General features: G+C 37.1%; 6 protein-coding genes across 12 annotated transcripts in view; 2 read left to right on the forward strand and 4 right to left on the reverse strand.

Annotated features, from left to right (window-relative positions):
• Window positions 1–16,146: 16,146 nt before the first annotated feature.
• ndfip1l (Nedd4 family interacting protein 1, like) lies at window positions 16,147–23,252 on the reverse strand. Of its 3 annotated transcripts, none has more exons than XM_015034408.1 (8): window positions 23,006–23,252; window positions 20,888–20,975; window positions 20,411–20,541; window positions 19,049–19,108; window positions 17,806–17,893; window positions 17,582–17,706; window positions 17,228–17,294; window positions 16,147–16,255 (listed from the first exon to the last, which is right to left on the reverse strand). In XM_015034408.1, exons 1-8 carry the CDS (start codon window positions 23,033–23,035, stop codon window positions 16,152–16,154), a joined length of 693 nt encoding a protein of 230 aa, XP_014889894.1. In that variant the 5' UTR covers window positions 23,036–23,252; the 3' UTR covers window positions 16,147–16,151. The 3 variants fall into 3 exon arrangements, with proteins under 3 accessions (XP_014889894.1, XP_014889893.1, XP_014889895.1); XM_015034407.1 differs by having other exon boundaries at window positions 19,049–19,111; XM_015034409.1 differs by lacking the exon at window positions 19,049–19,108 and having other exon boundaries at window positions 23,006–23,242.
• An 858-nt stretch (window positions 23,253–24,110) lies between these two features.
• On the reverse strand, window positions 24,111–29,674 carry endou2 (endonuclease, polyU-specific 2). The gene is made up of 7 exons (XM_015034406.1): window positions 28,261–29,674; window positions 27,014–27,233; window positions 26,693–26,798; window positions 25,841–25,962; window positions 25,055–25,167; window positions 24,587–24,740; window positions 24,111–24,490 (listed from the first exon to the last, which is right to left on the reverse strand). Exons 2-7 carry the CDS (start codon window positions 27,116–27,118, stop codon window positions 24,236–24,238), a joined length of 855 nt encoding a protein of 284 aa, XP_014889892.1. The 5' UTR covers window positions 27,119–27,233; window positions 28,261–29,674; the 3' UTR covers window positions 24,111–24,235.
• A 106-nt stretch (window positions 29,675–29,780) lies between these two features.
• On the reverse strand, window positions 29,781–34,850 carry rnf14 (ring finger protein 14). The gene is made up of 9 exons (XM_015034405.1): window positions 34,746–34,850; window positions 34,011–34,169; window positions 33,797–33,927; window positions 33,444–33,633; window positions 32,707–33,092; window positions 32,393–32,621; window positions 31,978–32,150; window positions 31,732–31,862; window positions 29,781–30,984 (listed from the first exon to the last, which is right to left on the reverse strand). Exons 2-9 carry the CDS (start codon window positions 34,159–34,161, stop codon window positions 30,927–30,929), a joined length of 1,449 nt encoding a protein of 482 aa, XP_014889891.1. The 5' UTR covers window positions 34,162–34,169; window positions 34,746–34,850; the 3' UTR covers window positions 29,781–30,926.
• Window positions 34,851–35,817: 967 nt separating this feature from the next.
• Window positions 35,818–47,407, reverse strand: hspa4a (heat shock protein 4a). Its single transcript, XM_015034410.1, has 19 exons — window positions 47,301–47,407; window positions 45,685–45,742; window positions 45,417–45,557; window positions 44,709–44,831; window positions 43,846–43,945; window positions 43,485–43,618; window positions 43,036–43,280; window positions 42,532–42,608; window positions 42,089–42,240; window positions 41,241–41,347; window positions 40,945–41,078; window positions 40,653–40,834; window positions 40,133–40,216; window positions 38,418–38,573; window positions 38,062–38,187; window positions 37,820–37,927; window positions 37,135–37,254; window positions 36,856–37,017; window positions 35,818–36,759 (listed from the first exon to the last, which is right to left on the reverse strand). Exons 1-19 carry the CDS (start codon window positions 47,405–47,407, stop codon window positions 36,559–36,561), a joined length of 2,517 nt encoding a protein of 838 aa, XP_014889896.1. The 3' UTR covers window positions 35,818–36,558.
• A 1,698-nt stretch (window positions 47,408–49,105) lies between these two features.
• Window positions 49,106–52,690, forward strand: zcchc10 (zinc finger, CCHC domain containing 10). 3 transcript variants are annotated; one of them, XM_015034411.1, is made up of 4 exons: window positions 49,106–49,213; window positions 49,929–50,090; window positions 50,384–50,428; window positions 52,086–52,690. In XM_015034411.1, the coding sequence occupies exons 1-4, from the start codon at window positions 49,173–49,175 to the stop codon at window positions 52,300–52,302; spliced, it is 465 nt and encodes a 154-aa protein (XP_014889897.1). In that variant the 5' UTR covers window positions 49,106–49,172; the 3' UTR covers window positions 52,303–52,690. The 3 variants fall into 3 exon arrangements, with proteins under 3 accessions (XP_014889897.1, XP_014889898.1, XP_014889899.1); XM_015034412.1 differs by having other exon boundaries at window positions 50,387–50,428; XM_015034413.1 differs by lacking the exon at window positions 50,384–50,428.
• Window positions 52,691–54,446: 1,756 nt separating this feature from the next.
• The window catches only part of aff4 (AF4/FMR2 family, member 4), a 31,795-nt gene continuing 15,974 nt past the window's right edge, over window positions 54,447–70,267 (forward strand). For 2 of the 3 annotated variants that reach the window (XM_015034414.1, XM_015034416.1), the window contains exons 1-2: window positions 62,644–62,867; window positions 68,692–68,821. In XM_015034414.1, the coding sequence (XP_014889900.1) occupies window positions 62,851–62,867; window positions 68,692–68,821 (147 nt within the window). In that variant the 5' untranslated portion in view covers window positions 62,644–62,850. Of the gene's footprint in view, window positions 54,750–62,643; window positions 62,868–68,691; window positions 68,822–70,267 lie in introns of those variants that run through there. The other variant, XM_015034415.1, reaches the window with a different exon arrangement.

Below are 70,267 nucleotides of genomic sequence, written 5' to 3' on the forward strand. Positions count from 1 at the left end.
TCCACAAATTTTGAACAGCATAAGGTCTGGGCTTTGGTTAAGGTCATTCCAGAAAAATGATGTTAGTCTGCTCTATCCAGCCTCAAATAATGTCCATGTGTGCTTAGTGATGCTAGTTGATGTTAGGTGCTTAGTATGACTTAATTCTGAATCTGTTGCTTCAGTGAAAGCCTTAATATAAGGTTGTTGCATTCTTTTTATTTTTCACATAAATTCTTCACATGTATATTTTAGTTTTCTGCTGAATCAAACAAGATATTTATCACATTAAATATGAAAAAAATATCTTTTTATTATCTAACTAAATAAATTATAAGAACTAATGTTTGCAGGAATCATCCAAGGTGTTCTCCTTCCTCTAATCCCACAGCAGGAATTTGCCCAACTCACTGATCCTCTGGACCTATTAACCTGCATGTCCAGCATGGTTTTCTGCTCCCACACACCTTCCTCAGATAATTGAATTATCTCATCAGACTGTCATCAAGTTCAGGAGAAGCTGAGTACCGACTCTTCAGTTTAAATGTGATGAAGCAGGAAAGAGCTTTCCAGGAACAGAACTGAAAAAAGCTGCTCTAGCAATGTCAGCATACCTGTTTAAATTTAAAGCCTTTTTTTTTCTACAGGATATTTTTATGGCTCCATTCAGATTGTCGGTGCTGTTAGCAAACGTCAAGGGTTAAGCAAAGTTCAGGGTTTTGGTGAATGTGTGATTCAGTTTTTAACACGGCAATTAAAACATTAGTCAAATTTATGATGTTTTTTAAAGTCCTTTCATTCTTTACAGAAGAGCTTTGTATTTTTTCATGTTGAATTTCTCTGCTTTAAACTCTCAAGGTTGCACCTTTTCTATCACATTTATTCACCGGATATTTGAGAGGCATTTTATTGGAGAACAAGAAGTAAGAAGTAAGAATTATGCAACAAAGCCTGGCATTAAAGTCTGGACATCTGATGGAAGTAACAGCACCCTGAACTTCCTTTCTCCTTATCCAAATAACATCATGATGATATTATTGACAGGTTTCTTTGTTCATTCTTTGTTTGCTGTCTTTCTTCTTTGCTTCGTCTCCCTTCTCAGTATCTGTTTTTCAGTGCATTTCCCTCTTTACTGCTCCCTTCCTTTTTTACCAGCCACCCTCATCTCCTCCTCCTCATCATCTATCCAGCACCTGTGGCCCTGCAGAGGGGAAGTTCCAGGGGAGAGGAAACCCCCAGGGCAACCAGGCACTTCACAGATGGTTAGCAAATTACGCCTTCATTACTTCTTCTTTCCTCCTCTTTGCTTCCTCTGGTCATTGCTTCAAAATGACTCTGTGTTCCTGTGACACTTCACATCTGTCAGCAACTGGCTCGGCTGCTCATAAGAGCAGCAATAAGTCTGGATAAAGTAGGAAAACTTTATTTAAAGTGTTCTTATCTAACAGTTCTAATTATCTTTTTGGATCTATGACATAACAGGAAATATACAAAGATTTTGCACATAATTGCAACATGCAAACAGATTTAGAGACAATTATTTGGGGAAATCTTTTGGTGTTCTGAATTAGTGCAAAAATGACAGGCAAGATAAGTAAGTAAGCATGAACACATGATGCCTTCAGGGTGAAATACAACCACTAAGAGACCGCGGAAACTTACCCAAGACACTGCATCTCTAAAACCATGTAATATCTATGTAATGTAATATTGTGAACCGCCTCTAAGCATTTTGGAGCGTTTGATGCAATTTCCCCTCAAAGGACTTTATTATCCATAAAAAGATATGCACTTATCAAATCCAGAAATACCTATTAGAATGATCTAAACTTTAAACTACATCTGTATATAGTTTCCTTTGCAGCTACACGTGCTTTTAAAAACATTTTTCATTCAATTTCTTGCCCTATTCAGTTTATTAGTATTGCTTTAATGGCCTTGAGATATATTTTCATCCCTTTTCATTTAGTTTCTTCATTTTTTGTGGTTTGTTCTTTGTACTTTTGGATTTTGTTCTCTTTCATCAGTCTTGTTCTTTCCTCTTTGTTTTGTAACTTCTTAAGTCCTAGATCAGCCTTTCTGTTTATTATTCACCTTATTTTAGCCTTTCCACAGCAGTTCTCAATCCCCTGATTCCCCCTCTGTAATCATTGTCATTCACTACTCCCTCCTGAGTATTAAGTACCTGTATTTTCATTATTTGTCACTGTACTCTTCCACTGTACTGCCTGCATACATCGACCTGCTAACCTGTGATTTTATTAAATGCTTCCATCTCTACCACAGTTTGGATCCATTGTCAAACAAGATAATCAAGTCAAATTGTGCCTACAGGTAATTGTTGCTGTGTGAACAGATTTTCCAACCTTAACAATAATTTGAGGCTCATCCAGACTTACCGAGAAACTCTTAGCTGCTTCTCTGATTATTGTTCTTGTCATCTGCCAGTTTAGGTGGACGGCCATGTTTTAGTAGGATTGTGTGCCAGGCTGATTTCATTTGTGGAACATTGATTGAACAATGCTTTGTGAGATTTTTATGGCTTAAATACTGTTTTATCATCCAACAATGTGATGTACATTTATGTCTGTAATTTACCACATATAAATCTTATATTTATGTAGCTGTATATTAAAACTCCTGTTAGATCTTAGCCAGTCACATACACTGTACTGTACAATTTCATATCCATTTAGTGTTTAAAGTCATTAAATGAGGAGAAATAAATTTGTTTTGCAAATCCAGTTGGTTTTCTGACCTGCACCTGCAACGTCTGAATCAGAGTTCCAGATTAAGAGGCAAATTGAATGCAAAATAAAGAGATATTTTTACATGTAGGGTTGAACTGTTGCTGACCTATTGCTAAAGAGTAAAACCTACCCCACATGCACACTAACAAAATATATTACTAACAGATAAACATTCTTAAATGTCCATTTGAAGAACAAAATCACACCTAATGTTTTCTAACTAATAATCATTAACTATGATTATTAAAAATTACAGCTTTCTGTGTTCATAAAAGGGACTTCATGATGTGGCTCCATACGGTCTGCAGTTTTAACGGTCGGTGACTGATGCACGCATTCTGTATCTGGTTTCCATGCCTCCTCCAGTCCACCATGAAGGCTCAGGGCCCAGTGCACCCATTAGTCAAGCTGAGGAAGGCATGGAATAATAATGAGAAGCCCCTCTACCACCACTTCCACCATTCATGTGTTTCCAGGAGGTATTTCCATCATGCAAAATCTACCTTTAACTTCAATAGATGATTCTATGGATGATCTTTTTTCTTATACAGAAAAATAATTTGTTTTCACGTTAGCTGTTTGCTTGCTTTGTTTTATTCGAAACAAACCAATTTGTTGTTGAAAACATTATTTATTCTTGGTGATGAGTTCCAAGTCCTTGACTTTGGAAGGCCTGCTTGCCATCACCCTAATCTTTAGCTGTCTCCATGGATTTAAGCAGAGACTCTTTCCACAATGGGAGCTTTGAGCATTGTGAGTTACACTCCCCCAATGCCAACCCCACCCACTACACCCAACAGTTTTTTTTTTAATTCTTGACATTTATAATCTGTTCATAAAAATCTGCAATTAAGCCCCAAATCTGTTTCCCACGTCAACTTTTTTACATTCAGGTGAGAACATGCTGGAAAAGTTTCAGATAATCAGAGGATTACATCCTGCATCCATCCTGAGAACGACAAGCGTCAGCAGTCGCTCTGATAGGAGTTTCAAAATCAATAGTGAACCTGACAGGCATGTGCAGAGAGAATCTAGCAGGAACCTCAGGCTCCCAGATAAAATGGGGTCAGATAAAAATGGGGTCAACAAACACACGTCGGTAGAGTCTGAAATCCCAGACACTTTTAATAAAATGGGTTGTTTAAATATGCAGTGTTTCTGAAGCTATTGAGCACTGCATCTGCTGTGGCAGAATATGAGATTTATATCGTTTGAATTTCATGCTAGAAAATGCAGTCATGATATTATAACAGTTTGTTGTTGATGACTCAACTTTAATAATCACATTTGACTTTTTCATTTTTGTTCATGGCTTTTCTGATGAAGAAAAAGTTTTAAACAAAACTTAGACCAAGACAATGGGCTGGAAATGTACAATATGAGTTCAAACTACAAGTCCAACCACTTTGTGTCGGGGGCATCAGGAAGCTGAAGGCTTCTTTCTACCTGCCACTCTGAGATGTGACCTAAGCAAAAGCCTTAAATCTAAACCTTATTTAAAAAAAAAAAAGCTGGACAGGAAGGAGGATGATGTTAAAGGAAAGAGTAGACCAGACGTCCTCCAATGCTGCTGCAGTAAAGTGACAATGAGAGAGGAGAGAGTATGACTCATACACAAACCCCTCCCTCCATTTCTACCTCGGTCCCCCATCTCTCATCCCCCCACCCCCCCGGCCAGACCGTGGTTACGTCGATCCTGACTCATTCATTCACAGCCAAGTCACAAGACTGCTTTTGTTATATCGATGAAATTGTTCTACTGAAGAGACCATTTCAGCTCTCATTATAGTTCAGTGACATACTTCATCATGTTGTCTAGCCAGAGCCCCATTCATAAAAAGTCCTCCAGCCTCTGAGCAAAGTTCATACATGCAGCTTCATTTTAGAACCGGGAAAGAAAAACTGGGAACTGGAGAAAAAACAACAACAAAGCCTTCTCACTACATGAGCGTGTTGAACAGTAAGACATTTTGGATAAATCCATGTCAGTAATTCACATTTCTTATTTTTATCATATAGATCCTCTGCTGCAGCTGCTTCATCTCTGTCTGGTCATTTCCGCCCCTCCTTCCCTACATTCTACTTCCTCTATCCTCCTCTTCCTCCTCGCTGAGTGAAGAAGCATCTACCTACATGTGGTTAGCTCATCTCCTTTTCTTCCTCTCCTTCTCTCCTCTCTCTGGTTAGCTCATCTTCAGGCAGTCAGCTTTGCAGGCAGCTAATTATAGGCCTCGCTGTGGAGCGTAGGGTCGGATGTGACAGCATGCTGTTCTGTATGTATATGTGTGTGTGTGCGCTGTATGTAAGACTTCTTATCTGTGTTAAGTGGAGACTTATCTGTTAATGTTTGTCTCCATTATGATTATTTCATTGCTCATTTAGATCACGTTTTGTTCAAGCAATGAAGACCCTGTTTCTCTTTTTTTAGACAAGATCAGGTTGAGGTTTGATGAGATTTGGGCTCCATCACAAAGGGCCGTCGCATGTATGAAGATGTAAAAGTGTGCGTGCCTACGTGCGTGCGTGAGTGTGTGAGTGCGTGTGTGCGTGTGTGTGTGTGTGTGTGTGTGTGTGTGTGTGTGTGTGTGTGTGTGTGATATCCAATCCCAGCCCCTCCTACACTGTGCTGCAGCTCTGACTCATACAAGGTGGAGGCAGAGACGACCAGGGTCTGATGACTGAAAGCGAACATACACACACATCAGCACATATATGGGTGTTCATGATCATACTAATGCATACATAGAGGGCAGAGTGAATAACGTGAGATAATGTGCACGAATAGCCCTTTAATACATAGATATGATTAGGCTTTGTGTGCATTTACAAGTAAAGAAAAACTGGTTTAGTAAAACAATGGACACTCATTTAAATCACTGCTGGTTTAATTTAAAAAAAATGCAAAATGACAATTTTTGTTAGTTAAAGCTGAGAAAAATTAAGAAACGCAACAATAAGAAACATACTTGTAATTTAATACATAGAAATATCAGGAAAATATTCTGATTGCCAGGCCAGCTGAAAAACATCATGATTCTAACATTTTCATCCATTATCATTCTAAATGTATTTTCCAGGTTGACATCAAATAAAAAAAGGCTGCATTGTCAGAGCAAATATTATAAGAAAAATTACTATTTGTATTCTCAAAAAGTATGTCATTTTCCCAAATCTTACCAAATAGCAACAGTTTTATTATATTTTCTGCAAATGAGTGCAACTTTCTGTAACTTTTCGAATCAGAAGACTAATTCTTCCTGGAGTCAATTTTTGGGATGTTTTTTCACTCATTTTCCATCTAGTTACTGTTTGCCTTCAAGTTTTCACAGGAGTGGGGATTTTGAATCTCTAAGCACTGACCTATGAATCAGTTTTAATAGATAGGAGACAAATTGGTTCTAAATTGGATCATTAGTCACTTTTCTACTAGTCTCTTCTTACAGAGACACAGTTTGTTCCTCTTTCATCATTTATGAGAAGAATCTAAGATGCATAGTTTGACAAAAATAAAAACATGTTTTTATGTCAAAGACATGTTTTGCTAATGGCAAAACCCAAAAAGGTGAGAAAAAGTCGATGAATCAGCTTAAGGATGGCACATTTATGTAAAAATTGAGAAAATATGTTCATGATTCAGCATGAAATGCATTTTAAATGACTCATGTAAGCAACATGTCAAACAACATAAACACAATTATCACACCAATGTTGTGTGCTGTGGTAAAACAGTATCAGTAAAAGCTGGTAAAAATCTCCTTCCACTTCCAGATGCTGAGTCATCACAGCAGATCATCTTCTTACATCTCACCATATCCTCCTCTGCCACATGTCACACATTCCTCTTTAATTCTCTCTTCTCGGTGGATCCCTGTTCATAACCCTTTGTTCAATAAATTCACTCTTGTTCTCCTGTTAATGACAAAAATCATCCCAGTTTTGCCCATGGTCCCTGGTCTAGTTTGGTTCAACCATTCTTATTTTGGGTCCTTTCCACTGTCATCTTATTGTTAGATGTTCTGTCAAATACAAAAAAGGTCATATTTAAAAGCAGCATTTACAACAAACGCTTTACTCACTGCTAATAAGTTTCATTTAGTTAGCTGTAATAATGCATAGCGTTTCATGAGAACATGGACGATCAGGTTTGGTGTATGAGAAATTGGGATGTTTTAGAGCAGAGACTTACTTACCCAACATCAGTGACTGACCCCACAAATGATATTAAAACATTTCAGACTAAACATTGGATATTACTCAGGTTCACAGACAAGCAAATACTTCCAAAAATGTAGTGTAATTACTTCATCTCCCTTGCTTTGGGAAAACATCATATTTTATCTTAAGAGCAATAAAATGACTCATCACCAAAAACCTGCAGATCGCAAATGCTGCGTGCCAGCTGGAAGAATCTGACCTTATTTCCTTCTTTGCAAACTGCAGGTCATTGTCAAAGACTGGAAATGTGTCAGTGGACTTCTCAATTAATTGAATTGCATCCATTCATAAGATATGCATGAGTATGTGCACCTATACAGATGAATGCTTTGGTCTGCACGCCATGGCAACAGCTTTCTGTGTAAAGGATGGGATCAGCAGTCAGTGTGTATCTGTTGAGATGCTATGGGAACTCTCTTTCCTCCTCCTTCTCTTTATCGCTCATTCTTTCCCCCTCTCCTCTGCCTCACAGCTTCCTGTGTAATCCCTCCTCCCCCCGCTGCAATAAAAGGAGAGAGAGGCCCGTTCATTCATGCATTCAGGCAGTCAGCTGAGCGAAGGAAAGACAGAGGGAGGAGGGAGGAGAGGCAGAATGAGATGGAGGAAGAGAAGGCTTCCTCCCTGTGCTGAATAGGTCACCTGTACTACATCACTGAAGGGGGGATGGAGTACTGGAAAAAGAAAAAAAAAGTGGAAGGTAGGACAAAAAAAGACCACCATCCCCCTCTTCTCCACATCCTCTTCATCTCTGTCTCCTCCTCCCTCTGCCCTTCTCTCCCGTTAGCCCCTCCCCGTCCTGCCGGTATGAGTCACACACAGACCAGTTCCCTTGATGCACTGCGGAAACGTAATGTGACGTACAGCCTCCACCTCTCCTCGCTTCACCACATGCATCCCTCTCGTCTCTCCCATTCATTTGTTCGTCTATTCCCTCCCATTCATCCATCCTCCCGTCAGAGCACAGCAAGCCCTCCATTCACAAAAAAAAAAAATTATATATATATATATATATATATATATATATATATATATATATATATATATATATCACACAGAGCCCCATGAGCCGGGGAGAGGCGGCAGGTGGATTCACAGCATTGGAACAAACACAAACCGTCACACAGAACAGAAAAATGAGTGCAGATCAAAAACATCACACGGTGGGCTTATTTTATGAAACTTAAATGCATAATTCTACCCAGAAGACATCTGGGTGTAATGCTGTGCAAGATTCAGCATTCCCATGGTTACGGTGTGTGCTGTCAAACATGAAGACTTGCCGGGGGCACTAATTTGTTATAGTAATTACTCTGCTGACAGAAGGGGTGTTTGAGGTGTTTAAAAAGCAACAATTACAATCAAAACCTGTGTATCACAGGAAAAACAGGAAACATAAGCCCTCTCTACCTTAAACAGCCTAATCGGTGCAGATAAAGAACCCTGTTCATTGGCAAGGAGAGATATATATGACATACAACACTGCTTTTTTTTCTCTGACGTCACTCCATCTCTACCCATATCTGGGTCTGATACGGCATCATGGTATTAACCCATTGCATTCACACACATTGAATTTGCTTATGATGAAAGTTACAGGAAACCTGCAGAGAATATATCGTCAGCAGTCCATGGAGGTGAGCGGTAAAGTAAGAAACACGGGTCATGTTCTACCTTATATAAAATAGTGCTAAACAGCAAGTAACCATGGAGATAGATTGGATAGAATTACATACACTGAATAGGCAATAAATGTAAAATGTATGCAAAAGCAATAAATGTAGATATGATACATTTTGACCAAACTGTTGTGGTAGGTGGGGGGTTTAATGGAAGAGCAGGATATAAAGCATTTCAAAATACCTCAAACTCTATCAGTTTGTTGGAGAGCATCTGTGAAAACCTTTTTATTGCTGTACATTTAGGGTCATGCATTGTCCAGATGAAACATGAACCTTCACCCCTGTCTTCTCTTTTGCAGCCTCTAACAGGTTTTATTTATACCAATTTTCTGGCCATTCACAAAAATTTCCCAATTTAACACATTCAATTGGGATAAAAAAGTGAAAAAGTTCAAGCTAGATGTCGTATTTGCATTTAAGGATCTTGTAACCTAGAAAGAACTACAACTTGTTCTAAAAAAAAAAAAAAACCCTCAGAGATTAAAACGGTGACGAGCGAGGCCTTCAGGTTTACACTGCCGCTTGGTCTGAGGAAAGGAGCAGAAAAAAATCTCAACGTACAGTGTGATTCACCACAACAAAGTGTTAGGGGAGGGGGATGATGATGTCATTGGTGGGGGGCTCGGAGGGAAAGGGGGAGTCATCACTGATTCAGAGAGGAAAAAGGAGGAGATGGAGGTGGAGGAGGAGGACATGGAAGAGAGGTGGAGTACCTGCTGAGTGTGACCCATGGTAACAAGGCGATGCTGGCCTGTGGATGACTCACCATGACTTTACCAGCCTCACACGTATGCACACACCGTACTCTGGGATGCTCACACCATTCTCCACTGTGCACACACAAGCATCACGCGTGTACAAACACATGATGTGCAGCGCATTAAAACCACGTATGACACGTAGACACACTTACATGTGAAGTGGTGGGAAAGAGGGAGAGGAGGGTCAGGATGACTCACACTTCAGTGATAACACTCCTCCCCTCTGCCCCAATCAAACACCGAACACGGAGAAGGATATATCATTTGGATGCAACCCACATCCTCCCCACATCCTGGGAACCTCCCATCTGAAACTCAGTCTGACAGCGTGAGGCTCCAGCTGACGGCTGTTTGTCTCAAGGTGATGGGAGCTTTCTGGCAGGAAGCGGAGTCTTAAAGAAATCTGAGCACATAGTTTGAAACTTTTTCTCAAACAGGAAGTCATAAAGGTGGTTGTTTATTAGTGATAGGAATCAATTATAATTCTAAAGATCATAGTTCTGAGTAAACTATCATGATTATCTGCTACAACAGAATTTGCCATAAATCTTTTCTCTTTATTTTGCCCTATGGATCACCTGTCAGTTCTGCAACATCACCAAGTCTCCATGATGTTGTCTTAGTCCTTTCTATTATTAATTGTACGTAATTTATTCCAACCCTGGGTATTAACCCCAACCCTTTTTTATCCAATGAAAGAATGCAATTAAAAAAAGAAAAATAAAGCTCCTCCCCATGTACATGTTTATCAGACAGTTGCATCACCGTTTTTTACAACAACTCTCGGTATGTGTTTGAGAAAGCAGTCGAAACAGTTTGAAAGCAAAACTGTTTTGCCATTCTTGCTCAACACTTGATTTCAGCTGATCAACAGTGCAATGAACATAATGTTCTTGGTGGGTGATGTTATGATGGCCTGCAGGAGGTGAAGCAGCAAATAGCTGTTTAGCTTGAAGCAATGCTGTTTGTTTCAATGTAAACATAAATTATTGACCATCTATTCATTATTTGTTCTTTTTGAATTGGTGCTTACACAGCATTTGAAGTGCTGGCCCCTTTGCCTCTTTAAAGGCCTCATCTTAGCACTATGCATCTCTTTTTGACAATTGTTCAACACTGAGTGGACGGGTTTTAATAAAACTATGACAAAAAATATCACAAATAGAGAAATAGCAAATCACTTGCTTCTGATGACAAAGAAGAGGCAGCTTAGCCAGGGAAAATACAACCTACAGGTACAAGCAGTTGCATAAAGACTTCTGAAAAGGAGGAGAATTGAATCATATAGTTGTCAGGATATGTGAATGGGTGCAACTGTACATCTATGAGCCCCAACTATGGAAACAAAACCTGCTTGCTGACAGCTGATCCAAATAGAGTGATTCTGAACAATGATGGCACTGACAGAATGCTCCTAAACGCTTTATTTTATGTCTACAAATCAGATAAGAAAAGGCTGAGAGTGATTATTGTCCTTAGTCATTTATAAGCAGAGTAATAAAACTGAATGAAGTGGCTTTAAACAAGCTAATGGATAACACAGCTACTAGCCAGGACAGATTAGAGCACAGAACATATTGCCATGTTTCCAAAAAACCAAACAAAAGAGTAAGGTGGTAATTTCTGAAATCCAAACCAGAGTGTGTGGTGAGAGAGACAGACAGACAGAGAGAGAGAGAGAGAGAGAGAGAGAGAGAGAGAGAGAGAGAGAGAGAGAGACATAGGTAAGATTTGTTTGGAAAGTGTTGCTAACACTGTCATTTAAATATAAACTGAGCAAGACACATGCACATCCTTAAAAACATTGTTTTATGTCTACATTAAAATAAATTAACAGAGTGATATTCCCTGCATGGTTGTGTGTCTGTGTTGCCCTGCGACAGACTGGCGACCTGTCCAGGATGTACCCCGCCTCTCGCCCGGAACGTTAGCTGGAGATAGGCACCAGCACCCCTCCCGACCCCACTGAGGGACAAGGGTGTTCAGAAAATGGATGGATGGATGGATGGATGGATGGATGGATGGATATTCCCTAATACCAGGCCAGGTTGGAGATTTCTAGCCTTCATGCAAAGCTTACCAGCTTTTTATAGTTACTGGCATTTCAATATTAAACACAAAACCTCATATCAAATCAGAAAGACATTAGGCTAAAGTTCTTTCAAATTCCCAGTCTTCCCACTGTCTCGGGCGCCAGACTTTTCTTATCATGAACAAAATCTGCATTTTGCACACACACACACACACACACACACACACACACACACATATACACACACAAAATCTTTTAAACGAAAGCCAGAAAAGTATAGCACTCCCACACTCTCTGTAAATCATAAAGACTCTTCTTATCTTCTGATAGCTAAAACATGCAGACATTGCGAGCACTTGGCGAGCTCACATCAGTTACTCTGAGAAATAACTTCCGTCTGTGGAAATCGATGGTGGCTGACAAGACACAGACAGGTCTTGGCACAATGTAGTTATTTTATGAATGACATCTGGACAACAAGATCACCTGTACCAAGTGACCCTGCTGGAAACGATGAAGAACGACGGTCCACAGCGGATGCAAGGCAAGCAGAGCGGGAATTTTGTTTTTTTGTGTGCACTGCAGAGGTCGGCCTGCAGCTCTGTCAACAGTTAGACCCTCTGCACCTGGCAAAGTGAAGCTTGTTTATTCGGGGTCATCTGGTGACGTGGTGATTCATTGGACTGGTGTTGAAGGTCTTTCTGGTGACCTTTGTCTTTTTCCTCTACCCTGCAGGCTATTTGGCCTGAGATAAACTAATGAAAACGTTAAACCTGCTTCAGCCAGACTTGACTTTGCTGCTGAAGAGAAAATTTAAAAAGGAAATGCAGGAAAGTTAAATATTTCATAAGACCAATAAAAAGAGTTTTTTAAACTGGAAATGTCAGCGTTTTAAGAGGCATGCATGAACTGTACAATATGGCTGGACGATATGGATGAAAAACGGATCATTATAAAACCATTTCATATCAGTCAAAATGGATAATTAGGTTTTGTTTTAAATATCTGAAAACTGCCAAACTGGTGGCATGACCTTTCCTGTTTTATTCACAGTTTTCACTTCACTCTGTTGTTTATTTTTAAACACACATGAGGCACAGTGGTAAAACCTTAAACTGCTGCTGGGCAACTTACCCAACAGGTCGTTGCTAGGTAACCAAAGAGCAAGTGAGTTGCTAGGTTACCAAAGAGTGAGTGAGTTAGTTGATGCAACCAACCTTGCTTAGCTCACAGTTGAGCAGCTAAAGCCTTTCCTCTGCCTACATCTCCCAGAATGCAGTGGGGTTCTGGATCTGAGTTTAGTAACTATTATATATACTGAGTATTGAATATTCTATCAAATGTATTATCTATTGATATATATATATATATATTGCCCTGCCCAACTGTACAGTATATACAGGCCTGGTTTCTTCTTGCATTAATAATTCAATAATCAATAATAATCAATGTGGCATGGAGGTGATCAGCCTGTGGCCTTACTGAGGTGTTTAGGTTGTTTTAGCTGCAGCTTTCATCTGCATTGTTAGCTCTGGTGACTCTTATCTTCGCCTTTACAAAACTTTGTTCTCTTTAGGTCAGTTTACTGACCAACCAAGCACAGTGGTACCACAGCCATCAAAGCAGGTATTTAGTGTTTTTAGGATTGTGGGAGGTTTCCATGTCCTGCTGGAAAACAACATCAGTATCGTCATGTAACTTGTCAGCAGAGGGAAGTGTTAAGTGCACTAAAATTTCATGGTACACAGCTGCTCTGACTTTGGACTTAATGAAACGCAGCAGACCAACCACCCGCAGACAACGTGGCTCCTCAAATCCTGACTGATTGTAGGTATTTCAAACTTTACTTCATGCCTCTCTCATCAGACTCAGCGACTTTCTCAAATGAAACACTAAATTTACTTCTAACTGAAAAAAGGACTCGGACCCAGGAGCAGCAGTTTTTCATTATGGTTCAAGGTGACTTAACATGTGAGGATTGAAACCCACGTCCTGGAAACATCAGTGTTGAAACATTTAAATCTCCTCTAAACTCCTCAATCTTAAATTGACAATCATCTGCAACTATGTTGACTGTGCAGTTGTTCCTTACACTCAACTTTTCATTAACATTCTTGAATACAGCACTAAGAACAGGTGATTTATTCAGCAGTCTTTGTTACAATTGATGGTCATAGCACTACAGAATTTTACAAACCTTTACTTTTCCCAAGTTCTGTTAAAACCTTGTTCCAAAATAAATAATAAAAGCATTTTGTCTCTCTTAATTCCACACACAACACCGTATAATGACTTGAAAACATGTTTTTGGGAGAGATTAGTGAATTTTCCACAGGTGGACTCTAATGAAGCTGTACAAAGGTCTCAATGATGATCAGTGGAAACAGGATGCACCAGAGCTGAACTTTGACCTTCATGGCAAAGGCTGTTAGAATTTATGTACATGTAATTTCTTATGGGGTGTTTTTTATTGATATATCAGCAAAAATCTTTTCATTATTATTAATCACTTTTCATTATTTGATGCAGCTGTAACATAAAACGTGAACTAAATGGAGCGATGTTAATGCTTTCTGAACGCACTGAGAATTTAAATTTTCAGAAGCAATAGTCAAAATGAACAAAAAAAACCTCTTTAAAATATATTACTGTGTCTAAAATCTATAAAATGTGTTTCGCCGTTTGAACTGAATTACATAAATGGACTTTGACGTCTTTCTAATTTATTGAGATGCATATGCAAGGCTTTTTAACAACACAGTGAAGCAAAGGATTGTCTTTCATAATGTGCCTCCCCATTTGTTCTATAAAACAGAATCAGCCATTTTTACACATTTTATGGCTCATTCTTGTTTCATACTTTACACGTCAGCTTCCATCTGGGGAAAATCAGAAATGATGTGGCATGAGAAACACGAAAAGCTTCCATTTATATCAAACAATTGTTTCAGTTGGTGCAACATTTCTTCCAGGTGGGGCGACCTTTGCTTCCTGTTCCATCTGCACAGAAAAACCCAGCTGACATGTGTAATTAACAGCCACCGGCAGTAAATCATCTCCACTCTGGCAACCACATGTCTCCTGTGTTAAATTTAGCACAAGTACATCTCACAAGAAACAGATGGATTTAAACCTTTTCTTAAAAGTCTGATTAAGTTAAATGTATTACATAATTTTTGTGAAGAAATTCCACACTTTTCTAGAGTCTTCTTCCTAAAGTTCCTAGTCCTTTATACATAAAACAAAAAAAATTCACAATCATTTTATAGTAGATATTTCTACAGTTGTCTGGTTTTATGACAGACAGACAGACAGACAGACAGACAGACAGACAGACAGGAAGGAAGGAATGTTCTAAGGTTAGATGAAAGAGGACAAAAAGAGAAAGGTCAAGAGCAAAAGAAAGGATGAATACATAAAAACAAAATCCCAGATTAAAAAAAATAAATGACAAAAGTAAGGTTGAAAGAACACAAGGATAAAGACATGAGTGAAGATGGATGAAATGGCATCAGGTAGGATTAAGGATGATGAAAAGATGTAAGAAAGAGAGGATGACATGAAGGATAAAGGCTGGACAGTAGGAAGGAACATATTGAAGGAGAAATAAAGGGCATGAGGGAGGAAAAAATGACAGCTATAAAAAGTATAACATGCACAATACAGAAAATGAAAAAATAAAAATGAAAATAAGTATTTTCATATAGAGAACAGGAAAATACTGAAACTGAAAATACAAATCCTGTAAATTCATCCATGGTGATTCTTATAAAGTAATAGACCTGACTCTGTTAAGATCTGAACTTCTGAATTATCTTTACATATTAAAAAAACTGTAAGAAAAAGAAAAAAAAAACACTAAAGAAAATGAAGAAAAAAGGAGCTGCAGTAGTTATTTCTGCCTTCAATAACTAGCAGAACTGCAGAGCCTCTAGGCAACAATATTCATCACTTTCTTAACATAAACTTACTCAGAAAAGTCTTATTGGTTGGAGTAATTTATTAGTTTGAAATGTCACATTGCACATCTAAATCCAGAGAACAGTTATACTGGTATCCAAAAAGCTTTCTCTGTGATCAACATTTCAGCAGGTAATAAAAAAAAGAAATCAAATACACCGACAATTTGTGAATGTATGAAAAAGAAATCTTTATGGTAAAATGTAACAGCCGGCCCTCTTTGGTCCTCTTAGCAGCTGAACTCAGGAAATAATAATAATATTCCCTTTATATCTACTGCATTATTTATTATTTCATTAGCAACAAACAGCACTGATTGGAGAATTTAAAAGCATATTAAGCTGAAGTAAATCTTATCATGTTGCATAAATCAATCCATAACCTGCGAATCACCCACAGAGCCCTGGGTTGTTGATCAGTCTCTTCTGCACTAAAAGGGCAATAATTTGAGGGAAAATAACACATACAATAGTGCCCCCCGGTGGCAAAACAGATCATTTCTGCACAAAACTGAGTAAGGCATTCATTTGGAAATTTCATAATTATAGAGAGCACTTCACAGTTCACCATCAAAAGCTGAAGTGCCATAGAGAGTTCTCTGCATTTACCGTTTAACGCCAAAAAAAGAAGGGGAGGGGGTGACTACAGTCAATCTGTTCAATTTGTTTCAATGAGAGAAAATACACTCCTCCTTACCCTGACTGGAAAATGTCTGACGGTTTGTGTCATGGTAGAAACAAACATGAAACATAAGAAATACTGATTCTTTGTGGGCTTAGTAGATGAATAGGACTCGGGTGCGGGGCAGAGTGGAGAAAGTGTCGGCCATCTTGCGGATTCTGGCATAATTGATGAATCCGCGGAAGAAGAGCAAGAAGCCTGAAGAGAACATAAAGAAGGGGAACCATGAAACTAAAGAACCATCTTTCTTAAAATAATGATAGAACTCCATGACTGAAAAATGGAAACACTTTCTAAATGTTGTTAGAATTACTATCCGGTTCCTGGCTTCACCACTAAAGCTATATGCAAGTTTTTATTCAGCTTAACTTCCAGACATCTTGCTCAACTCTTTGAAATACCCACACATTTTATATCAAAATTCAGAGGACTCAAAGTTGTCTTTTAAAAAAGATCATGATCCAAACAAGCTGCCAAACGCAGAGACACCTGTCGCTCTTTAGAATCTTTGGTTGTTTGGCCAAAAATGACAGAGTTAAGAAATGGTTTCAAATATAAAACGGTAAATTTTTTAGCATTTTTCCAATACTTCTGTGTTTTTTCATGCTATATCTACATCACATTTGCACAAGACATTGGTAGAAACAATACAAGGAATAATCAGTCTTTTAGTTTTGTTGTTTCATTTTATCATCAGCTGCAAACTACATATTCTTTTTTGTATTTTCAATACATTTATATAAATTGGTTTTATTGTCTTGTAAAAGTTTGGCACCTTTGTTCTAAAATAAGACATTTTTATTTCTTTAATTTAACAATAAAAACAAATACTTTACACAGTATATCAAATATGAAACTTAAGATTTCATTCATTCATTCATCAAAGACAGCTTTTATCAAACTGTAAACACAAAGTGTTGTATGCAGTCGATGATTCATAGAAGTGAATCAAAACTTAATACTACAGAAATGTCAAGATCATTCATACAAAAAGTATGTTTTTAAATAACCTTGAGATTTTCAAAGTGCATAAACAACACTTTTCCCAGAATCCAGTGCCATTTACACAAAATATGGCTTCACCTCTGCGATAAACCTCAGAAGGGCCAAAATGCGTCACAATCAGGAGTAAATGAATGATTCATCTAAGTGCAGAGGCTTGATACTTACCCAACACCAGAAACACCCACCACAGCCAGTACTGTCCATCAAAGTAACCCGGGAAGTATGTGGAGAACTAAAAACCCAAGAAACAGTCACAAATAACCGGTTAGAACAAATATGGCCTGCGATGGTTTCACTCAAATTAGTTACGATCTTTAAAAGGCGAACAAAGAAAGGAGTACGGTCTTCAAGAGATCTTAGAGGAAATAGTTCAGTGTAAACAAGCTAACCACTACAGAGAAACTATTTTAAATACCACTATGGTGTTTTGAGGTTTTTTTGATTTCTTTGTGTGTAAATAAAGCCACAGTTTATTGCATTGTGTGTGCACAGCGAGATGTTGGGTTTTGTTTTCCGTACCCTGACGATGAGAATCCATTTGATGAGGGAGAGACCGAAGCCAGAGATGGCCCCGTAGCGTCCGGCCGCCGAAGTGGTCAGACAGAAAGACAAGAAGAACCCGATCCAGTTGAACAGGAAGGCCACTGAAAAGGATCAAAATGGAAAGATTTAAGCTTGTAGTCACAAATACAAATAATCTAAATACTTTTAGATTATTCTGAGCAAAGCGATGAGCAACTAACTGAAGAACGTGAGCATGAAGATGCCATCATTTCCTATTCTCAGTTGATCAGCATCATCAAAATCATCTCTGGTGACAAAGTCTTCATCCTGCAACACAATAGATCACAAAAAAACTTCAAAAGCTGAAAATACGTTGCAGCAAAGCTGGACCTCAGCAGAGCTTCCCTACAGAGCCTTATAAAGTGTTCACATCTCCTGAACTATTCGACATTTTGTCATATGTAGAGATGATTTTTGTGAGTTTTAATTACATTTTATGACAGACTGACAAAGGAGTTGATAAATGTGAAGTGAAAGGAGATTTTTTTGAAAAAAAAAAATAATAATTTTTGGATCTTTATGCAAAATGCTGAGGAGGAAAATCAACAGTACAAATCATTAAAGCAGAGATCTGCAACCTTTATAACTTAAGAGTCATTTTACTCTCAGTACAGCCAAATAAATCTCATCTAGAGCTGCAAATGTCACATGACTTTATATTTTTTTTAAAAACACCTTTTAGGCAAATGTCTACTTTAAGACATGTCTTCTCATTTTTGAAGAACCAGCATTCTATTAGCAATTTAAAATAAAGATAAACATAAAAGAAGACGAATCTTTTTATAAACATAGATTCCAACTGAATTCTGTGCTGAATAGATAGTAGACCTAAAAACATATTTCTGGTACTTTTGTGGAAATTCAATGTAAATATTACAAGAAAATTTTGAAAAACGACCAAAAACATTTGTTACTGTTTCTGTTTTTAAAATCATGAACTGGTTCTTTTTCATTTTTAGCCAAAGTTATGATATGTGACACTAAATATGAGGTAATCCTGGAAGAAAACCTGTTGGAGGCAATGAGTAACTAATCATTAGCAAAACATTTGAGATCAGCGACCAAATGTCAAAATGTTTAGAAGGTATGAATACTTTTAAAAGCTACTGCACTTTGAGTAAATAGTTTAAGTCCAGCCGTGATGCTCAATTTGAAACGTCTTCTACCTGCATATTGTGAAAACATGGAGACAAATGGAGACATCACAACACTAAACCTAAATCAACATGGTCACTATGACTACAACCTTTAACTCCACAGATCCTGTGGGTCTTCTATGAAAATAGGAATAACTTACACTTTACAAAACACACGGGAAGGGGGGTGTACTGAAAACATAACACGATGTTGGGACATTTCTGTTTTCACAACACAAACTAGGACTAAGTAAGCTTCCTTTCATCACACACTACTCCAGGTTACCTCCAGTGAACTGTGAATAATATCGTCAAAAGTCTCCAGGCGTTCTCTGTGATGAGGTTGCTGCTGAGCGAAAAGCAATGTGTGGCAGAGAAACACAATGACAATAACCAATCAAAGAAAATTACAAGTTAAAACAGGCTGGCTTATACAAAATGAAACCTTTCTGGATCAAACCATTATGTTGGTTTTTGAGAATGCCTCATTAGTGTACAAAAAAAATCTCCAAACTCTACTGGGAATTTAACTGGAATTGTGTTTTTTAGTCAGATATGACTAAGGAATAAGTGAAAGGTACCAAGATGTTTTAGGTAAACATGTGATGGACACCAAAAACAAACTGGTCCTCCATTGGGATTTTCAGCAGGATGACAGTCCAAAACATATCACCAAATTAATACAGAAATGGTTTAACAAGTAAACCATTTCAAGTAAAGAAGTAAAGAAGAGCGTGTAGCTATACCCAAATGAGCAAAAGTTCATCAGAACGTTGAAAGATCTCAAAAGATTGTGCAAAGAGGAATAGTACAACTTTCTCCTCTGAATACTCCAAACTTTTGAAATTTTCCAGATAAAAACTAAGAGCTGTTTTAGGATTTTTCAAAATACAGAGGGCAGAGGTAACAACAATTAGATTCTGGAGGCTGAGTTCTTTCTGGTTTGATTTTTTCCCCCTGCAAAACAAATTAATATACTCAATTTAAAATGTTCAAGAAGCTTCTGTAATAAAAAATGACAGGTTATTTTTACTCATCTTTACACAGGGTGACAACAATCAGTCTGGTCAGAAACTGGTCAGGCCCAGTTTCAGCTGAGTTAGTTGGTTCTTTTAAATGTTTTGAGGTTGAAAAATTTGAAGACTCGGTATAAGAAAGCTTTGTGTTGGCATTTTGCTGCTGCACCATTAGACAAATAAAGTCAGACACTTTTTTGAGCTAAAAGTACATAGTTATGATTATATTTTAGCTAGTTATATTTTACAAATGATGCTTCTTATCCCATCATCACTTTACAAATAATACTGTTTTATAAACTTCTACTTGTGGAGAAATAATGCTTACATATTAGTTCTAAGCACTAAAGCATGCATTAGTTAAACTCCTTTTTCCAAAGGCATCACTGCATTTCCTTTCACTTGAGTGTAGAGCAGTTTTTAGTCTTATGAAATTGTTTTGTTCAAACCACAGATGTAATCACAAATAAAAGGAACATGAAAATATCTCAATCTAGGGCACTGCATACTTCCTGCCTTGCAAGCAACTCCGGAAGTCTCTGAGAAAACGTTCTGTCTGAGTGTATGTTGGAGTGAGACAATGTTAACAGGTGATAGGATGACACAGAGAAAAGAAAAAGTGAGCCACTCACCCTTCCAGTCACCAGGGGAGCAGAGGTCTCTGCTTTAGTTCTTTCTGCTTCGTCATATGAAGGGAGCGTCGTTGCTACGTTGTAGGATGGAGGCTTAGGGAAAACCCCGTCTTCCTTGTAGTCAAAGTAGGCTGTAGATAAAACAGCACCGTTTCATACACTGAAGAGCAGCACATTAAAGGCAACTTTTCACATGTAACAAGCATAGTAACCACTGAGGAGCTTGAAGATACTTCTATATCTCACCATAATTACACTAAAAGAGTAGATATTTATGTCCTTAACATATGATAAAAGATTTTATTTTGTTTGTTTTAGGTAATATGATGTAGAGGTTGTCACTCGTGTTTCTCCGGTAAAGTTGATCTAATAGAAGCTTGTTTCCTTAAGCTGCTCCTTTGCAGACCATAGTTAATATAATTCCCCAGAATACTTCTGATATAAAAACACCTCAGCATCAAACTGAGTCAGTTTTACCAGCACTGTCCGCTGCGATGCTGCTGTATGGAGGAGGAGCATCAGCTGCAACCTGGGGGCTCCCTTCACTGTCGTCCTCGTTGGGCAGCTGGAGGACGAACAAGCAAAATTAAGTTTCCACCCTGGATGATCCCTTGTCTTTAAAAGGAAATGTTTAAACATATTAAAAGGATGTCAAATCCAGTAGTAAATTATCATTGTCACATGGAGTCAAGTAGTGAAGTGGAACTTAAAATTATGAGTCAACAATAAGCTTTCAAAAAGGAAGTCTCAGAAAAATAAGCATGAATGCATGTCTCATTTCTCTTTTTCGTGTTATTTTTTTCATTAAAAGCAGAAAAAAAAACATTACAATTATAATAAAACCACTTAATCAGCTTTTGTGTTGTCATTCAGGGCTTAGTGTAACCCATTTTTCTCATGTCAGCAAAAACAACAGCATAAAAACAAGCAGATATGATCACCTGACATTACTTTCAGGCTTTTTTCTTTATAGAGCAACAGAGACAGGAAAACATTCCATCAAAATGTATCAATGCTGTGGATGAGCAATGAGAAATTAAGCCAGTTACAGCAGCAGGAAGGTAGAGTCACACAGAAAGTTCAGGTTTGTTTTAGTGAAACCATTTTTAATGTTTCACCATAAATAACCACGATAGCAAGTCACTCCATGCAGGCTGTATAGACATGAACTCAGGCTGGAAGTTTAAACCCATAATAACAATAAGGACAAATAAATGAAACACATCGCTATTGAGAATCAGTCCCACTGCATCTCCTGTTGATCTACATCAGAATCAGAATGCTTTTATTGTTGTTGTACCAAAGCACAGCAAAACTCATTCCAGTACAGCCCATCCAAAGAAGACAATAAACAGGCAAGAACAAGGAAGATGGGGTGCCTGAGGCTGAGGCCATTGTAGGCGTTGCCCTTTATTTTTAGAGAAAGACGAAATGACAACATCAGGAAGGACGAGGGGAAAAAAGTCATATCAGAAAAACCTCTACACACTTAGCAACATTCAGACAAAGGACATATTACACACAATAGACAGTCATGACTCAGAAACTATAGAAAGGACACCTGTCACTCTCATAAATAATGTGGGTAAACTACTAGTAAAACATCTGCAGGCTAAGTGACCAAGGAATCAAATATCAATTATATCTAAAGGTGTAATATAAAGAGTAAAACTGCATATCTATAGGATAATGTCTGCAATTTATGATTATGTATGTATAAAAAAAGTAAGGAACATATAAAAGTAACAAACATTACATTGCAAATAATTTGTAATAATCAATATGCTTTATGTTTTTACAGCAATATTATTATTTTAAACAGTTTTTCTGTCTAAAATAATAAGATTGTCTTATATTTTAGTATTCTGTTATTGCTTAAATAACTTATAAAACCAGGCAATGTTTACTCAAGTTTATCATTCCTGGAGGATTTCATGCCAATCTATATGCCTTTTGCAAATGAATTAATTATTAATAAATAAAAACTACCTCCCAATAGGAATGTTCCAGTCCACATTTTACCAGCCTTAGTGTTGCAGTTTTAAAGCTCAACCCTAATAAAATGTGCTTTTTTTATGCAAGTGGACGTTTTACAGATGATAAATTACGTTTCAAAGTACCCACAGTCTTTGTAGAAAAATCTAGTCCAGGTTTTAGTTGTTTAAAAACAGAACTTTGAAAATGATGTAAGTTAATGAGGAAGCCAATTTTGAATTAAATCGTATTCTTCTTTCTAATGTAAAGACTTCAGGTCATATGAATGTGTTTTTTTTGTTTGTTTGTTTTTTTTAGGTTAGGATAGTTTAGATCACTTAAGACAGAGGAACAGCTCTTTACTTCTTCGCCGAATCTGATGTTTGGGTGGGCGTCTTAGCTTGTGTGCTCACATTAGCTTCGTTTTAACAGGATTCTATCATCTCCAATGATATATTTCACAACAAAATCTAATAAGATCTTTCACTCTGACTGATATTCATTTTCCTAACACAAAATACGGCCGTGTTAAAGACAACGACATAATACAAACACCCCTACTTTGGTGGCTAACAGTTAGCAGCTAACGCAAATTTGAGACGAAGCCGTGTTTTCACCTACCTGCTGATACCTGGCGCTCGACTCCGCCATTCCGCTCCAAACGGTAGTTAGTCCAACAGATAATACACCACCAATACGCCCAATCGAAACAAAATTATATAACTGTGTAAACTAAAATATACGACAGTCAAAATGGAAAACTGCTTCTCTTCTATGAAGGGAAACTGATAATGTTGTAAAGGTCAAACACAGCAGAACACGCATTACTTCCGGTTAATTTTGACGACTAATGAGTAGTGCTGCCTAAAATATATCTGTTTGTATATTTTCTACATATTTTTAGCTTATTTTAATTCCATATTCTCTTCTTAACATACATTTCCTTACATTTTCGACTTAAAATAAATGTATATGTGTTTCAACTTTGAAAAGTAATCACGTCAGCTTCCGTTTCTTCCCTAACTTAACAAACTGTCGTCAAATCATTGACGTCATCCGCCAAAACAAACTCTCTACTGCCCTCTTTTGATGTAAAATGGAGAACATATTTTCAGTTGCTACAATTTTGAAAGTTTTTGTAAGATTATACTGGCACTGACCATAGAAAGTAGAAAAAATAAAAAATAAAAAATAAATAATAATAATAATAATAATAATAATAATAATGATAATAATAATAATAATAATAATAATAATAATAATAAATAGGCAAAAGAAGTTTATTTGTATACCAAATTTCAGCAACAAAAATATTTAACCTGTCAATTTAGGCGGATTTTTAAACTTATTTAACCATTATTTTACAGAAAGTCCCTTGAGACAAAATCTCCTTTTCGAGGGAGACTTGGATGTGGACCAGGTTTTTGTAGATTAGCAGTTTTGCAGTCCTTTTACAATTGTCAGATTTTTTTTGTATCTGATTAAAGACTTAAGATTCTAACTTAACTCTTTAGTCTTTGTTATATTATAAAGATAACAAAGACTAAATATTTGCCTCATTTGCTGTTTTTTATTGCCTTATTTTCATTTAACTTGTCAATCATAAAATAAAAAATACACTAATATTTATGGCTATAGCTTATTAATATATCAAAAGAGAACTTGAAATAATATGAATACTTTTACAGGCCTGTAAACATAGGGACAGAAAGAAAAAAAACAAATGTGGAAGGGTCTTGAAACATTTTATTGTATCTTTGTGTAAAAGAAAAAGACAGCAACAGTACCTGTGACACTTTGTAAGCTCATGTGTTGGAGTGGTTATACCTCGGACTGCTTTCCAGTCAAGTCTTATTGAGGATTCCTGTACCTAAGTAGCACTGGGAAGGTGGTACCGATGTGCTTTTGGTTGTAATGGTGACAGACAATCTCTACGTCATAGAAACTGAACTGCACTTTGACGCGCTCATTTGGTGAGGTGAGGAAACTGAGAGTGTAGAGGGCAAACTCAAACTCAGGACTGACGCCAATGAAGATGCTGCCCTTGGGCTTTATGCCATTCTTCCAACTGAACTGTAATGCCAGGATGTGTTTGTTCTCGTCAGGCTACATTGAAGATTAAAAAAGGGGAACAGGTGGGATTAAGTAAGCTATGTGTACAAATCTAAATAGTCATTACCAATACTTAAGGGGATGTTATACCTGAGGAGAATTTGCTGTGACACTGTAGCCTTTGTAATCAATGTGACCCAGCTTTTCTTGTATGTACAGCTGGATCCAGTTGTGAAAACCAATGACAGTCCGCCCTCCTCTTGTCTCCCCAACAAACACATGTTCAAATCCTGAAGAGTCTGGCCTGTGGGCAGAAACAAGAACATAAGACCAGTAACATGTTTGCCTTCATGTTACTATAATGACTCCTTTGCACGTCATTCCTTTGTTAAACAGCAAAGAAAAAAGTCTAAACACCATATGGAATCACCTAAATTATTTTTAAGCTGCAGCTAACATGCCTGTTGAACCACTGCTTACGAACATGATGGGCTATATTTGTATTTTGTGGCAGCTTCAACGTTTCTGAGACGTATACTCTGTGTGAGGTGGTAGCCATCATGCTGCTAGATTCCTTATGTGGAGTTATATTTACATGCTGTGTCAGTAACCACCCACCTGCTGGATCCTTTTCTTGCATAAAGTTCAAACCAGATTCTGTAGAGCTGCTCCTTGAATTCTGTATCATCTTGAGGAGAGAGCTGCTTCTCCACCAGGTGTTTATGAGCTATCTAAAAGCAGTAAGCACAAGTTTGTTTTCAGTGTTCTGTCATATTTCATTCACATTGAACCATACTGATTGATGACAATTACATTAATTTATTTGAAGAACTTATCAAGCAAAAACTTGATAAAAAAAATTGCTCTGTCAGTTTACATTTAAAGCTGCAGAACTAACTTCTATATATATATATATATATATATATATATATAAAATCAAGCTCCTCTGCCTTCTCCCAGTGCTCCCAGTAACAATTGCAGTTATATGTCATTCAGTCAGAAACAACCAATCAGAGCCAGAAGGAGGGTCTTACAGCTGTCAATCACTTTCATTCTCACCTCTCCCACCAAATAACCAGCCATGATTGCTAAGGCTTGTAAGCATGGTCACCGATAACAGTGGATAAAGGGTTTCCCTGGAACAGTACGTTGTTTCTCCAACATTTGCACATTGAGCAGCATTGATTGACAGTGCTAAGACCCTCCTCCTGTCTCTGGTTGTTTTAGGTCAAGAGTGGTGCATTTTTTCAGATGGCAATAGAAGTTCAGAGGAGATCAACCATTTTACAGATTATCTCTCATACTATACTGTCATGACATAATAATAATTTTAATAAATATATAAAAAGCCTATTTTTTTATCAAAGTTACATACTTCAGCCGTAATAGGTCCATTTCCAGTACCTTCATAGCGCGAGTCTGAATGATGGCATCCAGGAACCTGTGGTTCTCGGCCACTTCCTCAGGAGTTACAATCTCTGGCTCACCGGTGTCACTTTCATAGTTATCCAAAAGGGAGATAAAGGCTGAAGAATCAAATAAAGTTTTTTTCCCCCATTATTTTTAGGTCCACATGTGCTACAGGAAATTATGTAATGTTTAAAGCTGTGCAATCCCAGAAACACGAAGATTACACAGAGACAAGTCAGCCAAGCAGAAATCCTGAGCAATCCTTTAAGTGCAGAACAGTTTCAGAAAATAAAATAAGAAAGACAAATAAATTGGCCTTTTTCTGACTCTATTTCGCTCTGGAAATACCTCTCTCTTCTTAAATAAAAATCTTACCAGATGTGAAAGAAGAAAAGCATTTTTCTGCAGACCTATGCATGCTGTGTGATTATGCAATAATTGTGGTGTAGTTTCCCTTTAAGAGGAGGCGATTGTTGTTCATGACATGATTGCAGCAATTCAGATGTTTGTTAATTGGACTGTTGCATAAGTGGTGGAAATGTTTCCACTAAAGTTTTTTTTTTTTTTTTACAACCTCAAATGTTCATGTATTTTACCAGGATTTTTTTGTGAAAAACCATCAGATTATAACAAATTTCTGAAGATGAATTAGTTTTTATGACTATCTGGAAAGCTTAGAGTATTTAACCTACTTTATTCTGATACCCATAGATAAAACCCAGTGAAACTTTAAAAACACACCTAATTAAAAAGGGTAACCTGTGTGTGTTTACAAGGCATATGTGAAAGAGCCGCCGTACTTTTTGATAACAGAAAGCTTGTAGCAGTAAAAACTTGAGCACTGACCTAAAAATGTCTCCTTTTTGAAAATATTCTCATCAACAAATGTAAACAAAGGAAGTCCTGCCCTGTCGTTGCTCTCATTGTCACCCATGCTGTCTCCAGCTTTGCCCTGCAGCAGAGAGAAACCATCAAATGATCACACTTTGTTTCACTTCAAAAACCCACGATGATCCTTAACAACTGCTTTTAACTATTGTTGATTATTAATGTACATTTTAAACTGAGAGTATTTCATATTAGAAAATACAAATATATGTATATGCACTTGAGAATGGTACATATAACAGATTTATCCAAATCTGGAGGTCCATGAATGCGGCGCACCTGCAGAGAAATCCTGTAGTCTTTTCCAGGTTTGAGTCGGTTGACGTCATTGTCCCAAATCTCCTGAACTATAGCCGACAGCTCTCTGTCACTCTCAATCATCATACGGCGACTCCTTGTGCTCCTTGTCCCTCAGTTCAGTCTCAGTTTCCTTCTGTTCGCAGTGCTACAGCGTTTAATGTCTCAGCCAAACTCCAGAGATACGCAAAATCTAGATATTCTAAATTAGTAAAATAAAAAATTTATTAGTTTCAAACAGATTATGTATAATTAAAGCAAGATGTTTACACACACTAAATACAAAGGCAAAAACTTTTTTATCTCGCTGTCAGATATTAAATCTGAGTTCCCTTTTTTGCTTTAGGTCAGTTAGAATTACCAAAATTATTTATACTTGCTAAATACCAGAACAATAGGAGATTTTTTTTTTTTTTGAGAATTTTCAATTACTTTCTCTTTAAGAGCTTACATACTCAAAAATCACCTACATGATTTTATGGAAGTATTTTTCTGCAAACCTATGTACGCTCTGTGATGCATTGGTTTGGACTTTTCCTTTTCTTTGAGTGCCTCAAATCCTAATTTGAGGCAGAATTGCATTGACTTAATTGCTGCTGGAGGGATGGGTACACTTTACTAGATGAATGCCATCATGAGGAAGGACCATTATAAAGAAATATTTACCCCCTCACCCCCCATTCACCAGCTATATATTAGGAAGTTAAAGTTTGAGCACCAATCTCCCAAAAGAACAATGATCCAAACCAGCTTTGGTGTAAAGCTGGGTAGGAAAAAAAAACAATGTTTTCAGGGACCGTCAGAAAGCCTGAATTTTAACTCTGAAATTATGAATTCAAAATTCAAACAATCTATTGTAAAAAGTTTGTGGAAGGATACACAAAAGGTTTGAGCCAATAAGTCATAGATTTGAAAAGGTAAGTCATTATTTTTGGTAATCCTAATTACATAAAAAAAGAAATTGTCTTAATTTAATGTTTTACAAGGAAAAATAAAAGGTTATGTCTCATTTTTCCAATTTTTCCTATTTTAACTAGTTTGTCACAATTTAATACTTCAGTCTTGATGTAAGGAAATCTAATCAAACGTGAAACTGTACTAAGAACAAAATATATTCAAAAACAATTTCATGTATTTTACAGGTAAAGAATGCCCAAATCGTGGCTGAACGTCGAGCTCTAAGAGTTCAGCATAAGGCGGCAGCGCTGTAAGCATCAAAACTCACTGACCTGCTTCTTTCAGTCCCGCTCTGCTTCTCTGAACCAACAAGGAACAACTGGTGGCTGATGTGTGGAAGTTTCTGTGTAGGCCTGGTGCTCCCAGTACTGGTTCTTTGAGTTTCTGACTGCAGGAGTATTTCATGGTGAAGGCCCAGCCAGTCAATCAGTCATTCATTGACTATGTAAAAGGACAGGAGGGGGAACGAGTCAGGGGATGGGAACAGGACAGGAGAGAGGGGCCGTTAAAAAAGCATTTTCTACAGTCAGCAACTCTGGCCAAAGAGATTACACAATGATGTCTCTTTTCAGGTTCAGCTAAAACGGAGGCTCTTTGTTCTTTTGATGTTTCATTGTTTCCCTCTCTGCCACAGTATGACCTCTGGATTACAGGGTAAATACGGGTCATGTTTCAGGTAACAAGGTGCTGCTGGGAACTTGGGGTTAATCTAATCATCCAAAGAGGGACAAAATGCCAACTATGTTACCAGAAAATGAAACGCAAAGGCAAAAATTCCTTGTTCTGCTTTGCTACTATCTCTGATAGTCATGTTCTCCTATCAGTCAGTCAATCATGTTTATTTGTATAGCACATGCAGCATCAAGGTGGTTCAAGGTGCTATACACAATAAAAACAGATGTTACAAAGTTATAAAGAAAACACAGAACAGTAAACAACTGAACAAACATTACATTTTGATGAGGGCCATCACCAAAATCACACACATCAAACATCTTGGTCACTGTTTCATTAATTATGATTCAAAACAACTCAAAACAGGTGGGTTTTTAGTTTCGATTTATAGAACTCAATATTTCATTTGTTTTGCAGTTTTCTGGAAGTTTGTTATATTGTCCAAATTTCAGTCAAATAATATATTTTATTATAAAATTTGGTTAACAGTGCAATACAAAGAAAATAATACACCCACATTAATGAACTATATTTTGTTCTTGTGGAGAATGATATGAAAATATGTGTCATGCCATGTGGAATTAGAAATCAGCTATTTTCTTTAAAACTGTATCTGCAGGAAATAATTATTGGACAGATGGTGTCTAGAAAAAGACATGCTGGTTTTAAATTCAGCACTTTGTTTCAGTTTAATAGCCAGCTGCTTTTTTCCTTACTACTTTGCTTTAAATTAATGAAAAAGCTGTGCTGAATTACTTTAACTTGAAATCTTAATGCAACCTAACTTGTTTGGGTATCCATCAACCAGTTCAGAACATTTTCTGGGAAAGTTGTGTTTTAAGATGAATGCAATATCTTAAGAAGCTGAGGTAAATTAGGAACAAAAGAAATCTGTTGAAAATGTACAATATCAGCCTGAATGTTAGAAGCTGACTTGCTATGTAAAGTGGTGACACCGGACATGTTGGGCTTAGAAAGAAAATGGTAGAAGATTTCCAACACTGTAATTTCTGTATATGTGTGGAGGTGAACTCAAAGATTGTTGCAATGCTTTCAGAGCATTCACACAATAAGAAGAGTAACGGTGTTACGCAGAAAAGGAAAAAGGTCACAAACTGTTTACTGGAATATTTATTATTTTTTAGTGCATTGAACGTCATTCTGTGTTCTTACAAGAGAAATGAACAGTGTTGATGTGACCTTGGGACAAAATTCCATCATATGCTTTTTAAGGCTAAGCATCCAGATTTGTTTCTTCTAACCTGAACCAGCTTCAACCATCACACAAGATGCTAAAATTGTTGTGTTGGCTTCCTTTATAACAGAAATGTAAACATTTGGTATGTCTTTCTAAGTTTTTGCCTCTTTTTCCTCTATAATTATTTGGCATTATTAAATAAAAAAAAACATAGTAAATCTAATGTAGCCAACCACAAACTCCAGTTTTTTTCATGCCCACTATAGTCATAGCTCAAGCTGCAAACTGAAGAAGCCAATGCACTGCACTTTGCTACACACTCAAACTGTTCATGATTTTATTGTGCTTTGACTTTGTCATTATAGAGAGAGAAATTTTGTTTTGGACACATAGCTCATATGACATAAATATTATTAAAATCGATGTTGAATTTGAAAAGAAAGTTGCTGTGTTTTGCTTTTGACATGTGGAGACATGCTATAAAGCTAGGCTCCTTCATTTTTTTAATTAAAACATTCAGTATATTCTCCATATTTAGCTGGTTGCTTTAAGGCCTATGACATAAAGAAACGATTTGCTACGAGACAAGACAGGACATAGTCTATTTGATTAATTGTCTATATGACAGTACAAATTATCCCTTACTTTGCAAACCTTTCACTGACTTCAGATTTAATGTTTACAATAGTTTCATAATCAGAATCCTTGTTAGACCATTAACCAACCACTAACCAATGTCGCTTATTAGTGAAAGGTAAAGGCAAACAGAAAAGATGCTAAACTTTTCTAAAATCCCTGCAGTTGTTTGCCATCTGTTCAGGAGACCTATGTTGTTTATTTAATTTATATTATGAGACCTGTATAATTTAAATACAATGACTGTGACTATAAACACTTTACATAGCTGATTGTCTTCCTGTCCTCTCTATGGCATGACAATGTTCAAAACACTGTGTTGAAAGTATGTGGCTGTGGTGGCGTTTCAGTTCCAGCGTAGATGAATCCATGGCCATGTGATGAAGGATAAAGTGCATTTAGGTGTATAGCGGAGAGGTGGCGCTGGCGTCAGTCCTCCTCATCGCTCCAGAATTCATCATCATCCACATCGACACCATGGAAGAGTCTGCAGGGCAAAACAGTCAGACAGCTTAACTACTGCAAACACACTGACCATCGATCTCGACACACTCTAGACTTCCTCATATGCAAGTCTAGAGCTTTAAAGTTTTCTTGTGGTACAGTGAGCTTCATAAGGCTTATTTATGACAGGTTTTAGGCAGCTCCTCTGGTCAGACATGGTTGAACTTCATTTTCACAAGAACTGGACATGGATAACATACAATAATGTTGCCATTGCAATTTTCTAAAAATCTGCTTGAGAAAGTGGTTTAGTATTTAAAAAGAGGCTAGATTTAAAAAAAAAAGTTGTAAATTGAGGAATATAAATATAAAATAGAATTAAATGAACTATAGAACCTAGTGTATAAAAGTAGTATATACTGGTATATGTAAGGCTTAAATTTAGTTTTTTTTATTTCCTTTAAACATTTTAGAACAATTTAAGTTTGTCTTGTTTTCAAACATCGCATAGGATTTAAGGAAATGTTTTAAAAAAAAGGGCTGCAGCATAATTACACTAAAATTGAGTTATTCCTGAGAAAACAAGATGAATATGTGAAAATGTACTTTTTGCTCAATGTTAAGGATTAAAAACCAATTCTGATGATGTGGGTGTTTTTTCTTTAAAATACTCTAAGAACCTCGGTAGAGAACAAGCTATTATGACAAAAACAGCATTTATTAGAACCTTTTTGCCCATCCATACTGAAAGTGCCTATAAATGTGGATAAACCTGACAAGAGCGTCTTACTGGTTAAAGCAGGGTGAGTGTGGGTTGTTAAAGTGGCTGTAGGGGTTGACTTTGCTGAGGGCACCGAGGCACAGCCAGCAGAAGTACTGCTTACATGACGTGCACGTCATCTTGTTACAGCCATCCACTTTCTGAAAGACACAAAGTGCCACAACATTATGTGAAAAGACATAACTTGGATGGAACCATTTTTAAAGGTTCTGATGTCTTAAAGCATTGTGACCACCAGGGGGAGGTAAAGGCCACCTGTATATTGGTTCCACAGCGGGGGCAGCATTTGCAGTTCTCCTTGAGCCAGTCTCTGCTGAAGGATTCCTCCACCGCTTTCTGGACCACCCTCTTCCCGAAGCGTTGCTCCATGAACTTCTTGCCCTCAGGCGTGGCTGACAGGTACTCATCTCTCAGACTACGCAGATCATCTGAGGAACAAAGCAGAAGTTGAGACAGTTAGAAAATACATTTTCTGATTTCCAGTGGGGGTTTATTTGCATTATTTAAACTATGGCACATCTTTTCAATGCAACTCATTTCAGTCTTTCCACAGCTCCAACCCAATTGCTTGTCTCCACTTGCCTCTTATTTGTAATATGCTAGTTTTTCCTTTTCTAATAAAGTTTCACTCCTGCAAACTATTTTCAACAGGAGTTAACTGTGCGGTTACCTGCCGTTATTTTACAATGAGAGACGCCATGATATCCCAGCTTGCACAGCGTGCAGAAAGCGTACTGACAAGCCGAGCAAATGCCCATGGTCGTATCTGGCTCCACCATAACAGCCGTCCCGCAGGAGTGACGGGGACAGTAGACGACGTCAGCCATGAGGTCCAAGCTTGACTGAAGGAGCAAACGGTCATATCGAGCAAACGACTCCTCATCCACAAGTTGTTTCACCTGAATGAAAAAGCCACAATGTGAGAGAACTGCTGATGTGAACTGAAAATGTAGAGAAAACTCACAGTTAATCTTCCGCTCTTACCTGTGACGGAGTGGCTAGTGAGGTACATTCGGGTTCAGGGCAGTTAAGGCACTGGACGTTGCCGTCCCGTATTTGAATCTGAAAGTACTCCGTCATGCACACCTTACAGTAAACATGTTGGCACCCCTTGAAGCAGAGACAGCTGGCACCCAGCTTGTCTGAAAAACAGATGCCGCAGCAGAACACCTTTCCGTCGAATGCCCTCTGCCGCTGCACCTCGTCAAAGTCCAGGAGCTGAGGTAGGGGGTCCGAGTGGGGGTCCATCAGAACCACGGCGCGCGGGTCCGACTGAGAGGACGGTGAAAAGTGCTGGCCAGAGTTCTCTTTCTTCACGTCTGCTTTCTTCTCCTCTGGTTTTTCAGACTGGCTCATGCACTGTGTCCCAACTGGACAGAGAAAAAAATATGTTTTTCCAAATGCCATTAATTTTTTTTAATCTTTAGCATAAAAGTACAGATGGCTGAGCAAGAATTTTCTGATTTGTGGAAGATAAAAACATGTTAACATCTGATATAAAGCCAAGTCACCAGTAAATCAAAGATTTATCTACCCCAAACCAGTTTGATATGAGTTTACTGTTGGAAAACTGACTGTGTCCGAGCTTCAACCATCTAACCCAAACTGGGAGCCTCAGGTTACTGTTAAAATTATTTAGTTCTTTATCATTTTTACCCAAAGTTATATTGCAGACATGCAGACTCCAGGGAGAATCTAACAACACAGGAAAACATAAATACCTTTTGCTTCAGGGTCTGTTTTCCTCCGTTCCCCGCCGCCCTTACTGCTGCTCCTGTTGAGTTCAAGAGGAGACTGGATGCTCAGAAAGCTCAGAGTCTCCTCTTTCAGGAACTGGATCCACATGAAAAGGACCTCAAAACCCTGGTTTTCTTCCCACAACTCATCCAAGCGCTGACACAGAGAACTCAGCTGAAATGATGAAATATCAAATATTATGCACCATAACCTGCATTTGTAGATTTGAATAAAACTACCAGTCATTTTTCTGGAATATGGGAGGAAGCCAAAATACCCAGAGAGAACTTGTTTTTGTCATATAAAGAACTATAACAGTTGGCATGATGAGTCCTACCTGAGCTTTGGTCATCCATTTGGAGCTGAGTGAAAAAACCGGTGGAGATGTAGAAGGATAGTCTGCAGGAAGCTCGAAATTGAGCACCAAGGGAGGTAAAAAGCAGACATTATATTCAGCTGTCTTCTCTCCTGCAACAGAGAAGGGGGGTAATTAGCATTTCTTGTTGTGATATGAATAAACTGCACACCCACACCTTTACTGATGGATGTACCTTTCACCAGCAGCTTGAAATCAGGAGGGAGCTCCAGACATAGTTGTATCTCTCCGCCCTGAGCAGACTCTGCGCGACGGAACTCCTCTTCATCATAGATACTTGCTAAAGCAAGCAGTTCATTCTCCTGGGCTTCCTTATCCTCAGACATTTACATACCTACAACAACAACAGTACACGATCAATACGAGATGTAGTGGCCGTAGCAGCGCCTGTGATAACAAACACTGTTAAAGTGAACTGCACCTAATCATATCATGAATCTGACAATAAACTGTTAATTTACCAACTGGCTTAAACGGTTAAACATTGTGTCTTAAACTGCAAACCAAAAAGAAAGTGAACAATATAAAAAAATTATAAATTACTACAGGCAACCCGACTTTTGATGTAACTTAGCTTTAGCAAAGCTACGTTGTTATACAAAAGTTGGAGGACGCATTTACAACCCCTTAATATGTGTGCTAATAATGCAACACCGGCGAACACAAAGTGTTTTAGAAGGTTGAACTCTGGTGACATTATTCAAACTGTCGATTAGTTTCCGACTTAGCTAACAAACTTGAAATAGTCACTGCATGAGGCTAGCAAGCTCTGTTAGTTAACTGCGGCTTTGTTACTGCAGCTAAGTAGCAAAGCTAGGCCCTGTGTCATAACCACTGTTATGCAGATCAAAAATATTACAAATTATTTCACTGAAAAGTACACTGCAATTAAAATGAAGACGTTAACTACCTTATATGTCCCAAGTGCAAGTGACTTCTGTCCCCTTTGACTAGTTCTCGTCATGACGAGTCACTGTAGGTTCTTACAGCGCCACCTCCAGGAGTATGGAGCTATCTGTTAGCTCAATAATGGCTGGACCTGTTCCTTATCAGTCCGCCGGCAAGCAATCCGGCTGAGCGGCCAGGATGATGAACGATTTCACCCTGCTCCTTTTTTTCATAATGTATGTACCTCTTAGGGGAGGATCATCATAATATAATAAATTTAACTTAGTGAAAAATATATCTACTTAAATTTACTTTGTGCATTTATAATTTTGATAAACTGTTATGACCTACGATCAACCATAAAGCTTTTCCAATACACAAATATTCAGATATACTTCCTTTTTTTATTGGGTGCACGGTTTCTTAAAAATATATATTTTTTATACATTGTGTATAGCTTTTAATTTCTTTATATTTTAGATTGTTTTTCATTGCGAGTTTATTGCCATTTGTAATTTTGTTCCTCCTTGTTTCCTGGTTAAGTTAGACAGTTGACATTTGTTACAACTGACTATGTTGTGACAACATGGCATGAGACGGAAAATCTGTGAAAAGACCAAGCTCCTCTGCTAATGACAGAAATAAACAGTTCAGTCAGAAACAACCAATCACAGCCAGGAGGCAGGTCTTAGTGCTGTCAGTTATGATCATGTAAGCGCTGCCCACAGCCTCCAGCTTGTTCTCTACTACTCTACAGCCTCTCCCAGTCACCAGAGCATGTCATGAATACTCAGGTTAGTTAATATGGCCACCAATCACAGCAGATAAATGGATTCCCAAGAATGAAATGTAAAAATTATTTTTTTTTAATAAGTTACAGTTTTAGCATTTTGTTTATAATCTTAAATCCCTGCCATTGCAGTGTCTAGCATTATGTTGTACTTTTCTAGTACATTATCATGTTTACCTGCAGACTAGCTACGAGACAAGACAGGACAAATTGTTAGCGATATTTCATCCCATCTTCTTGTGCAGGACTGGAAAGGGGCTTAATTTAAAAGAGTATTCTTGAACAGTAATGGTTATATCTCAGCTCAGTTTTTGTTCTAAGGTTTATTTTTGCATTTTTCAGTGATGTGGCAACAACAGCAGCACCCAAAAAGGAGATTTGTTGCACCAGCAATCTCACTGTCGAGTAGAAAATAAAACAACAAGGCTACCAGAGAACAAACAGATCATTTGCTTTTGAATGAGAAAAGCAGAACAGTGAAATACTGCATGACAGTAACTCTTAGTATCTAAATCCAACATACAAGAGAAGAAAACTTCTTTGAACTAAATACATCATAACCAAGGAGTTACAAGTGTTTGTGGTGAAAAAACCCCAAAACAAAACAAAACCCCGCCCCACAAAATGACACTTACAACTTTAAACTATTGACGCCCCCTTCACCAACGCATTTGATACCTTATTTAAACAATATTTTACAATTTCAACTTTGCTGACATTCTTAGCTTAAAGATCTTGAGGAAAAGCTAAACAATCATCAAAGCAGCACGAACTAAGCTAGCAACCCACACTCACAACTTCCCTGCCCTCAGGAAGTCATTTCAATATTATTATTATTATTATGCAATATTTCTGTATTCAAAGAATATAAGAAAGCACATGCCGTGAAGGCAGTCTGATGAATAGCACTGATAAAGGACGATGTTGTCTGCGTCTCCAAAAGAGGCTACCATGTCATTAAGAATCAACTCAGAAGAAAAGGGCTGAACAAGGTGAGAAGTGGTACAAACGGATGGGAAACTCAAAAGTTGGCAGCAGCAAAAGTTTAGTCAATGTCCATTTCAGGGAGCTTGTTTTCTGCCGTTTCCTGCTGTGTGGCTGTTGGTTTTGTTTTATCTGGGTTTCCAGGCTGGCTTTCTGGTTCAGCCTGTCCATTGACTGGACCGTTCTCTGTTTTCTCCTCCTTAGGAGGCTCCACCTTGGGCTTGGGTTTAGTTACCACTGGATTGCAGGATGCATAAAGCTCCTAGGGGATGAAAAGATCAAAGTAAGCCAGTGGATCTTAAGGCTAGTTTTCTATGAAAATATGTCGAAAAGGATTTGTGTAGCTGTCTCCAAGTACCTTTGTCTTGGCCTTGATTTCTCCTACTTTCACCACTGGGTCCACTGTGAGGTTCTGGCTGTTCTGCTGGTTCATTTTGGTATTCATCCAGGCCATGGCCTCATTGACCTGCTGATCCACCCGAGTCACCTCCAGCTCATCCAGGTGATCATACTGCTCATCCTGTAAAATACAGAAACGCTAAACAGCTGTTTACACTATTTCAACAAAACTTCCAGATACATTTGTTTATTACATTTGTTAATAGCAATTCTATTTTTAAAGTACAGATATTATTACCTTTGCCTTGTAAGATTCAACAATCTTCATGTACATCTGTATCTGTCTGCCAAGCTCCTCAAATGCTTTTGGTCTCTCTTCAGCTTCCAGGTATTTATCGTGAATGGGCTGACCGATTTTCTGCAGAAAAAAAAGGCAGATCAAAAAATATTCCCACTCTCCAATTCAATTTTGGACTTTTCTAAGTTTTGATTCTTTCAACTTCTTCAGGTATGATGGGTCACCTGCTACAAGACATTTCATCCTGACCACAGGTGAAGTCAAACAGGCAGGTGGAAAATTTTGTACACTTTGCCATCCAATGCAATCATTTTATGTAATTTAATGTAGTTTATTTATATGATGCAAAATTGCTCCAAGTGTCATATCAACATATTTTATGAACAGGTCTGATTTATATGCCGTAATGTAGAATCTACTTCATTTCTCATAACTTTAATGAAAACAAGCATTAAACATTCAGAAGTACATCCACAATTAATTCTGGTAGCAAAGAAAGTTTTATTGTTAGCATAAACTGCAGAATGTCAGACAAACAGTGTTTCATCTAAACCAGCTAGTAAGGAAAAGTGTTTGTTTCAGTGACTAGTACCCATTACCCAGAGAATAGGCTTCATTCTGTATGTGATTAACCCATTCAGTACCTTTTAAAATTTGATTTTTTAAAGATTTTCAAAGGACTCACCTTCAGTTCCGCTAGTTTGTCAATGTAAACTTGTTTCTGTTGGTCCTCTCCATCTTCATACAACCAAGTTTCCGTGTCCTCCAGTTTTAATGAGAACGCATTACGATCCTAAAATGTCAAAACAAAACAAACCAGAAAAACATGAGCGTAAAACAAAATGTTACATTTATACTCAGATGTCAAAAATAAACATACAGCTGAGAGGCTAACTGAGTCCAATGATGAATCTCGTTTGTACTTACAGCCTCATTCACAAACTTCTCCAGTGAGCCGTTGAGTTTGTCCCTCATTTCATACACGTATTCTTCAACGTTGTTTTTTGCATCATTTCTCTCCTTCTCAAGCTTGTCCTGCATGATCATCTTCCCCTACATGAGGCACAGCAAAGGTCAGATCACTTTACTTAAAAACAACAGTAAACGGTTAAGCACCACATCAGCTGGTGCTTAACCGTTTACTATGGCAGTTGATGGCTATGTAACTCATAGCCATCATGTGATCATGGGTTTTAAATCTTAATCAATACAGAAAACACATCTGAGACTCTTTTTTTGTGTGTGCATGCCGAACATTCCTGGTAATTTTTTTAGGACATTACCTCATTCTCCACAAATGTATTAAGTTCTTCAACAGGAAGCTGCCACTGCAGTTTGCCCTCTATGGGCAGATCCACAGTCTTTGTTTTTACTTTGGCTTTCTTGGCTTGAGGAGGCTGATCATTCTTCTTCTCTTCCTTGACATCCTCTGGTGATGTCTGGAAAAATAAAAACTGTTAAATATATTTAGAAAATCTAATTTGTAATGTTTAAACAATCACATAAAAACTGAAGTGAGTAACCTCATCATTATAAATGTTATGTGGAAACTTAAAAGCTTGTTTCAGCAAACTTTCCACATCACTTAGTGAAAGGTCAAAGTGTAACCTGTAGTTTAAATGATCCACAAACCTTCAGAACGTCACATTTTTGTTGCTTTAACCTGATTTTTGTTCTTTTCCAAGTGAATGCATCAATTTTATGTAGAAATTAGAAACTTGTTATCAATTCACCATTATTTTAGAGCTTATAAAACTAACCAAAAGTAAAAAACATATCTTTGCGAGGAACAACTTGAGTCATACAATTTGAGTTAACGGTTTCCAGAACAAATGGATCTGCTGTCATGTTTTGAAACAATGTGATACTTGAACATTTTAACTGTAAAGAAACAATAAAAATATTAAAAGTAAAGTGGCAAAGGGAACACATTTCAATATTGTAAATCCTAAATATGCAGCTTTAATTTTTTAAGCATTTCCATAAACCCCATGCTAACCATCAAGTACGAAATTGTAGCTAGAAAATTAGAAAAGAATAAATAAATAAAGCTGAGCCTGCTCCTCCACTAGGTACCTAGTGCTGGGCGATATGGATGGGAAGTTTCAAACAAACCAAGAGGTTTAGATTTTGTGTCATTTAGGATTAGGCTCTGGAAGTGTGATGACATAAAAACAAAAGGATATTTCATTAGCTTCTTGTAATATTGTGATCGTGTTCCCACTTGATTTGCGTACCAGTGTCATTTTGAACACTGTAATATTCTATTTACAATAAATGTGTGTGTGACTTAATTCATACAGCTATTAACTCCCGCCTAGCAATATTTTCATGTGGAGTCGAGGTTTATCTGAGCCCGTCACTGACAGACAGAACTGAAGCAGCCAATATAGGTTTTCTTTTACTTTACATGTTATCATAAAGGATAAAAACACTTAGACTGCGACCAAGATTCATTTAAGCAACAAAATAAAAATAATAATAATAACAGCATAAGCTGTAATTACATTTAGCAAACATTCATCATGAACACTGGTGCTGCAGTGGACATAAAATCACAGACTTTACCCCAGCAACAGGGATCGAGAGTTAGTTTAGTCAGAGGTTCTGATGCAGATTATTTAGAAATGCCTTGAATTTAGGATCTGAAATGACCTGACATTTAGGATCAGATCATTTATTTTGTTTACTACGAGTTTCTATATTTTTTAAAAACTAGAACTGATGTGATTCATATACTGTAGCAACGTAGGACATTTGTTTTAGTACTGTACAAGCGTGTTTTTAGTTTATTGTTGATATCTTGGCAAAGAGATATTTTTCCTTTATATAAAAGGATTTGACACACTTGAATTTGTCCATCTTTTCTTGTCTTTTGCATTAATTACAAAGACATTAGGAGCAGCTACATTTACAGAGGACCAATGTGTAAGTGCTTTTCTCCTTCACACACAATAGAGCAGCATGTATACTGTCCTATCGCCCAGCACAAGGTTACCTCCATTTCTTCAGCCTCTGATTTCTTGTCTTCGTTGTCTCCAGCCTGGGGTTTCTGATCTTCATGGTCCACTTGCATTTTGCTCTATTGCATGGTAGCAAAAGAAAGCATATACAGAAAATGTATTAAGACAACACCTTGTAGATGTTTTTTTCAGAACATCTCGACAAATTAATTTGTTTCAGCTTTACTCATTTCGACCAGTTCATGCAGGTTTTCGCTTCATTTCAAGTTTAAGATTTGTCAGGAAAGGTTGCTTTTCCAAATATACAAAACAGAAATATTCTAAATCACCTTTCTTTTTAATTCACAACAGTTTTAGAGGGAGTAAGAACTGAAGTGGAAATGAAAGAATACAAACACATTTTAGTAAAAATTGAGAAAACATCTCAAAATTGTTTTATTTATAACCTTAGTTTTGTCCATCTCTTGTCAAAAAAGCAAGAAGCTTCTCTTTCTCCCTTACTCACCTCTGCCTGACTGCTACGTTTTGTTCCTTGCATCCAAAGCAGATACATACCTCCTCTTCCTTCACCCCTTGGTCCGTCTCCATCGGCTCCTCTCCTTCCACCTCTTTTATGACTTCTACCAGAGCCGCGCTCGAGACACTGAACACACCGTGAACGTTGACGCGCACCTTCACTTTCACCTTGGAGCTCTCGCCTGATGCCCGGGGAACCACATTCTGGATCAGAAACTCACCTGAAAGACGGAGGGATGATGTCACAATACCCAAGTATGGTAAAAAACATAACAAAAAGACTCAAAATAAAAATCGCATGAAAGTTAGCCTAATGTGCATCCTGTAGTACCTATTGTTGCTTTAGGGTAGTTTAGCTCCTTCATATTATTGTAATAGGCTTCCAGCATGAAGGGCTCTTTCCGGTAAAAAGTCAGCACTTTGGAGAAGGGAGCTGCATGGTTCTTTGGGAAAACCTCACAGTCACTAGAAAAAAAAAAGTAGAGAGATACAAGTGAGATGCAAGTATTCGCTAAGCAATTAAACTTTGGATGAAGTGTATTCACTTTCATCCAAACTTAAGCTTAACTATTAACAGAAGCTTAGCTCAAACACTGTATTATCTTATGACCATGAATGCATTCTTACCTCAGTCCGTCCTCTGCAGCTGAATTCCACTTTAGGGAAATGGAGTATGGGACAACATCCGTGATGGAGAACTCTCTGACTTTGAAAGCAGGCGACAAAATGGCACACTGAAAAAAAAAAAACAATAAGAAGTCAATAATTAATGTCAATAACTCTGAATTCAGGTCCTTATTTGTTTGTATCCTCTTCTTTTGGGCTCATCACCTTCACTTAACTTCTGGTTTATGTACAATGCTTTTATTTTGAAGTGACCACTTCCAGTTTGTATGTTAACGAACTGCAACTTAACAACAAAAGATACAAGACAGTTGTTTATACAACGTATCTTGTTATCAAGTAACCCCCTCAATAGAGGCATCAGGTATGTTTATTTTGTAAATATGTATGTTTTCAATCTTGAGTAACTAAATCTGTGCATGTTTTATTGTATACTAAATCTGGAGTTGTCTTTAGATCACAGGCATATTTTAAGCTGTAAACATTATTTTTAAGATGTGAATGTTAATGTTTGTAAGAGTGTGGTCTTTGAGCCGATACTGTTTTTTCTGTGGATACATTTCCTGCTCTTACAGTAAAACTCTGGATGTGTTCCTACTAAACCTGAATGTTCATCAGTAAAGCCTCAACCTTCAATTGAGAAGGTATTCTACAACTAAAGTAGGCTTCAGTGCATAAGATGCTCATTGTAAATAGCAAACTGAAACGATAAGACTTTATTCACACCAAATCTTTTTATTTCTGGCTTTTAAAGAATAATAAAGCATTATATTCCCTAGAACCAACTGCCAGTTAATGTGCTGTGTGTGAAACTAACTAAACTGTGGAGAACTTAAATGTTTGAGCCGTACCTGCAGAGCACAGCCCCGGGCCACCGCCTCATCTGCATTGAGGGTGGTGTTCAGCTCTTTGCCGAAGAATTTGCAGATCCGCTCCTTGATAGCTGGAATTCTGGTGGCTCCGCCCACAATCTCCACGGCGTAGATGTCTTCCTTTTTCAGTTCTGGAAGCAGAGCGAGACGATCAATTAATCCCTACTTGTTAGGGTTACAAAGTCACAACTTCACTATCAAATGCTGTCGGATTTAAAACAGTCACAAGTGTTGCGCTTCGCGTTGTGTAAACTGTTCATGATTCAGTCAGGTGAGGCAGGAGCCATAAGATATTAATAGATAGGAGGAAATTACTAGAAGAATCCTTTGCCTCAAATTACTTTATTACTTTATACTGACTTTATGTGTTTACACATGGTGGTGAGGAGAGACCAGTAGTTATTAAAGTCAAATGTACTCACTGGTCTGTTCCATGACGCTGCGCAGGGGACCCTCAACTTTGGCCAGCAGCCCAGCACACATTTCTTCAAACAGACCTCTGTGAACATGTCATAAATTATTAATAGATACAGCTTAGCAACACAAACATACACACTCTAATAAAAAAAAAGGAAAAAAGGCACAGCACCAGCAGACTGATGCAAATCTTTAAAATATATTTTGTAATGTTAGACTTGCAGACTTCATTGTATTTCATTTGTAGGGCATAAAAAATACCTGAACAATAACAATAAGCTGACCTTTGAAAGCAATTTTTTAGGTTTATCAGTCTAATAGGAGCTGAATATAAAAGCCGTAAAAATTTTGCTTATTTTTATTCCCAGAAAATGTTAAAAACCGTGAATCCTTTTCTGGGTTAATTTATGGCAAAAAAAAGAAAGAAAATAAATCAAATAAAACACATTAAAGTTTATTGACAAATCTTTGGTCAGGTTTTATTAATTATGTATAAACATGAATCTCACCTGTTCAGTTTGCTGGAAACATCAATGTCGTTCATGAAGCATTCAATGTTGAGAGGTAAGTCAGAGGAGTTGGCACTCATCAGCTTCTTCAGCTTCTCACACTCCTGGTAAAGACGCACTAAAGCTCGAGGTTTGGACCTGACGTCCAGTTTGTATTTCTTTGCAAACTCTTCGCAGAAGTGGTTCACCAGGATGTCGTCAAAGTCCTTCCCACCGAGGTCAGAATCAAAAGCTGCAGCCAGAATCTTACAGAAAGAAAAAGAAGGTAAATATTGAAATCAATCAACAGTAAAATTCTTCTTCTTCTTCTAATCTACTTAATTTGTCTGTCTTATCAAGGTGTGAAGTTATTGAGTTGGTGGTACAAAAGCTGAAGCAGCAGCACATGCTAGCACAACTACTAACATTAGTATCTATACAAAACCACTCAAAAGTTCTTAATAACTTACCTTGAGCTTTCCTTTGTTAAAGGCACAAACGGATACCTGGTAACCAGAGTGGCCCAGATCCACAAACACCACTATCCTGGGCTTCTCCTCTGGAGCTGGAAGATCCTGCTTATAGATTCCATAGGCCAGAGACACTGGAACAGAACAAACAAATAGAATAAATATACAGAAAAAAAAAAACACAGGGATTTTATGAGGTTCTTAACTACATTTTTCTGAGCAGAAAAAGTCAAATAAGTTTGATTGACACTCTGCCCCTGCTGAAAAAAATGGTCTTGCATCAAATTTCACAGGTATTGTCTCATGTTGCAGTATAAGCAGCTAAAATGGAGTGTCAAACTGTTTCAGATGCCATGTGTACCTGCTGTGGTCTCATTCATTAATCGTAGACAGTTGAGGCCTGCAATCTGAGCTGCATCCATGACCGACCTCCTCTCCGCATCAGTGTAATAGCTTGGTACCTGAGATGAGGAACAGAAAATATTCACATAAAGAAATTTGAAAAATGATGCATGGATGTTTATAAATTAAAAACCAAAAAAATACTTTTATTCATCTTTTGATACTGGGATTGAAAGATGATCCCAGTATCATCTGGGATCAGCTCAGATAGAGACTACTTTTCTCAAAAAGCTCTCCGGATATTGTCACTATTTTAGCAAGTTGGGACACCAAAACAAAACGTCCCAATGTTGAAAGGTTCAAAAGCTAAATTTAGAGACAGGCCACAGCACGAGTAACATGTTCTCTATCAACAGGGCCTGATGTCACCTATAAATTTAGCTTTGGTACAAGTCACAGCCCCTCTGTGCTAGATCTATAACATTACATAATGGCTGCTATTTGTGCTCTCTCATGCTGAGCTCAACACACACTTCCCACTCTTTACCGACTGTGTGCAAGAAAGGAAATGCAGCTTTCAGGCACAGACATCTGGTGAGGAGGCTAACGCTCTAAACAAATGTCACATGAACAGGTGACAACCCACTTATACACCAGACACTTTTTATATATATGTACACATGCATAAATGAACCCAAACCACATGTCAATGCAAGAGACATGATAGCAACAGCCATAAATGATGAATTCGGGTTTAATAAGCAATTTAATATGCTGAAGATTAAAAAAAAAACGACATCACATTAGAACTCATTAACAAATCATAAAAAAAGACTGTAATACAGAGTCCTAAAATCTCCTAAAATTCAGAGATGTTGATACCGAGATGACGCAGTCAACAACTGGCTTCTTCAGTGCACTTTCAGCCGTCTCCTTCAGCTTGGTCAGCAGCATCCCGGTTATCTGCTCCACACTGAATACTCTCTCTTCCTCCATGTACAGCACCTGAAACAGGATATTTTCAATGAATTACCCTTTTCTAAACAGAAAAGGGTGTGTGTATATTTATATATATATATATATGTGTGTGTGTGTGTGTGTGTGTGTGTGTGTGTGTGTGTGTGTGTGTGTGATTTTAAGACAAAAATAGGGCCATGCACTTTTTAAGAGTGATGTCCTGCTGGACTAGCTGGCATTATCATTTATGAACTCAAAGGAACTTGTATAATTCAACAGTTATTAAAACTGTTAAGTAAAACAGAATCAGAACAAATATTTTACCTAACAATAAGATGTCAGTTTATTTTACAAAAAAACCATCATGCTTTGAATAAATTCATAATAGGAACAGACTATATGTAAAACATATCTTACAAACAATTGTTATGCCTGCATTTTTATAAATCTAACATTGACCAATGACAAAAAAGGACACTTTACAAAAAAAAGATCCCAGAGGAAAAAAATAAAATGAAATAAACAAATCAGTTTTCTGGGTTGTTAAATATTGGCATACACCACAAATAAAATCCAACATCACTTGACCTTTAACCCTCACTATTAGAACAACAAAATAGGGGCTAACCTCACCTTTATACCGGTGGCTCCTGAAGGCATCTGTGCCAAGTCGTACACCAGGTTGGACTTGGCTGCCTGAACAATTGGGTCTGAGAACGCCCTGCCATGGAAACGCTTGAAGCCTTGCACTGTGTTCTTACAGTTGGTCACCACCTGGACATGATGATTGAGCAGGAAAAGAAAAAAGTTTGAAAACATTCACTTTTTAAAATACAATTTTGTATTTTTAGGCGAAAAATAAAAAATCTAATGCATATAACTTGGACAAATTTATATATACCTGGCTTTTTGCAGCTGCTCCGATTGATCGATTTCTTGGACCAAATGATACAAATGACCTGGGGAAAAATAATAAAATATGAATGTGATTATTATAATCAACCAATTGGAGTTTATCTAAGTAGACATTCAGTTTGTAACTACAAGTAAAACAAAGGTAAAGTTAGTTGCCAGAGGTTACTACACAATATCCTGACATGCCTACACAGAAACTCATGAGCCAAGGCTCAACCCACACACAAACACAACTACAACAATCATTTTCATAGTGTAAAAACACCAAACTTTCCTTTAGTTAAAACCTACTTTCTTTCTTTTTAGGGTACATTGACAGCCATTTTTGATATCTAGTACTGCCTGCCAAATTTTAAAAAGTGGCACTAAGAAATTACATAGTATACAAATAGATTTTGGGATAAACATGTTTATATTCACAATATGTTATCAAAAGAGAGAACATTTTTGGTTTTAGGCACATGTGTCATGTGTTTCACAAAGACACTTAATGGTTTATCAAGGTTTTAAACCATAACAGTCTCAAACTTGAATGTTAAATCATACCAATCATACAATTTAAGGTTTCTTTTTAATTATACATTTTAATTATAGCCATTCAACTGGATGAAAGGAGGCTGCTACTGCCATGTTTACCAGGTGTGGCTTATTTGGAACTATTTACAGGCCCAAAAGAATCACTTAGTTGTGGAGTGGAAAACTGAAGGACTCTGCAATCTTATTCAGGTACTGTATTTTAAAGGCTATATTTGGCAAGACAATATGATATACAAATAATATCATATTTGTATATTTGTGTTACTTAATAAAGACAAAATCAGCTAAATGTATATTTTGAACAAGATGCAATATAAATTCCCAAATAATAGAAAACAAGAGCTTTATTATAACTGTAATAATGTCTTTTAATTTTAATGCAACTATGAACCATTAATGGATCAATATTATATATCGTTTCTCCTATTTCAAATAAATGCATTGAATTGCATCAAATACATCTTAGTGTTGTTTTTTGTTTACAAGTAATAAATATCTTAAGAAAATACTTAAGAAGAGTTAATCACTACATTTTCGGAGGACATAATTGCTAGAATATTCCACCAAAAACTCGACTGATGTCGTCATCGAACGAAACCCTTCACGCAAGACGCACGTTTTGTCACACGGGACACACCGGAGTTTAGGCCTTCAGTGCATGTAAGACAATTAGAACTACAGAAGGAAGCACCGCCTGCGTGGGGTCATCAGGCAACTAAAACACGTTTTCCAACAGTCAGTACCGTTAATAAAACTGATGTGTTTAGCCGTCTAGCTTACAATTGTAGCTCCGGTGGTAAATGTTTTAATATATATACGTTGAATATAAAATCAAAACACCCTTTTGGTTGCAGTTAAGACTCAAGCTCACAAACAAATATATCTTACAGTAACACACACACTGAAATTAAGTTTGATTGATCACACACGGACGTGTATGAAAGTTCGGCAAATAGGTTTAAAATCCGACTTTATTGTGAAGACAACACACAGAAAATGATAAGACATCCAACAAGGTTACTATTTCAGAATTTTAACGTATAAAATTTGCTGTTTAATACTTACGGCGTACATCTGTCGCTGTATTCGTTAGCAACTGTCTCAATTCCTCCAGCTCGGGCTACAGCTACATAGCAGCTCTGAAAACCCAAGTCAAATCCCACCACTGACATCTTCTACAATATGCCCGTCTTTTGGCTGTAAGGTTGTCTGCAGCGGAACTTAAAGTAAGGTTAATGCTTATTTAAACCTTAAAGAGTACAAAAATCCTAGTAGAGTTGTTGTATTGCTCTCTGTTAAAAAGAGATAGTACTCTTCTTAATCCACACCGCTGTTACCGGTGTCCCTGATCTGCACTGGCAACCCTTAGCACCAAGGTAGTTTAACAGCCTTCTCGCGCTCTCGCCGGTAATTCTCGCGAGATGTGCATTATCCAGACGTCTCTGGATTTTTCTATAACCATGTGAGAGACGTTTCTCCAACTCTCTAGCTTTTTTGAGATAGATCCTGAGACTTTTGCGCAGTTTTTACATAATTTCTAAATATAGTATATGGCTTAAATTACAACAGAATTTCTAGATGTGAAAAATATTAATTATTATTTTACATTTAGTGTAAATTAAGTTTTTTTATACAATCAAATATCTCCAGGCAATTCATAAAACAAACAGGCATAATTCTTAATTTAATTCTTGTTAGAATTTGAACTCAAAATTGTAACCAGAAATCAACTGATTTCATTCCACAACAATTCAAACATAAGACCACTTACATCATATGGAAACAGTAAGGTTGTTTTCTCTCTTGTTAAAATATAAAGTGTTAGTCTATGTGGGCCGATGATCTAAAAAGTTGAAATTATTGAAATTAGCTTTATTATTAGCAGTACAATGGATAGAAGAAATAAGACCTTAAAAACTACAAAAAGGTTAAAAAATAATTTGTTCAGAGTCCAGTTCAGCACTAGCCAGTTTAAAATATAGTAATTCAAATAACGAACTAGAATTTTTATTGGAAATACAATAATCATTATTTAGTTGTTGTACCAGTAGCTCGCAGATATTTAAACTTTTGTGTCTTGTTCATGGTACAGATCTTGCAGTTAATAATCATTATTTAGGATATAAATGTTATGATATTGGACTGCACAGTGGTGCAGTTGGTAGAGCTGTTGCCTTGGAGCAAGAAGGTTCTGGGTTCAATTCCCAGCCCCAGTCTCTCTGCATGGAGTTTGCATGTTCTCCCTGTGCATGCATGGGTTTTCTCTGGGTACTCTGGTTTCCTCCCACAGTCCAAAAAACATGTCAGGTTAATTGGCCTCTCCAAATTGCCCCTAGGTGTGAGTGTGTGTATGCATGGTTGTTTGTCTCTGTGTTGACTGGCGACCTGTCCAGGGTGTACCCCACCTCTTGCCTGGAATGTTAGCTGGAGATAGGCACCAGCAACCCTCCCGATCCCACCAAGGGACAAGGGTGTGAAGAAAATGGATGGATGTTACAATGTTTAAGTTCCAACACATATTTGGATTCAAAATACAGCAACATAATACAGGAAAATGCCAACTTTGTGGAGGAAATTAGACAATGTAGCATAATATGAGATAAGAAGGATATTAATATTGAACAAATAAATTTAGAAAAAAATATTTCATTTATTAAGTATATTGCAGAGAATTCAGACACAAAAAGCACTTGTATTTTAATTTTTTAATTTTTTTTTAAATAAGGTTGATTACTAGAATATAAATGAAGACATTTTGAGCCATATTCCATATCATTAGGTAGCATACAACCTTTAACATTTTTTGGCAACTGCCAAAAAAAAAAAAAAAAAAAAACAAGACGACGGAGGTGTCATGATGATGTTGCGACTCCAGTAGGCGCTGTTGCTGTTGTAGACTTTAAGGGTAGAAAAGAAGAAGAAGCTAAACCTGGCAACATGGCGACTCCCATGCACAGAATAATTGCGAGGAGACAAGCGTAAGTATATCCTGTATATTTGGAAGCAACAGTTAAATTATTGTACAGTTTGTGAGCTGAGCTTTCTGTTTTTTTAACACCAACAAAATTTAGGTCGTTAGACGCCATCTTACACGTAGAAAGTCAATACTGACTACAGCAGAGAAAACGGGGAGCGCAGATCCTTCGCTGCTTCTGTTTACAAGATCATTTTTTATTTTCCGTTGGTCTTTTATTTGTGTTGAGGTGCTTATTTAATCTTATAGGTCAGATGTGGAAGTTGTATCGGGAGTAGCATGTAGTAACTGTGGCAAAGAAATATTTTTCATGGAATTTTATTTTATAGCTATACCAAACCATTACATTAATGTGAAAAAACTTATTTAAAACATGAAGATCTACAGACTTCATTCATCTTTCCAATATCAGTCAGTCAATCAGGCAAAAAAAAAAAATAAAATAAAATCATAAATGATACAGCTTATACTAAAAGGCCACTGATTCAAATAAGATTATGCACATAGGAAAAGGATGCAAGATTTTATTATGAATTTAGCCATGTTTGCTCTTGGATAAAAAACTGTTTCTAAAACATAAATAAATGTTTCTATAAAAATAAAAAAATATATTAAAACATTTCATAAAAATTACTAATTTAAATTAAAATAATGCACATGTTCTAGTCACCTACTGTCTTATTTAAAGAATATTTGTCTTTTTTTCTCTCTGTGTACAGGGAGGCAAACAAACAACATGTGCGATGCCAGAAGTGCTTGGAGATGGGACACTGGACATATGAGTGCACCGGGAAACGAAAATATTTGCACAGACCATCAAGAACAGTTGAGATGAAGAAGAAGCTGAAGGAAAATGAAAACAAACCTCTCAGCATCACAGGGTAAGGTCTTCATCCCTTTATGCTAGGAGATATTCTTCCTTTGTGCATCCACTTGTGCACTAAAAGCCTGACTGTAGAACTTTGCAGTGATCATTCTATGTAATAATTCAATAAAAGTATATAATACCCAGCAAATGTCGGAGTTTATTTTAGACCAGTGTAAGCTTTTAATATTTGGATTTGATTGCCATTTATTGATCTGTTTCAATTCCAATTCAAATGTTTTATAAAATGATACAGGCGCACACAAATATATTTTAATGCATTCCTTGTCATTGGCATTTTCCTGTTAGCAGACCAGGAGGAGAAAGCTCCATTGAAAAGAAAATCAAAAAGAAGTAAGTTTATTTTTTCTTTATTTTAACTTAATTAAATTTAAGCCTATTAGGTGTTTGAAAAAGTATATGTACTCATGGATTTCATTTTTATTTATTTCCTTAAATAATTTATCTAACAGACAAACATAAAGTAAATGCAGACACCTCAATTTGCATGTAAAAGAAATACCTCAAGTCCAAATGGTCAGGTCTAAACAAGAGGAAGGAGTAAAATTTTAATTTTTTTTTTTTTTTTTTTATGGTGAAATATTTTAGTGGCACTTGTCATTTATGTACATTAATCATACAGGAAGTGAGCAGAGAAAGAAGGGAGAAGACATGCATCAAAGGTTTAAAGGTCAGGGATTGAACTTCAGGACTGCTGTGTAGAGCACTAAAGCCTTTGTATATAGAGAAACACACTGCACCAATATACATCAGTGATGTCTCATTTGTAATTAATGCTTCATCTTTCTGTGATTAAAAAATGTGAATGCTCATGTTCATCAGCTGACAGGATAATTTGAGCAAGTAATGTAAAAATCTTAAATCAAATTTAAAATTTACACTTGCTTTATTGTATTGAAACATATACTCTTGCTTCTAACCTTAAATTGAAATCAAATCAACTGTTTAAAAAATTATGACTCAACAGCGCACTCTAGTGGAGAATTGTAATAATGGCAATGCTTTAAAGTTTTGGTCTGTAGGAATCTTGATTGTGATTTATGTTCCTGCTTTCAGGAATACCAATAGAAGAAGTCATTCATGCTGTGTTTGTTTGCAATCTTGCTATTTAATACATGTTGATGGATGAAGCAAACCATTTTTAAGGGTTTACATTAATTCTATGTTCTGTTTTTTTTTTTTTTTCCTTTAGCTCATTTAGACCTAATTGCGAATTAGTTGAAAATTGTTATGTTATTTTTGTTTATTTAGAAGCAGAACAATTACACTGGGCTAGTTAGATTAAACATGCTGTAATTTCCTCTTCAACATTTGTGTGTTCTGTATTTTGAACATGTTATGCCTCATGCAGACCTACAGCCCAAAACAACTGCTTAAAAAGATCTACTCAACATTTTCAGAATATCACACTGTTCAACATTTTTAAATGCAGAGCAAATACCGCTTTCTTTACTTTTTGATTATGTCTTTGAAAGTTTTACCTCAGTGATCTATTTTGTTTTTTCTTTGCTCTTGCTGTTTGTTCATTGTGTCTCCAAACACAAGAGTCATAACATGTAGTTTGAGAAAGCTGTAAAATAATTTTCTTATATGGTTGCTGGAAAGAAGCAACACATTTCTGTGTAGGACGGTTGGTCCAGCTTTTATTTCTCTGACATAGACTGTTGTTGGCAATCTGTTCATCATCAAAACACGCATCTGACCATCAAAATGGCTGAAATAAGTCATAGTTGCATATTAGATTATTTACTAAAGACAAAATGTTTATAACTGTTTTTGTTTTATATTTTTAAAGTGATTGTAGAGTACTTTTTGTCAACTACAAATTTGTAAGAACAACTGTAACATTTAGAAAGGTTAAACTTTTTCACCGCTGTCCAGCTCTTTTTAATTTAATACGAGAGTGATAAGAGTCCATGGAACATTCCGGTGAATGTAACAGGTACAGTTACATTTCCTTCTCACTCTGCACTCTACTTCTTGCTCTCAGGGCAAAAGACTTGAGCAACGACAGCAGCAACGACTCAGACGACTCGTCCAGTGACTCATCAGACAGCAGCGACTCCTCCAGCTCCTCTTCAGACAGCGACAGCTCTTCCTCATCTTCTTCCTCCTCCTCCTCATCGCCTTCATCAGAGAGCTCAGACTCGGAAAGCAGCAGCGATTCAGATGAGGGACCTCCAAAAAAGAAGAAAAAGAAGAAATAAACATGTTGGGAATTAAGGAGAAATTTCTTGACAATACTCGGTGTTTCAAATAAATTTTCTTTTTCTAAAAGCAAACCACAGCTGGTTGAAAATTACAGCGGTGTGCTAAGGAGGGTGGGCTAGTCTTGAGCTTTGTTTCCCCTTGAGTTTTAAACGCTTTTCTGCTGTTACTTCTGCAGCTGAGACATTTTCTAATGTTTGTATTTCTAGCAAGAAAATAAACTTTAAAACCTGTCAAGAGGAACACACAATTATTCGAGTTCATTTTTTTTTTTTTTTGTACTTAGTGTTTCCAGATGAGCAGGTTCTGTACAACCTGTCAACCTGTTTGAATAAACTTTAAGATTATAGTGTACGCTGAACAAAATAAATATTCCTACTGTAAAAATATTTTTTTTCTTACTAATAATTAAACTTGGCTTATTGTTTTTGCTTACAAAAGGTGTCTTGCAAAAGTATTCCTACCCCTGTAACCTTCTCAATTTTTTTCACATTATAACCACAAATGTCAACAAATTGTATCAGGTTTCTCTATCAAAATGCAGTCTGTAACTGTGAACGGGAGGGAAAATAACCTGATTTATTATAAATAACCTGAAAATAGAAAATGGCTTATGGCCCTTTATCAAGTCCAAATACTCCAGAGATCTAAAGTAAGATTTTTAATTAAGAAAAAATGATAGCATTGACAATAATCATGCTCTGCTTTGTATTATTCTATCTTAGAAAATTTCTACCAAATCAATGGAAGGTTGTGATTATGACCAGGCAAATTGTGAAAAGGTTCAAAGAATATAGCATGGACCTGTAATTGACAGCTCTTTTTTATGTTAAAACATTTTCTTCCAACTGAAGCAAAAAGCCCTTTGGGTATGTAATTGAAGCATAGAAATATATTCTCTTTTTGTCTTGATTTGGTCTGGTCACAAGCAATGTCTCATGTTGCAGGCAAATCTTTAAAGTGTGTTTGGTGTGGAGGAGGTCAGCCTTTGAGGCTATAGAATCATTTTGGGGCCAAGAGGTCAACGGCAGTGAATGACCTCCAGTGAACTGGTCCTCTATTCAGAGCTGAGACACCCCTTAGCAAAGTACAAAACCTTTTGGTTGTTCTCCACCTTGGGGGGATGTTCACTGATTAAAAGATAAAACTCTCATGTGAATGGTTATTTTTATATTAACTCAAATCTGATTTGAATAAAAGCAAAAACTACTGATTTGAGTGTAGTTTTTTTTTCTTGTCATCAAAATATATTTCTTACGTAATCAGAGGAAGTGATATTAACAGGTTTGTGAAAAATATTCATAGGTATTACTTTACTGCTTTCAAAGACTTCAGAATTACCCACAAAGCTAAATAGACTCATCAGGTTCTTGCAAAATCAACATCCATATTGCATAACTATATGCAAAACGGAATGATGCATATAGAAGCGCATTTGTATTTATTTATTTATTTATCCTTTCATTTATTTCACAAAAGTACGTAACAATCGGAATAGGTCATTCACCTTTATGGTTAAATAACAAGCTCTCAAATGACCAGCAGGGAACAATGAGACGTGCGTGATTCCCTTCTGTACGTCAAAACATGGGCAACCTTTACGTCACTAAAATGCTGCGTTCAAGTGCAAGTGGAATTATCCCAAGTTGCTGGCCTCGAACTCAGTGTAAACAAAACAGGTTTATTTGATTCTCTCAATTAGATAAAGTAATTTTTACTCAATGTAGCCATTGAACACAGTGTTATGCATAAAAACAGGGAAAACGTGCAACGATTTATTCAAATGCGCAGAAATAATTGTAAATAAAAGAAAACAAATTTCAAGGAAACATCTACTGCATAATCCTTAGACATTAAAACCGTTATTTGGAAATACTTTTTAAAATTAATTTAGCAGCGTTTTCACATGTACGATTTTATAGCTTATATACCTTATGTCATATTTTGACAATTTCTCTTATTTCTTGATTTCATCCCTTTTAAATACTTTTTGTCTGCTGAAGATTGGGTTTATTTATTTTTTAATTCTTATTTTGCCCTTCAGGTGCCTGTGTTTCTCATTCTTTTATTTAAATAACAACGGTGTTTAAGCTGTTCAGTATTTTTTCAAAGGATGGTTGTGTTTGACATATTTCTGACGGATAGTGAATGCAACACTGGCTGCTGCCATCCACTCCTGTCTGTTGTACCTGCTTGGCTGCTTAACTTAGCTATCAGTCACTTTTATTTAGATATAAGAATATGAACGACAGAAAAAATGATCCCGTTTTGCTTCTCATTTGGCGTGCAGTTGCGGTTTGAGAAAACCATGGGAACCGTCCGTTCGGTTTCAGTAATTTAGCTGTTTAGCTGAGTCCATTTTGCGTCTAACTGGAAGTGGAAAAAGACAAAGAGAAAAGAGCTTTCCAACAGCTAGAATGGTTTGGGCCTAAAAAGAAGACGAGAGGTAAGAATAGTCACTGTCGGGAAAGGTATCGTTTCTCAAATGACCCTGCTATGTAATTTTGTTACGTTTGAAGTGATTGTTATCTTCAATTTCCGTAAAAAATAAAATGCTTTAAACAGGCTAGCCGCTAGCTTAGCACCTAAACGCCGTTAGCTAGCAAACGTTCTGCTTAAAGACGCAGGTAGTCCTGCGGGTTAGCCTCTTTTTAAACCTAAATTAGGTTAGAAATTGGGTCTTTTTTTACTTCTGTTCATGGGAAACTTTCTTTATTTTACAGCTAAAGTGTAGAGAGTACTTTTGTACGTGTTTTGGGGATTTCGTTGTGGCAAACTGAGTCAAACATTAAGGTGGAAGCTATGTTGTTTTTGTTTCTATAATGTAAGTCTAAAAGCCTCACATTTATGTTTTCTGCATTACAATTGCCTTTTATTACTTGGGAAAATAAATATACACTTTGAGGTAAAGTCACATTGTTAACAGTTAAGCTCAGAATCCGCTGTTGATATATGTATAATGTACAAGATTATGTAAGAGCCCCACTCTGGATACTCCCAAAGTCGGTAAGAGGAATTTGCAAGTTTATTTTACATACATTTGTTTTGTTTCTCCAGTTCTATGTGCAGCCAATTAAAATTCATACTGATGCAAAAGTATAATTTGTTTTTGGAAGGAAAGCTGACTTCAGTTTCTAGGAAGCCTTTTTAAGCGATGCACTGGGGGAAGGGCCAGAGCATGCACTACAAGTCTGAAGTTCCCTTTTGTCAGTTAAATACATAAGTCAGTAACTTGATGCAGTCATCAGAGTTTCCTTAGACAAAGCAACCTCTGTCATCTGGCTACAGTTGTCTTAATCAATCACCCAAAGATTGAAATCAGCCAATTCTTTTGAATGTTTTGAATGGATTTTGTTAATTCCACTGCAAATCGGTATTCACTGAGAAAAGCGTCTCCAGATTTGAGATTATGTAATCAGCTGAGTTTCACTGTAATATAATGTAATTATAGTTGAATTAGACTTTGTGTCTCTAAATAACTGGATTACATTGGCATAAATTTGATTTGTGTAATTATATATTTCTGAATAATTGGATACAAATTTGACTTGTAAAATACTTTAAGATGTAAAGTTTTGAAATGACATGTTAATAGAAAAGGTGATGTAGATGTTTAAAACAAGCATAATTGACTTCAACACAACAATTTATAGGAAGATATTAAAAAGAACAGGTGTGCCACATGAGCAAAAGTTCCTTACCTGTTGATTTTGGTTGACACCTCCCTGGTTGGGTCATTTTAAGGTCAGGGACTGTTATGGCAGGTAGATTTGAACCCTCACAGATTTAATCAAGACAGAGCTTAGACATAAGCCGTTTGGATGATAAACAGTCCCGTGTTGAAGTCTGGTGCCTTATTAAGTGGATTAAACATTACCCTATTCAGAAATTTGACTAGTTAAAATAAGAATAATCAACCAGAGATTAAAATTGGCCATTTTTTTTCATTTGATCTAATCTGTAATTTGTAGGTCAAGAACTAAAAAAAAAAAATCTGAACTTAAAAAATAGTCATTTAAGGGGCACATGCTTGAAAGGGATTTTTTTTTCCACTTCTAGATTTAAAACTACTACCTGTATCAAAAAATATTGAGCACATTTACTATTTTACACATTAAAGTTCTCAAAATCAGCAGGTGAGCTCTTTGGTGGAGTGAAATTAAATCTGTATGATCAGTTTTTCTCTAAATCCATTTTATTCCACCTGAAATCATTATATTCCCAGTTTATGATGGTAGAAATGTACCTTGTCAATGTTCAAACGTCCTATTATTGCATGTTTGTACAAAGGCAAAAATTAGCAACAGTTCTCCTTTCACTTTTATGTTTTTCAACACCATGATTTGGCAAAGAAAGTTATCTAGGGTTAATGGCATTTTATCACACTTATTGAGCAGCAACATGCTCTTGCCAAACTTTGAAGGTTTGCTTTGTTTTATACTACTGGAAAACAAAATTGAAGTTCTTTGACTGATTAATTGAGCCATGTTAAGATATTTCTAAATGAGGTCTTTGACAAATTTGTCAAAAATATTTAACATATACTTTAAAGTCAGATAAGCTGTTGATTAAAAATAGCCAATTGTGTAACAGAGGTTAGTTTTCCATGCAGTTCTCTGAAGCCTGGGTATAACAGTTTGTATTTGCTTGCACTGAAGACAAATGCAAAAGCAAAGTAAGATTAATGCCAGATGTTAACTTCACCAGATGATTTGAATGATACTAACAAAAACAAGCAGCTAAAGCAAACAACACATTAGTAATGTGTAACTGTGCTCCCTGTGACACGGCTCGCACTGAATTCGCATCCTGTTTAAATTTTGCCTGGGGGCTTCTGTCAAGCTGTTTCCCTTGTTGCCACGGCAAAGGGCACATGCTCTGTGAAGATGTTTCAGTGATTTGTTCGTCCAGTCCAGACGGCGCACAGAGTGTGTGTTTTCTTTGGCTTTGAAACAGTTGGTGTACACTACAATGCAGTTTTCCTGACTGAAGGTTTTGGAAATAAGAGATGCTCGGTTCAGGCCAGATTTCTAAAAGACAGGATAGATTACCTTTTTGTTAAAAGTTGGATTCAGTTTAGAGGTTAAAATCATATTGTTTTCATAATGCAAAGACAGCTGATACTTCTGAGCATCGGCTGTCAGAATTTAATTAAATGTTGGTAAGGTTATGTATTTAGGTCTATAATCAAATAATATTTCTTTAGCTTGACAGGGGTAAGTTGCTTGAGTTGCTCTCGCAGAGTCTGCCAACTCAATTAGTCCAAATCTTATCAGCATCAGTAGCTGTATTTTTTTTTCAGTCTCTCAGAGCTCTTGCTCACACAGCAGAAAAATCTGCAGCTCTCTGTGTCCTGACCTCGTGCATCTGTTCTTCTGCTTTTGTTCTGTAGGATGAGAGTTTAGCTCTCATGTGGCTACGCAGTGCTGTGAAGGTGAAACTCATTAAGGCCGTTCTGCTTTCTGTGATCTGGCGCAGACATGGACTGTGAAATACTTTGTTCTTGCCTCAAAAATATTACAATACCAGCCTTTGTGTTGTGTTTGGGGGAGTCAGATGTCTCATAAACACTAATGGAATTCATTGAGCACAATGTCCTTTGTAAGCAGGTTAAGTGCTTTGCGGGAAATAGAAGAAAAAAAAAGATGGATCAGTGTAACAAACTGTAAAAGTGTCAGAGTAGGATGTTCTACAAAGAGTCGTTTGCCTGAAATGATCAAATGCATGGATACAATTTATGTGTGCTATGTTGCTATTTTGCAAAGTTATATATTTAAATTTTGGGGTTTAATTTTCGTCATTCTTTCTGCAGAATGACATGATTAGGCACAGACGAGTACCCTGTTGTTACTGAGGAAAAGAAAGTGCCGTATTCTCAGTAACAAAGTTCTCCTGTGATAATGAAGTCCATTTAACACGGTCAGAATGTCTTAATAAGCAATTAAGTAAACGCACAAGAGTTATCTAAAGGCTACTTTAAGCTGCTCCTAAACAGGTGTTGCCTTCAAAACAAAATAAAAACAAAACTGTGTAAGTAGAAAATACAATTTCTCAACAAGCCAAAAAACAAAAACATTATTTAAAGACTTGTATTGCTAAAGTGGGACAAACAAAATAATTAAAAAAAAGTTGCTTTGCTGTCAAATGTAACATTGGTTTTTGCAGACCTCATTGTGTTGAGCTTAAAATTCCTCTTTTTGCTGTTTTAAACAGAGTTTCCACTGTTGGTTACAAAATATTATCAACAAATGCTTTGTTAACGTATGGCAGTGCTGTTCCTGTTTTGATATTGCAGCTTCTCTATTAACATTGTATTTTGGCAGATTTCTAGTTGGACAGATCGTGATGAATTTTTCAACAGTCTTTCTCACAATTTTAATAAAGACAACAAAATATTGTGACTTAGAATTATACGTCCATTGCCAGTCTTAAAGGTTTATATTGTTTCCATAAGTAGTTTAATAAAGTCTCCATATATTAGAAAACTGTAGTTGTAGCAGTAATGTTTGGTATTTGTAGTTAGGAGTACTAACTATAGATGGTGACACTTGTTTTCATGTGTAATCCCTGTAAATTATTGATTTAACTGAGATTTTGTTTTCTAACCCAGCACTCTGACATTCAGAAGCGGAACTCAGATCAGCCATCTTCGTATTTGCTCTGAATGAAGTGCAGACATGTAGCAACACGTGGAAAATACAGATTTATTTTCATTTGCTTGTCAGATCTTCTCTGACTTCAGTTTAAAATGCCTTTCAGATACTGAAAATTACTAACTTTGAGTCCTCTGTAGTCCTTTCTCAGCATGTTTTGTGGTCAGCATGACAATATAATAGTATAATTTCCTTAAAACTGCTGTTTTCACACCTGTTCAATCCAAACATGGTGTTTTGAATTCCTATTTTCTTGGAGCAAGATGAATCTTGGAATTTCTTTTAAAAACTGACCAAACTTAATCAAGGGTTCGGACAAATGTTGAAAAGTTTCTGAAAAGTAGATTGGTTTGAATGACGCATTCTTTCAGCAAGGTAACAGGAAGATGTGTGTCATGTTCCAGTTGCAGTTTGGCAGAAAGTACCCAGAACAGTGTGTTACCTGTGTTGGAGCTCAGAGTTGGAACATTGGCTGATTGAGATGGGCTAAAAGCAAACATAATCCAGGGTAATATCAAAGTTCACTTTTCTTGAGCTATGTTCAGTTCAAATGCCAAAGCAAGTATTGAAATTATTGTTAGGAATTTTGTAAACCCTGGCTATTATTGGTCACAAACTATGAGTTAAAGGTAGCTGTAGTTTATCTGGAAACGAACAGACTTAAATTTGCAACTGAGATTTTATCATGAAAACCATTATTTCAGGACAGTTTCTCATTTTTTGTACTTTGCTTTGATTATAACAGCAGCCCTCAGGATTCCTCCCTAAACAGCTGCTTACAGAGGAAAGGTTCAGCTGAATTGATGCTCTCTCTGGAATTCCTGCCGTCAGCAGGTTCACTTCAAAAGCACCGGGGTAGGGGGCGGCTCTCACCCCCGTCTGCACCCATTTCTTCCCCGTACTTTTCAACTGAGGTGCATTGGATGTTTTTTTTTTTGATAGCTATATCAACATAGCTGTGAAAACATTTATTTTTCCTTTTTTCTTTAACAACCTGTAAAACTTTGAGTGATGCAGTTCAGCCTTGTAAACATTTATTATGCTTTTAATAAATATTCATGTGCACTCTGTTTCAGAGATACTTGTAACTTGTGCAAGACATCATTCAATGTGTTACACCACAGTATTTCTGGAGTCAGCTTTTTTCATTCTGTAAAACATACCAGAGATGGATTGGATCTGCTGGGGATAAAAAGCTTTCTTTAAGTATGAGGTTAATGAGCATTGTTTTGTGAGGAAATCTTACTTTCAAGAGTGGAATACTGTGCAACCTGAGCAATTGTTCCTTGTTGTAATAGGATCTTCTTAGCTGGGCTTTTGTTGCTTTTAGTAACAAAAGATTTGCATATTGCTGGGATCAATGAGGACAGATGATTTGAATTGGTACCTTCAGTGATAAGTAGAAATTTGGATGTGCTTTACTTGAGGGGATTATTTGTTTTGAATAGTGTGCTGATAAATTGATGCCGATGTGCTTAATTTTGGGTAAAGGGCAATCAGCCCGTACTTACATTTAAAACCAGTCTTATCCACTGATTTTATATATGTCTGCAAAGCTCTGACTTTTTTGCTCTGACTTGTCGGAGGGCTGACCGATGGATCCCCCACCAGGTCATGTCTGCATGTGTGCGGTTAACAATGGTCACCTCTCTGTTGCCAATCCATCATCTTTGTCTCTATATTTAACAACTTTTGAGACAAAGCAAATTGGCATCGGCCAAAATTGGAATCGGCAGATCAAGCTCTTTATAGGTCTGTGCCTGGCCAAAACTCTACAATCAGTGCACCCCTAGTTTTGAAGAAGACTTGTAGTGCGTTAGGTAGGATTGTTACAACTTTTGTGAATCCTGTGTTTATTGGCCTGTCATGATTCATTATTTCTCTTAGTCTTATTAAGCAATACTAATGAGTGATGGGGCTTTCCAGTGTGTTGGCAGAAATGATGACATTCAGATATCACCAGAGAGGAAATCCTGAGGGCTCAACAATTTCATCCAAACCTCCAATACAGCAGTGATATTCCTTCATCTGGTCTTTATTCCAAACTGTGGGATTTCTTGTAGGTTTCAAGAACCTGTACATACTGCAGGTGGTAGTTTTTAAATGAGACTACTCCAATTCTGACTCACCATGTTGAAACAGGTTATAACAAGCCATTGATATTTGCCATCTTTAATCAGTCAGCCACCAGCTGATATTTTCAGAAATCCTAACAGACTCCAAACATGGTTGTTCTTGCCAAGTTGCAGGAGTTTTACTGAGGATTAGCTTTTGATTGGTTAATAACAGCTTGTTACTATAACAAAAATGTTTCACATTGATCTGCAAATCAAGTACTGAAAAATCTTTTCCCCCCATTCCATAAGTAAAAGCTCTGATCATTTTAAATTTTTACTGCTGGTACTTTGATGGGCTCATTTTGAGTTTCTCCTACTTCATTTTCTACTGGACTTAAAAGTACTAACTTGATCAAATAACTTTTTGTGCTGTGGTCTTTAGAGAAAAAATATTAATCGCAATTGGAAGGTCATAACCCAAAGAAAATAATTGGTAATCATTATAGGCTGGGAAAAGCTGATCACCCTTAAAACATGAATAACTTGTTACTCTTACTGTCTTACTTAAAGGCTTTAGAAAATCACAAAATGCCCCTCACAGAGGATTTTTCTTAAAACCAACTTGTATGTAGATAACTCAAGATTAAGTAGTTTTATAGTTTCACAACATGTACTCGATGGAAACTCTTGCAATATGCGGTGATGCCACATGTGCCCGCTTGTTTCATCAGCGTGCGTAGCTGATGAAAATGTGTCATGTTGGTTAGTGAGCAGCAGCAGGGTAGAAACCTGTGCACTGTCTCTTTAACAGACTCCATGGGTGCTTTGCCTTGTGCCTGGGGCAGAGTGGGGAGGAGGGAGGGAGTTTGTAGACTGAAAGATGGATTCTGATTGGCTGTTCAGTGACATCACGCAGACAGAGGGCTTGTGGTGTAAAATAACATCTCCTTTTATGGGAGGAGGTGGACAGTGCCACTCTCTGAGAGAGGTGAGATTTATTTCTCTCTTATTGATCCCATTTCGCTCTTTTTGAAATATTATTTATTGTCAGACTTGTATTGTTATGTTTTCATACTTTGATTTACTCTTCTTAATTTTTATTTTGTAATATGTATTTCACTCCAGCATATTTTCAACATTTTCTTTAATAACTTACTCACATTCAGTTAAAAACAGACTATTTAACATTTAATAACAGTTCATCCAGCATTCCTGATGTTGCATATTCCTAATTATCTGAATCTGTCCCCCATACAGTTAGTCATTTCCACTGTTTGTTTTAAGTGCTTTTTTTTATAAAGATTTAACTTCCTACTAAATTTTATATATCTACAATTAAAATGTCTGGACAAAGTGGCTCTAAAGTTAAATTCCTTGTTTGTGTGCACAAACTTTGCCAATAAAGCTGATTCTGATTATTCCAAACAGCCTTCCACATACATTTGCACCCCCAGGCTCTATTCAGCTCTCCAGGTCTCCATTCATGCTTTAACAACAGAACGGAAACAAAAGCAGCCTCAGCCTCTAGACTTTACCTTGCATGTGACTCCCCCACTGTTTGCAGACTTGGTATCTACCCAGAGCAGGCAGTCCCCTCCCCTCTCTGAGTCAGATTTGTCTCCACTCCAAGGAAATGCACTGTACCTTCGAGTCTAGTAAAGAATCTGGAGTTGCAGTCTTACAGCTGGACGCTAAAAGATAACATTTACTGGAAAAGGGGCTTCAGAGGCGGCGGTCTGTGCTCAGGTCAAGGTTGAGAAGTTATGACGAGAGAACTTCTGAATCCCTAGGAGATCCTTTGAACCCTTCTTCTTCCAATGTTTCAGTGGTTGAGGCCATGGCCTCTCAGTCAGGGTAAGACACACAAGTTCTTGCTTAGTTGCTCTTTTTCTTCTTCTTCTTTTTTTATCTCGTGTCCATCGAGAATAAAATCCTCCAATGTTTTATGCCCAACTTGGATTTCTTTTCTCTGTTTGCTTGAGCTTGCATAATGACTGTGACATAGGCCCTGTCCTGTATTCATGGTGATCAGATAACCATCGGCTCTCCCTTTTTCTTGAATATAACACAAGGTCTGGGTGTTATGTTGTGAGTTGCAGAGAGACAGATGAGCTGATTAATTTAGGTACAACGTGACTGGAGTTCCTAACTCTGGAGACTTTGACCTTTTAAGTTTGGCAGACTATTGATTTCACTACAGTTACACATGGATAATAATAGTATTTAAACTTAACTGAGAGTTAGACAGCAACAAGAGCATTTTAGTAAACTTTGCAGCAGACTAGAAACGCTAACTTTTTTTGTTGGATTAGTGTAGAAGGGCTTGGACTTCAGATGTGGGCTTGGCCAAATATGCAAGTCAAAGTTGACCTGACTGTAACTTTAAGCAATTATGCGACATCAGAATTACCATCTGTTTGATATTGATGTTTCCAAAACAACCTAGACCTTATAAAGATATTTTGGGGGGACTTTGTAGGATTGAGGTAAATGGTGTCTAACATGCGATTCAAGTCATAGATTTTACATTTTGGAGGTTTATGACAAAATGGTAAGCTTGTATAGATTAACCTAACTGACAGGAACAGTTTTAATCTGTCAATTACTGTGAAAAGGTAAATTAAGAATGTGCCCGGTGTATTCTGAGGAATTATGAGTAAGACAGGAAACACACCTTCTACATTCATGTAGTGTTGACTGTAGCACATTAAATAGGTGTGCATTTTATTAATAAGCTCAACTTACCACTTTGGTTACCTTTGTACATAGTTGCTTTTGTATATTGTGGTCCGTTGGGTACAGTAGTTTTAATTTTAATAGGTTGAAAGTTGTAAAAAATTGTGTAGTGCAAACAAACACATCAGAAATGACCTTTCACTTACAAGAATTGTTTTGCTCCAGATCAGTTCAAAATGCCCCCTCTAACCTTTTATGTTTAGCAACAACATCCTCCAATCCTCAAAGTGGTTATGAGAGGTTTTTTGTTTGTTTGTTTTTTAAATGTTGAGGTTTCATCATGTCAAAATTACAGGCTTTTTTTCTGTAGGGCTCCAGGTTAATTCACCAATTCATGCTGTTTTGAAGCCACAAGTAGCACTTGGGTGCTGATCATTTAACTGCTTTAGTCTTGGGATACCTTTTGAAATATTGCACGTTTCGTAAGCCAACCTTATTAAAGCCACTAACTGGTGCTGTTTTCGCAGCATTTCATATCTACCATACTTTAGTTTTTACCTGGCAGGAAGACATTTTATATTTGCTTTGATAATCAATGATTTTATCAATGTTTTAATCAATGATTTTGTTACGTATTTTCTAGGCACATAGTGCCATTTTATAGCACAATCAAGTAGCTGCTACTTTGTGTTGTTATAAAAGTGCTGTATATATATAAAAAAACAACCTAAAAGAAATTTGACTTTGCAATTGTGTCTGTCTCTTTAAGAACCGTGTACTCTTTCTGACACTCCCCCTTCAGCACATAATGGCAACAGTGCTCCTCCATGATATCATTTACAACTGTTCTTAGGAGAAATGAGAAGCATTTTGTATGATATGCTCAACAGACACGCAGTTCCACCAGGCGTTTGCTAATTGATGCTGCCACTAGTCTGGTGGAGTTGAGTGGAGGAGGGGTAAGCTGGAGACTGAGGCTTCAAGGCAGACCTCTCAGTAAATAGGTGGCATTTTGTGAGCAAACGTGTAGGCAGCCTGAATGATTGCTGTCAGAGATGTTTTCAAACATGCATTAAAGAATCAGAGCAACCCTCCAGGTGTATTTTTGACAAGGGAATGACATTAGAACATGATATAAAGAGGTCCAAAACGTTGATTTTATATAATATCCCCTTTTAAAATGTAGCTAGTTAGAATAGCAGAATAGTTAATGACAATTTTTTATAGTGTCATGAACAAATACTTGTTTATGATGGAAAATAATCTGAAACGCTATCATTTAGGTACCTTGGTATCGTTGCCTTTTTGTAGATTGAAATGGTTTCTTCCCATCCCATCCACCATCAGTTTATTTCCATGTTGAATGGCAATTAAAGTGCTTAAATATCACATATCTGTTTTAATTATGCATTTTCTGAAAACTTAATATCACACCCTTTATCTGGTTCTGATCCCCATTTGGGCCAGTTGACTTTTATTCGTTTGACAACAGATCAATCCAGAATAAGTCTGGACTGCCTCCTGCTTATAGATCATTTTCATTTAATCCATAAAACCACGATACACCAAAAAGGTTTTGTTTTTTTATCATCTGTTGAATTTGCCAGAGGGAACGGACTCCAGTTTTTATGAGTTGAGGCTTAGTCTGTACAAAATGTCCCGAGACAAATGACTCCATCTTGTACCCCAAAAAGTCCGACATGAAGCGGCCAAAACTACAAAGTTTCAAAGTGGTGAAAGGGTGGAATGCTCTGCTTGCTTTGTCCTCGGAGCAAATGCTTGACTAAGCTTGAATCTATCCAAAATGTACACTTTGCTGCTCATTGTTGTTCAGCCCAAGTTTCATTAAAACTTATTTTTTCTCCACTGATGACTTCCCTCTTTTTCCACTATTTTTGTTTTCTGGTTTTGGAAAGGGCTCAAAACTAAAACCGACTGCTGCTTCATGCGTTTCTCCACGTCTCTGCTTCAGCTTGCTAAAACCAGTAACAGAGTCAGTTGAGCCTTGCGTGTGACGATTTCCTGTAGAGGTCTACCACAGTGCGACAGTCTCTCACCCCTGCTCACAAACATCAACAGATCAGGTCAGTTCGTGGTCTGAATGGACGCAAGCTTTGTTTACAAAAGATCCGGTTGCCGGGGGCCTTTGATTAACATTGTGGTAATGGCGGATCATTCACACATGCAAACCCACTCCCTGCTAACATCAACGAGCTCGTTTGCATTTTCAATCCCTGTCACTTTGGTACAGGAAAGACGCCGTAGCTCGGTATCAGTTTCTGTCTGAGCAGTCAAAAAGTATGGAGCATTATTTCTCCAATGCTTTTTCTTAAACCACAGGCAACATTTATAGCTTGAAAGACCCTCAAATGAAAGCTTGTTCCTGTGAGTTGTGAGGTAAAGGAGACCAAATAACTATCATTAAGCACAGTTTACTCAAATGTGGCTTTAGTAAATCATCCGCACAGTGAGCTGTTGTAGACACTCGATGTCTGAAGGTGGTAATCAGTGGTCGGGCCAGTTGTAGTAAGTTTGTCATCATGAAAACTATTTTGTTACTTTTTTGGTACTGTCCTAATTCATCGCTGTGCTGTAAATCAAGTGAAGTCCAGAAATGATGCATGTTGTACATGTTTACTGATTAAAACCAGGTTGAATTTAATAGTTATGGTTTCAGTCACTTTACTTTCTATGAATGTTTCTCATCTATGAGGGAATCTAATATGAATGTTAATGTGTATTTGGGAGTGACTGATGACGTGAAACACGTTTGTTTTAGAAATGTAGAACCTCTGAACAAGTGGTCTCCTTTAAACGTTATTCTGATTTGGTTTTAGTTGCTGGTTCTGATGACATTTCATCTACGACTCGTTTCCTACAGGAAGCTCGTGATTTCACATGGACACTTCCCCCAGTCTTGTATTTTAATGCTGAATTATGCGTCATGCGTTGTAATAGCACATGAATGAAGTGTGTTTAGTAATCTAGGAGGAGGCTGGGCGGTTGCTGTACAGTCACACTTCGTCAACAGGCGCAAAGTTATTGTTTTCACTGACGGATTTAGAGGCTGTTTGTTTAAAGTGGCAGGTAACAAGCTGAACTGAAATGAGCTTGTTCCCATTTTTAAAATTCTGCGGCTGCTTTCTGGTAAACATGGAGCACATAAGGGAAAATACTCATTGGCCCTATGTCAGATTGGAATTAAGGAATGCTTATGTTTTGTCTGAAAACATGTTTTAATCAAATTGATTATAATATAAGATGAGAGGTTTTTATGATCCCTCGGTATAATGCGGTTCCCCTTTCACGTTGTCCCTGCTTCGTGGATTTTTTTTTTTTTTTTGTGCAGTTTTTTTCACAGTGCATTGTGTTCTGCATCCTGATTGGCTAAACAGTCTCAGCGGTTATTCTCTGCCTGTGTGCCAATAACGTTATGGTATTTAAATATAAGTAATACAGATTGGCCATTAAGGAGATGGAAACTGAAACTTTGAATGCCTGCTGGAAAAAAGTGGCCAGAATCAGAGCAAATCCCGACCGGAGGCTCGGTTGATGAGATCCGTCGCTCTGCCGTAGATACAGCTGAATCTCGCATAGCAGCTTGGAGGAGACGCTTTAATGACATGACTCCGGATCACATTAAGGCCCGATTGATGAACACGCACATAAAAAAAACAAAACAGGTTTTGTTCTTTGGTTTCAATGTAGAGTATTTAATTATGCTGTGTAATAATTGTAAAAACTAAAGGTAACTACTTCGCGGATTTCACTTATCGCGGGTTATTTTTAGAAGGCAACCTCCGCGAAAACGAGGGATCACATTATGTAAATATAAACTGTTGTTTGCACTGTCATGCTGTAAAACTGGCTCTAATGTGGTGCATTATGTGTGTGTGCTCAATGAAAACATAAAAGCTACAGTAAAAGGAAACTGTTTGACACTTTGGTGGTTTTATATTTTGATTGTTTTTTTATGTTGCTTGTGTCTAAAAGTACAAACGGCAAATAAGGTTATTATTAGATTGCATGGTTCCTGAGGGTTGGAATGTTCAAGTTTTAAGAAAAAAAAAAAAAAACTAAATTATGGAACAAGTATGCGCCTAAATTTGGTTAGATGGCATTCCCAGATCCAGGATCCAATTTCAGACGTGGATGAACGTGGTCTAAGTAGTGACCTTCACTTGTTCTGATACAGCATTCTGTTTTAAAATGTCACTGGTGAAGCCAAAATCCATTTGGTTTGAACAACACACCTTTCTGCCTCTTGATTCTTTGTAGATCATATTGTTTATGTTTACTTTGCAAATAGTTTTGTCAAAATTCTCTCTGAGTACCACCAAAGGCAGCTGAAGTATGACGTTTGGTATTTGCACCAGGCCTTGAAAACCTGAATTTATTTTTTTTGCTTCTTAGTTGGATTAACATTGATGTCCAAATAGAAAACAAGGAGCAGAGAAGTATTTTTAAACTAGTTTTAGTGAAAACTGATCTTTGATTCCACTTTTTTGTTTGTTTTTTTGTCAGTTTTGTTCATCATGTCAATAGTTTTAATACTTTTTGTGCCAGAAGGATAGAAAAAAACGGTAAGACAAATATTGTGAAAATAATCTTTGCCTATGTTTTTTGAGAAGATTAAACATTGTTCTTACAATATTACATCAGTGCTGTTGGTTGTTGCGTGTAATGACATTGACCATCTGCTGAAGAGGATTATTTACAGTAGAAGTCGGAAACTGAATTGTGTGACGAGCCTAAGCTTATTAGAGGCTACTTTCTCCGCTGGTCATCTCTGTTATTGTCTCAGTGTGTTCTCTTGATGTTATACATGATGGCAGCCTGAAAAATGTGGTAATGTTTTATGAAATGTTGTGGGGGAAAAAACAACCAGGGAGCTTTCTGCATACTTCTGTTTCCTGTGCGACCTAAAATTGTTCATTTAAGATCATGTGAGCTGGCGTAGCATGTTTTTATGTTGACTCGATGCTCTGTTTTGTGTTGACAGCAACATGAACCGTGAGGACCGGAATGTGCTCCGAATGAAAGAAAGAGAAAGGAGAAATCAAGAAATCCAACAGGGAGGAGGAGAGGCCTTTCCAGCAAATTCCCCCCTCTTCCCTGAACCCTACAAAGTGGCAAGTTTTTCTTTTTTTTTTTTTCCCTCACAGATGGTATGTATCTGATCAGTTAACAGGTATTTGCGACATAGCAGGAAGTGAAAACTTCATTATCAAGAGCTTTCACAGCGGTGCAGTTGTCACTGTTGCGTCATCTGCTCAATGCAACAGGAAAAAAAAAACACAAGATACGTTGTTGTGTTCTGACATGTCTGAAAAGTCTCATAGTGATGCTTCATCTTGTTTTAATCCAGATAATCTCAGAGATTAAAGTGTGTTATGATAATGATTTGTTTCAAAGAATGTTAGGTGATTAATGTAGCCAACTTTCAAATCAGAAAACAGTCTGCTGACAACTCAAGTCTGTCAGCTGTTAAAAGTAAACAAAGCGGCTCACTACGTTGGTGTTGCACTTCCTCCCATGTCTTCCGCATTATACCTGCATGTGCAAATGTAGGCCAGCCAGCTCCTGTCTGCCAGTTTAATTGCAAAGAGGATTTTAAGTTCCCTGAACCAGTTCTAATCTTTGCCACTAACCAGATTTGAACAGATGTAAGTGGCTCCTCTCTCTTAGCTGGAGCTAGCCATCAAACAAGCAGGAAGGAATGTGTTCTGACAGGTTGTTCTGATGGGAAAGCCACCAGAGGTGAATGAGTGTTAGGGTGTGTGTATGTGTGTTTTGGACCACAACAAAGTGAAAGATGAAAGCTGACATTAAAGATGGAAGAGTCCTTGACCTTTATCAATAAAATACAGTTTTTACTGTGCAGATTTTCTCAAGTTTTCTTTGAAAGTTGCCTTTTAAAATGAAGTTGACTTTAATGGTAAAGTTGTGCAGACTAAGAATGACAAAAGAAACTCTTAAAGTCTCAATTTTTTCAAACTTTGGGTATCTTGCCAACTGCTTGTGCGACCCTTATATAAGCTTTAGTTTGACTTTCTGACTGTCATGCTTCACTAAGTGGAAGTTTACAGCGTTATGCTTAAAAGGCCGTGTGCACACACAGCTGCAGCTGTGGCCTCCCGGATCTAGACCAGTGCAGCAGGAACCTTTTTATGGGGCAGAGTTTATATGCTTGCTCATTCGCGCAGAGTGAGGAGTATTTAACTTTCTATAAACGCTGTTGCATGTAGCACATTTTATTCTAATTTAAAACAGACGACCTATAAGCAACACCACTCAAATCAGTCTCTTTACCAAATTATGCCTCAATTTGATGAGACCTGAAAAGGACTAAAAGCACGTTGAGTGTTCTTGTTTCTGTTTACATTGCATCTACTCTAAAAAGTTCCATACAGGTAAGCAGAAGTAGACATTAGGTTAAAAAATATTTGAATTTACTTTGTCTTTTGTATGATGCTTGGTATCTGAGACTAAACAATGAATTTTGTGGGGTCAGTTTAAAATGGAGTTCATTTTTAAGTTTTTGTTTTGTTTCTGTTTTTTTTGCCTTGCAGTTTGAA

Source organism: Poecilia latipinna, unplaced genomic scaffold (genome assembly GCF_001443285.1).
Source record: "Poecilia latipinna isolate Pla-1442-1.1 unplaced genomic scaffold, P_latipinna-1.0 Scaffold298, whole genome shotgun sequence".
NCBI classification, from domain to species: Eukaryota; Metazoa; Chordata; class Actinopteri; order Cyprinodontiformes; family Poeciliidae; genus Poecilia; species Poecilia latipinna.

Bases quoted from the DNA above. Each gene is read 5' to 3' on its own strand.
- ndfip1l (XM_015034407.1), bottom strand. From the start codon at position 23,035: ATGGCGGAGTCGAGCGCCAGGTATCAGCAG. The intron at 19,112-20,410 runs GTGAGTGGCTCA...CTTTTCGCTCAG, and splicing joins CTCCCCTGGTGACTGGAAGG to CAGCAACCTCATCACAGAGA. The intron at 17,707-17,805 runs GTTAGTTGCTCA...GATCCTTTTCAG, and splicing joins CTTCATGCTCACGTTCTTCA to TGGCCTTCCTGTTCAACTGG.
- endou2 (XM_015034406.1), bottom strand. From the start codon at position 27,118: ATGATGATTGAGAGTGACAGAGAGCTGTCGGCTATAGTTCAGGAGATT. The intron at 24,741-25,054 runs GTGGGTGGTTAC...TTCTGCCCACAG, and splicing joins GCAAGAAAAGGATCCAGCAG to GCCAGACTCTTCAGGATTTG. The intron at 24,491-24,586 runs GTATAACATCCC...TCTTCAATGTAG, and splicing joins TCACAGCAAATTCTCCTCAG to CCTGACGAGAACAAACACAT.
- rnf14 (XM_015034405.1), bottom strand. From the start codon at position 34,161: ATGTCTGAGGATAAGGAAGCCCAGGAGAATGAACTGCTTGCTTTAGCA. The intron at 33,093-33,443 runs GTATTTATGTTT...TTCTCTGTCCAG, and splicing joins AACAGACCCTGAAGCAAAAG to TTGGGACACAGTGCATGAGC. The intron at 32,151-32,392 runs GTAACCGCACAG...TTTGTTCCTCAG, and splicing joins TCATTGTAAAATAACGGCAG to ATGATCTGCGTAGTCTGAGA.
- hspa4a (XM_015034410.1), bottom strand. From the start codon at position 47,407: ATGTCAGTGGTGGGATTTGACTTGGGTTTTCAGAGCTGCTATGTAGCT. The intron at 42,609-43,035 runs GTGAGATTCATG...ACATGTTCACAG, and splicing joins GTTTCCAGCAAACTGAACAG to AGGTCTGTTTGAAGAAATGT. The intron at 36,760-36,855 runs GTACTTGGAGAC...TTCATCCCCTAG, and splicing joins AAATCAAGGCCAAGACAAAG to GAGCTTTATGCATCCTGCAA.
- zcchc10 (XM_015034411.1), top strand. From the start codon at position 49,173: ATGGCGACTCCCATGCACAGAATAATTGCGAGGAGACAAGC. The intron at 49,214-49,928 runs GTAAGTATATCC...CTCTGTGTACAG, and splicing joins ATAATTGCGAGGAGACAAGC to GGAGGCAAACAAACAACATG. The intron at 50,091-50,383 runs GTAAGGTCTTCA...TTTTCCTGTTAG, and splicing joins AAACCTCTCAGCATCACAGG to CAGACCAGGAGGAGAAAGCT.